Raw genomic sequence first — 72,089 nt, 5'->3', positions numbered from 1 at the left:
CTAACCCTTAGCTAATAAAATTAATTTTTAATTGAAACTTGACATGAAAGTGAGTTTAGGTTAAATAGCAGCTGGTATCATTCAGTAGTCTTGTTGACAGCAGAAACAAAGTTTGCCTGGAGGGATACAGTTGACTGGAAGCAAGTGTCACTTACCTAATAATGGACAGCCAAGAAGAAGAAAAAAAAAATACAAACACAACACTTCCTTTAAGTGTTTCTCCAAGGGCAGTAGGATTTTTGCTTTGTTTTGTTTCCTTCCCTGGAAAAGAAATGTTATTTTATCAGTGTTAGGTGAAAGGGAAATGTGTGAGTGAAAATATTATAGACTTCTAACCAGGCTCCCAGAAGAGCCAGTTCACTGAGCACTTGGAAAATTCTGCAGGCTCTAGATGTAAAGTGGAACCATATGTCATCATATTGATAAAACTGTACAAAATAAATCAGAGTTTTGTTCTGCAGGTTTCTCATTGCTGCTTAGAAATTTGGGGGTTTTAATGAACAGTGCTTGGCTATTTAATTAATGCTTTAATAGCAAAACAAAAGCTGCTTATATGTCTTTTGGCATTTCAATCACAGCCTATGCACCATGTATGGTTTCGGTTTTCTTTTTTTCCCACTTAAGAAATTAACTTTAGCAACTCCTGCTGCCAAACCAGCAAAGAAACTGCCTGACCACAGGAGATATGATCCAAAGCTTACTGTAATTTATGTGATCTTCTCACTGCATTTAGTAGGATTTGCATTAAATTTTGTACTTAGCAATATGCATGGAACATAGCAGGATAGAAAACAGATACTGGAGATGCATTACTTTAGGTGGTCACAGTTGGAATGAATTGCTAAAATCCTCTAGAAATAGTTTTCTTAGGTGACTTTTCTACAAATACGAAGTAGTCTCATTTTACTACTGAGGCATGAGACAAAAGACTGTAGGCAATTGTCTTTGGGGGGGCGGGGGGGGAAAAGAGGACTCTTTTTCCAATTTCTCCTACCATAACAGTGAAAAGGACATATTGTTTACGTAAGAGGTAGAAAGTGAAACTCTACTACCAAATAAAGACAGAAGTTTCCTTCATCATAGGTGAAAAAGAGATGATTAGTAGAAGATTTAAACTTTCTTTTCATTAGCTGTTCACTAGTATGTAGGACTTTCCTGAGCATGACCTACAATATCAAAGGCTCAGCAGCTTCTGTGACTTTTACCCATTGGCAAGGGTTGACTGGCATGACAGGCTGGATTTTCTGCTGCTTTTGCAAGCAAAGGACAGAACTAGGAAAGAATATGGGGAAAACTCCAAGGCGCTGCAGAAGATTCAAGTCTTCAGTCTCTCTCCTGTCAGGCAGTGCCAGGCCAGCAGCAAAATGGAAGGGGAAGAAAGAAATGGTGGAAACGAGATTTTTTTTTTCCCTTTTCATTTTCAGTGAATGAAGACCTAACATGCCACATGATGGCAGCACAGGCTGCAAAATGCAAAGGAGTTGCTGTACACAGTAATGGGAACAGCGAAGATAAACTAATGTTGAATCTCCTGTCTTGCAAATGCTTCTGAGGAGTAGGGTGTCACTGAATGCAACCGGCTGCAAAGTGCAAACCTGAGCTTTTCCTGTACACTAGTCATGTCTACGGAGAGCACTTTTCCAGTAAGGACGCTCTTCTTGAGATCAATAGGTATTTCTGCCTATAACTCCTAATTATAAGGAGTTATTGTCTCTAGTGACCTTCTTTTACTTTCCCACTGCCCCAAATTTTCCATGCTTTCTTTAAACAGCAATTGCTTCAGCTCAAGATGCAGTTGCTGCACTCTGGGACCTGCTCCACCCACACAAGCCTAAGGTTATGGGCATGCCCAGGGCAGGGCATGCTTGAAGGCAGAGACTGGTTCTAGCGGAAATCTCTGCTTTCCATGTACAGCTGTCTCTGGCACCATTTCAAAAATTTCAGGTTTCAAAAGGAAAAGCAAAATGAACCACAGGAAGGAAACTAGGCTGTAATTTTGCTACCTGATTGAAGGTGAGCTTGGGAGCTGTGATGGAGAAGGGTTGACTTTGAAAGCTGAGCAGGGTGCCCTTCTCTGCTGCCTTTTTAACCTCCCTTTTCTTTTTTTGGCTTCCTTTCTGTCCAAGCTTAATCCTGACCATCTGACTCTGTGCTCCTTTTTCATCTGTCAACGATTAAGTATATAGTAGACAAACATGCAGTAAATGAAACTATGAAAACCATAGTGCTTACAAATTGAAATAGCAGTCAAGAAACAAAAACAGATATATCACTTATCTGGATATGGGATAGTGGTGCCTTTTAATTCTATTTCATCCTAAAATGATTTGTGGAAGATTTTTGCAGTTTAAGAGTTACTGCAGTGTTTAGTCTGCATTTTGCTTGTTTGCAGTAGCCCAGGATGCAGTTTTGGGTTGGAACAGGTATTTTAAACTCTCACTTTACTGCCATCATATGCTGCCATCCTGAGGCCAATTCTTGCAGTGCATATTAAACCGTGCAAACTACTGGCTGGCTGTGCCGGACTGCACAAACGCTGTGCTTCACTGCTTAGTGAAATATAACTTCAGATCACCATCTGAGTCTATTTAAAATCATTGCAATTTCAGAGGTAGCTCAAGATAATTTTTTATTTTCATTCCAAGTAGGTAAATTAAATTTCATTTTTAATAAGCACACAACCTTCTATTGTATTTTTGGTTTGTATTTTTGGTTTGAAACCGTGCTAACTACTATTTTTACAACTGAAGCCTAATTTGATATACTCCTTCATTAGATGCATATAATTCCACCTGATACAATTATTCGTTGCCTTTCATGGATCATAGATTATCTGTCTGTAAGTGGTGTATAACCTGTAACCTGTTATCTTTGAGTCCTAAATGCTGTCCTAGAATTGGAGGGATGAGTATGTTATCTTCATAGCTGCATACTATGTCTAATGTATGTTTTGGTCATAAGAAAAAACCCTGAAATGAAACTCAATATTGAAGATAAGCAATGAAATATGGAGGGAGGGAAACTGAGAAGATATATTTTTATGATTACTCAAAAAGCTTAAATACTTAACCGAGCTAGTAAGAACCTTTGTAGGTTCTTTCCTTTGTGAATCCACATGCAATATCTTCCTCATCTTCTTTCATTGATTGAGTCATGGAGAGTGCTGAACCTATTTTATCACACCTTTTTCATGGGAATGTTCATCTAGGTACTCATTCTTGCACCTGCTCTCCTTTCTTTTTTTTTTTCCCCCTGTTTCTCAAGGAAGGCAGTTAAGAATTTCCCTGGGCAGAAACGGAGTCCCACAAGTTTCTATTGCAACTCACCATGGCAGAACGGGTGAAAGACTGGGTGTAAGGCGAGATTTGCTCCTCTGTTCAACCGTGGATTCCTGTGTGCCAGGGATTTGCTTTGGCCTCTGCTTTGGCCCAATAGGCAGAATGGGAGTCGAAATGTCAACCGATTGATGTTATAGCCTGGACTAGTAGTTAATGTAGTCCTGTATTGTGTTTCTAAAATTGACTGCAAACATTTTAAATGATGAAGCATAAAACTCATTATTATTAGCAATGAAATTGCTTGTTTTCAACTAGTGTTGGTCTTACAGTCTGAAACATGATGGCTTTAACAGTTGTCTCTGCCATCCTCCCTAATGTAACTGTGGTGTTTTCTTCTTTGTGTACAACATCAAATGCTTTAGAACTAATTGCATAAGAGAGAGCCTGTCTTCACGTGGCCTACTGCAATATTTAAGATCAGCAGGTACGTTCAGGATGGAGCTCTACTGACAAGAAGCACAGGATGGTGCTTCAGGACATGCACTTTCTGCAGGAGGATCCAAGTTTCCCGGGCTCTCTTTCAATCAGTCTGAAATAGCTGCTGTCACGATCTTCAAGAAACACTGAAAAAGCTCACCTAAACTTCTTCCCAGGGGTTTGACAGCTGGAGAGAGGGAAATGTAGGAGTAGGATGTTGTGGGACAGGAGAAAAAAAACTTCCAAGCTCTCCGTACTTACTGTTGTGGAGTACATTGAGCTATAAAACTGATTCAGTATCTTTATGCTGTGATTTTAAGTTAAACCAAGAATACATACAGCCTGTAGCTAGACGCCCTTTTTAGTGCTTCTACAAACACAAATACATAAAATATGTATTTCTAATGGTTTTCTGCAGGGGTTTCTTTGGGAAAACTTGAAGGGCTAGATCCAGTGGAAGTCAGTTCTGGAAATACTACATCATCTTTAAGCATGAATTGGTATGAGTCTTTTTTATCTCTGTAAGTACATGCAGCTAGATTTGTGTTAATTTTTTTTTTTCTTTAAAGCAAATTTGTGATTTGATCCAATTCTTGCCCATAGAAGATTTCTTAGGTAATCAATTGAGAAGTGAGCTTGGAGAAAAACAGCTTGTAACAGATCTGTGAGAATATTATAATTAAAATATAAATGGCTTGTTGAAACTTGTATAATTATGAAAATCAATGCAGTAAAGACACTCAGTTATTATATATGAATATTAGGAAAAGAGGAGAAGTACAGATTAACTCAACTGAAATACAGAAAAATTTCGTCCCTTTACAGTAACATGAAATAAATTAAGAAACATGAAGTTTGTGAATAAGTAAGTGTTTTACAAAAACTATGATTATCATTTTGAGAAAAAAGAGTCATGTTTTCCATTGTAAGATGAATGCAAATGTTTATACTCTTATGAGTACACAAGAGAAACCACTTAAAAAATAGCACCATATGGTAAAAGTCAGGTGGAATACTGCGGTGCTGTTACATCTGTTGACTGGAGAAGCAGCCAACTGTGTTAGGCAATGTTGTACATCTGATAATGCTGTCCTTCACCTTTCAATCAAATGCTTTTTTGGTTCACTTCTGTCATGGTTTAACCCCGGTAGGCAGCTAATGCAGCTGCTCACTCACTCCCCCGCAGCGGGATGGGGGAGAGAATCATGAGGGTAAAAGTGCAAAAACTCATGGGTTGAGATAAAGACAGTTTAATGGTTAAAGCAAAAGCCGCCTATCAAGCAAAGCAAAACAAGGAATTCATTCACTACTTCCCATGGGCAGGCAGGTGTTCAGCCATCTCCAGGAAAGCAGGGCTCCATCACGCGTAACGGTTACTTGGGAAGACAAACACCATCACTCTGAACGTCCCTCCTTCCTCCTTCTTCCCCCAGCTTTTATTGCTGAGCAGACATCATATGGTATGGAATACCCCTTTGGTCAGTTGGGGTCAGCTGCCCTGGCTGTGTCCTGTCCAATCTTCTTGTGGACCCCCAGCCTGCTCACTGGCAGGGCAGTGTGAGAAGGAGAAAAGGCCTTGACACTCTGTAAGCTCTGTTCAGCAATACCTAAAACACCCCGAACTTATCAACACTGTTTTAATCACAAATCCTAACCATAGCACTATACAAGCATTGTGGTTTAACCTCAGTCAACAACTGAGTACCACACAGCTGCTCGCTCACTCCTCCCCTCCCCTCCACCCCGGTGGGATGGGGGAGGGAATTGGAAGAGTAGAAGTGAGAAAAACTCGTGGGTTGAGATAAAAACAGTTTAATAATTGAAATAAAATAATAATAGCAATAATAATAATGTGATAACAATAACAATAACAATAATAATAATACACAAAGCAAGTGATGCACAGTGCAATTGCTCACCACCCGCCGACCGATGCCCAGCCAGTCCCCGAGCAGCGGCCCCCCCGGCCAGCTTTCCCCAGTTTATGTACTGAGCATGACGTCCCATGGTATGGAATGTCCCTTTGGCCAGTTTGGCTGTGCCCCCTCCCAGCTCCTTGTGCACCTCCAGCCTTCTCAGTCGGTAGAGCGTGAGAAGCTGAAAAGTCCTTGACTCATGTAAGCACTACCTAGCAACAACTAAAACATCGGTGTATCATCAACATTGTTCTCATCCTAAATCCAAAACACAGCACTGTACCAGCTACTAGGAAGGAAATTAACTCTATCCCTGCCAAAACCAGGAAAACAAGCTACTATACCCCAGCCAAAACCAGTACAACTTCTTTAGAATATACACTCTGTAGTGTAGGCTCTTCTCATTTGCCATCTGTTTGTATAGATTAGGCACAGTGAACCTCTGACCTATGAGTCTTACTGTTAACCGGAGTAACTTAAGACACTGAAGTCTTTGGCTACAAGGCTGGTACCAACCCTTTTACAGGAATAAAGGATTGAGGTAAAGAAAAATATCTGCTGCAATCTGAAGAGCATAAACACTGTTTCTCCAGCACGTAGCACCATTATACTTTTTTACTCCCAACCCCCATTTCAGTGGTGTGAGTTCCTTTCCTAATATTTTTCATGGAACTGGAATAGTTTAGACTAATACCTTGGCAAAAGAGGTTGTCTCAGCCAGAAAAAAATAATAAATCCAGTTATTGAATAGACTGTAGAAAAGTTACACTATGTTAAAATGGGAAATTGGACAAAGATCTCCTTCTGTCTGTCTTAAAGTACTTCACTATGTTATTGGCCAGCTGTCGGTTAGCTAAAGGTGAGCAACTTAGGTAGTTGAAGGAATATGTAACTAAATCAGCATTTGTTGCCAGCTAAGCAAATGGGTTTAAAAGTAAGGAGCAGGATGTCTGCTAAATTATTATAAGAAATAATGTCCCCTAAGTTATTATAAGAAATGAACTCCAAAATCCCAAACCATCCAAGGAGAACAATCTGCCCAGAAGTACTACTGACTAATTATACTAGGATGACTATGACAGTGTTTCTCCACTGCAAGTCCCCGAGTTTCTCTCCGTGTAAGTTCTCTGTCTGGACAGAAAAGCTACCAACTGGTTTATCCCTGAGAATGAAATGACAATTTGAATATTGAGGGTATGAATGGAGATAGAGAACCTGATATGTTCTGGGGGAACTGGGACTGTTTAGCCTGGAGAAAAGGAGGCTCAGGGGAGACCTCATCGCTCTCTACAACTACCTGAAAGGAGGTTGTAGCGAGATGGGTGTCGGTCTCTTCTCCCAAGTAACAAGCGATAGGATGAGAGGAAATGGCCTCAAGTTGCGCCAGGGGAGGTTTAGATTGGATGTAAGGAAAAATGTCTTTACTGAAAGAGTGGTGAAACATTGGAAGAGGCTGCCCCGGGAAGTGGTTGAGTCCCCATCCCTGGAGGTATTTAAAAGAGGTGTAGATGAGGCGCTTAGGGACATGGTTTAGTGGGCATGGTGGTGTTGGGTTGACGGTTGGACTCGATGATCTTAGAGGTCTTTTCCAACCTCAATGATTCTATGATTCTATGATTCTATGATTCTATGTCTTGCAGTGCAACTTTTTCAAATAAGACCTGCGTAGTATGTGTATATTCCGCATTACAATAGTAGCTCTCCTATTTACAGCACTAATTCTGTTTTATATAGAGACAGTCAGTGCACTGGGCTGAAGTGACATCCAATACAAATCTGTCTTTGGCTTTAGCTAAAATCTCACTCCCTTTCCACAGCATAAAAGTTTTTTGTGCCTTTGCAAAGTGTTTCAATTTCTTCCTTTCAGAAGATTTAACTGTTCATACCCCAGTAAAAAATCTGCTCCTGAGACACTTTTTTTATGTGCTCATACCACACAGCCACATGTGGTTTTGCTGTTTTAGATGGGCATGTGTCTGTGAAAAGGTGACTGGCCACTGTGAAACTGAACACCACTTACCATTAAATCCATGAAGCATGTGACGTTCCAGCAATTTTAGGGCAAAACAGCCCATGTTGTTTTGTCCTGCAAAAAGGTCTTCACCCACAGCCAAGACCAGAACTGACACCTGCCTGGCCTGTGACAGGGTATGTGGTCTGCACCCAGCGAAGTAGCTCCTGGTGCTTTACCCTGATGTTCTTACTATGCAGATTCATTGGGAATCAGCTCAAGAGATGAATGCTGCAAGTCTGAAAGGGCACAAAACTTAAAGAAGTACTGCCAACTTTCTCATCCCTGCATTTGTATCTTAGATAGCAGTGAAGTCTATGCACTACATCCTGGTTCACTTTTCCTGTGAACCTCAAGGGTTACTGCTTATCCCCAAGAGGCATTTTTGCCACTGTTCCTTTTGCTTATAGTCTGCATTTCCTCTGATAGCTACTATATTACAATATTATTATTTTACATATGAACATCATAAAGCATTTGGGAATGCACTTGATATGAACAGCAGTGGGAAAAAAGTGATATAGCAGTTCCACCTACATAGCACAGTGCAGACGAATAGGAACAGATCTGTGGAGCAAACCAACTGATGTTGAGGAGCAGTGTCCACACTGCATGTGTTTCAGGGGAATTTATACTTAGCTATGGCTATTCTGATCCCATGGGCTGTGTGTTCCTGTGTGTTTCACTCTTCAAGGTGAGGGCCAAAAACAGGACAATGAAAAAGAAGATACAATAGAAGAACAAAGAACGTTCACAAGGAAGAAATAGAGATTATGTTGATGACATGTACCTAAGCAAGCTAAAATAAAGATCCACCCCCTGGCTTTTGAACTCCTGCTTCCAGGCGTTCACTGATCATGCTTGTAGTTTGGTGTTCTGTAATAGGCTATTCACTTTGAAGAGTTTAATCTTCCTTATAGTTTAATCTTCCTTTCAAATATGATTTTCTGATGATTGTGTTGGCCCAGTTGCCTCACAGGGCATTGTATTTTAATGTTACTTTCCAAGAGAGTAAACTAAAGAGTCTTACGTCTTTTGGCAAGATTAGCTTTACTGCGTGTCTCATGTGGCAGGAGTCAGCTTTAGTTGCTCAACATCTCTCTTCTTCTATTGCGTTTATGTTTGATCTTGTCCATGACTGAATCATTGTTGCAGGAAATTTTGCAATCATTCTTTGACAATTTTTATTATCATAGTAATTTTGTTGAGAGCCAATTAAATCATGTTAGTAAGACATGTTTGGACAGTAAGAAGAGACTGCCTTGCAGCAGCAGAACAATACTCAGTAACAGTGTCAAATCACATCAAGTAGCAAAACTCACAAAGAGATATATGAATTTCAGCTTGCTTTTTAAAGCAAGTTGCATGACCAAAATAGAGACTAAGAAGCAAGTTGATGTAAATTGGATATTTGTACATCTGCTGATGGATGCATAGGAGGAAGCAATGCTTTTAAATATATTTCTCTCCTCTTCTCTCTTCTCCTCTCTTCTCTTCTCTCTTCTCCTCTCTTCTCTTCGCTTCGCTTCGCTTTGCTTCTCCTCTCTTCGCTTCACTTCGCTTCAGAAATTTTATTCATTGAGCAATTAGGAATTTTAGCATTTTGAAGGGTTGCTGGAATACATGTTGTCTCTGCTCATTTCCTCTCATAGCCTTTTTCTTTCCTGTGTTTGTCTGGAAGGGAAAGGAGTATTTGATGCAAATCTCAAAGACAAACAAATCAGAAATACCATTTTGAGAAATGGAAAATGTTCATTTCAGAACACCAGGAGATGAAGATGGTATTCCTTCTGTAAATGTGAAGAATTACTTTCTCGGTGCATTAAAATTGTAACAATTTTTTGTATAAGCTCAAAAATGTAGTTGGTGCAATACTTCAACTTTTTCTTTTTTTTTAAACTTGGCTTAAAAATTGTTTTGAACGACTCATATTCACACAGCCATTATCTACATTTAAGCTAACTGGTTTTGATATGTGCCTTCTGCCTTGATCTTAACTACTTTTAATATTCTTTTCATTCTTAGTATGATGCTATCAGTTGTCCCAGATTCTGCACCTACGATGTCATCAAAAGTTTTCTGTGCTTCACTAGCAATATGTTCATCAGTTCCTGCACAGCTATAGACTTACTAGTTGATCCAGACAAACAAATCCTGTTTTCCTTGTGCATCTGAGTTTCACAGCCCGGGTGCATATGACCTTGACTTAAATGATATCAACAAATTTGTCACTTGATGTTTTTATAATATTAAACCTGTCTCCTTTCTGCTTTTATTGCAATGAACCTGTCTTTCCATGTGGGGTGCCACAGATAAATATGGTAGCTGTTGCTGAACGCAACTAGAAAAATATTATATCCCCATGTATCTCTAAATTTAGTGAAATTTGATAAGTCCAGGAAGAACCTCATGCAATATTAATTTAGGGATGGCCTCTTACTGCATCAGACAGAAGAGAGGTTTATAGCAGATCCCAGATCTCGCATTCCTTTGACAAGCTGCTGGGTCGTACAATCCCTGCATTGGGCAAGAGTGCCCCAGTCATCGGAGCAGTGTCTACAGTGACATTTTGCTCTAGAGCATTTTGAAGTGAATGTCCCAGTCAGCCCCACTTACTGCAAGCCGGTGCAGTTCTCAGACCAGTTTTGGTACCAGCAAACTGGATTTGTTTAGAAGGAAACTCCATCGAAAGCTCTGCTCTGTGTGTTCATCAAACACACTCATCACCCCTAAAGCAGACGTAAAGCTTCAGCCAGTGAACAGCCCTTTCAATAGCCTCTAGTCACAGGAAGGGGACATTCAGGTCAGGGAACCAGGCTAAATCTTGACTGAGGCCACCTGAAATTGCCCTAACCATCTTCGATGCATAAGCAGAGGCCTTGGCACATAGGGCTTTTACCTACTGACCCAGTGTTGGTGTGCCAGATTGTTTGCTAACGTAAAAGTAGCCTGAGACTCCTACAGCCCCTGCTGGATTAGCCTTTGGGGCTCTGGTCACCCTTTTGTGGAGTGTGCAGGGAGATTCTGGAAAACTCACCCTGTGCTAGCAATTTCCAGCATTATCTTTCAATGGCCCAGCTGCTGGATTTTAAACGATATTTAAGAAGGGAGTGATTGTTCCCTTGTAACCAAATAAATCTATGCAGACAACAAATCGTTTCCAACTTGGTTTTTACTCCACTCCAGTCTTGTCTTGCAGTAATTAACTTATTCCAAATTTTACTTGTGCAAAAATGTTTCAGTTTACTTTCAGTAAAAGAGAAAACCTTGGTTTCAAAGTTAGGTCTGTTCTCATGATACTTATTGATCAATGTTCTCTCTAACTCACTCTCTCTAAAACAGATTGTATGTAGATGCTTATTAAGGCATAAATGTTGAATGATTTGCCTATTTTTTGTTGCAATGTCCATCGCAGCGTGGGCCATAGAGAGGAAATATATACCCTACATGGGGATGGATGTGCTGACTATTCATCTGTCATTCTAATGATGAAAACAGTCAATTAATACTTCCATTTTTTATGTGAATTTACATGCATCATACTACATTTATACTCTAACATTATACTAATAGCTAAATAATGTTCTGTTCCTGTTCTTTTTGACTGCCATTTGCAGTTTCTGTTTCTACCCTACTCATGTTCCTATCATTAATGAAACCAACTTTCAGTCGTAGCTGTGGTCCTTGTTAACAGTAACAGTGCAGCACTAATAGCTTCATGCACAAATGGCAGGGAAGGGAGTATTCTGTCAGTCAGGTCTGTCAGTCTCTGTACTCACAGATCTTTATGTACATAAACGTGTGTGAAACTGTTAGCCACTGTCTGACACCTTGCTACAAATCTGCAGTCGAAAACGTAAGTGCTGTTTCCAGCATCAGCTGATTACACAGGCTATCTCCTGCTTAAATCAAACTGTGCTTTTCAGCTGCAATAACAACTAATCAAACTGTAGTTTATTTTTTGCAACACCTACCCTGCTTTAATCGATTAAACCGTCTCTTACTGTTCAAGCAGAAGTAACTGCCTTGGAACTGCTTAACTATCCAACAGCTTGCAAGGTTCTTCCTCCCCGTTAAAATCGCATCAAACAGATTCTTCATCCCGTCTACATATTTTCCTCTTCTTTTACATATATATTATCATGTGCATGTATATCTCCCAAAAAAAGATAGAAAGCATTTAAAGGTCTAGAAAATGAGTTCCAAAATTTGTATTTGTCAGAAGGGCGGCACTGCAGTTTACTCCAGCAAAGTGTCACAGGAGACGTTAGGGTCAAATGATATTCAGGAGTGAGTTCCAGCCTTTCTGTAACTGTACCAGTTTTCAGAAATTTTATAGTGCTGCATTTCTGGCAGGCATGTATTGCATCGCTGGTTGGACTCTGCTCTTCCCTGCAAACCCATTTCCAGAAATACGATGCAGAGCACAGCAGGCCTGGCACATTCTCCCACGCTTGGCACCTCCTGGGACGCCTGCCCATGGCTCAACAGCAAGGGCTGCCTCGCCAGGGCACAGAGCTGAGAACAGTGTAGAGACCTGCACCCTTGCTACAGGGAAGAATGCAAGAAATGAAGCAGATATTGCTGCCAGAAACTCTCGTTCCTGCTGACAGGTTGTACTTGAGTAAGAGTTTCAGTTGACCTGTCATCTCACACGCTTCCTATTTGAATGGGTGAATGCTACAAAAGGAGTCCTGAGAGCAGAAGTCACTTTTTTTTAAGTGGGGTACTTAGAAAGAAATGCATATTCTTCCAAAAGCAGTGGCTCAGAGACCTTTCACATTGTGTAGCATATCTTATTGTGACACATGAAAATGCAGTACCGAAAGAGGGTGTCAATGCAAACATCTAACAGAAATCAGAATAGACTTTGGCAAAATGAAATAATATTCGTAAGAACGGTGAGGGAGATAGACTTTCATCAGTCAGTGTTTACACCTGACTTCATTCAAAGATAAGCGAGCCTTACAGTGAACAAAAAGGACACAACTATTTCTAACATTTTCCTGTCACTGTTTTTCTGGTAAGAGTGAACCAGGCTGTCTTTTTCCCTGATAATCATGTTACAGACCAGTGTGATCCATGCTATACTGTCACCAGTACACAAACAAATGAGACACCTATCCTAGGAAACAATCTCACTACCTAAAACATCACTAGTTAGAGAAAAAGTTTTGGTTTTTTTGTCCTGAATCTATACTGCACACTAGGCCTAATATTTTGTCGAACAATTTTTTTCTCCCATAAAATTTCTGTAAGATAGATAAAAACTAATAAAGCTAACACCACAGAGGTTATGATTGTCTGTAGTGCTACCTCACATAATGGTAATATTTGAATTTTCATTCTGATACTGTTAGTTCCTTCATAACTTTTAAGTGTAAAAGATTGTGTTGTGTAAATGCTTGCTGGCTATTAAAAGCACTGTGACTCTGGAGTTCTAGCTATCATCTGGTTAATTCAAGTTGCAAGGAAACAACTAAAATTTTACTTTCAGTAACATACAGCCATTGATCGTCAGCGAGGGCTCTTTTGTGTTACTACAGAATTCAGCAGTAGTGTGAGAAAATCATGTATCCTTTGATTATTATGTAAAGGCTTCCTGTATTTGCTTTATGTTAGTGTTATATGTTTAACTTCTTCCCTTTAGTTTTGTTACTGATGTAGTGACTGCTTGAGCTGTGTACAAAACAAAACCCAAGTTATAAGGTGATCTTAAACCGTGTGTTAGCGTGGCAAGGAAAAGGTGCCAACTGCTTTTGTGTTCTAGAGCACAGGTGGAGCATAAAACTTCATCATACACTCTTTGATCTGGTCAAATTATAGCCTCCTTAAAGTGGAGGAAAGAGATGGGTCTTTATGAGCCTATTCGATCTATTTAAATATTTATGTGATAAGTCTGTAGTGGTTTGGTTGTAGTTATGGGATGGCTTAATTATAGGTTGATCTGGCAAAGCTACCTGTATTTAAAGAGTTGCACAATGCTTCCTTGTTTGCCCAAGACTACTTTCAGTCAGTCATAATGATTTCAACAAATGAAGATAGTTTGCATTGAAAATCTAAGTTGTTTGGGATCAGGTGGAGGCTGATTTTTTTCTCAACAGCATATTTACCTTTAGCTCAAAAATATAATGCTTTCTTAGAAAGTGAAAAAAATAAAATATAAAACACATGCACCCACACACAACCTACCTGTTCAAAAGTTCTGATGTCTCTAACTTTTTAAAGAAAAGCTTGACTATTTCCCAGGAATTACTCTACTGTCAGGTATATGTGTATTGGTATCATGCCTGTCACAGTTGATCACATCATGAGTCTGATTTGCACTTTGCAGGTGTCTGTTGGCTCATATGTAAAGGATGACCTTTGTGAAGTGTGTTTCATCTAAGAACCTTGAGGTCGACCAATGCTTTTCTTTCAGTTGTCACTGTAACCATGGGCCTCGTAGCTGAAATTAGATACACAGGTGAGATTCGTTTGACCAAATATTTGAGGCCTTTATCTTCAGATTAAATGAATCATGACCCAAAACTCCATTGTTTAAATCTCTGCTAACTATAAATTCACTGCAGGATGATTATCTCATTTGTAGATGTCTACATTTTTAGATGCTTATGCTAAGTTATTTGCTTTTTCCTCACATACCCTGTACTGCGTCTCCTGGTGTGCAGACAGCCCACTCAGATGCAGATGACACAGGAGCTGAACTGGAAGAAGAGAGGATAAATTGCAACAAAAATGTTTGACATATGAAAAAAAAAAAATAGACCTTTTGGGAGGTAAGAGATGATACCAGTATTAACACAGAAACATGTCCTGGGGCCAGGGCTGAGAAGAAAGCAAAGGGGAAGAGAGAACTAGGGTAAGAGAGGGATCTGGAGGCTAGAGCTAAAGAGGACAAGTCCTAACATAGTATGAGGAGGCTGGGCTCAGAGAACAGAACAAATTGCTTTGGGAGTTGCTTGAACATAAACAATGTTGGTTCTCCAGGCTCCTCCAAACCATATGAAGCTAGTACTTTGGGGCTGCAGATTTCTCCAAGGTACTTGCTGATGGAAAGCATTGCATACAGAGTTTTCAATGTGCTCCAGCCAAAACAAGACTTTAGATGTTTGAAAACTGTGCAAAACAATGTTTCACTTCTGTAGATCTCTTGCTTAGGTTTGCTGATCATCAGTATAACCTGGGCAACTTTTAATCTAGCAAATGTGATTTTTATACATAACCTTTTTTTTAATGTCACAGATTTATCTGAAGACATTACAGAGGTTTGAATGAATATTCATGTTGTTCCACTTCAAGTGGATATATACTGAAGGGTAATAATCAATGAATATTTGGGTGGAAATCAACAATACTTCATGGGAAAACACACACTGTCCTCTAAGAAAGATAAATCTACTAATGTTGTAAGGCCAAAACAAAAACCATGGCAAACGACGATAGATTTCATGGTAGTCTATTTTCAGTATAAGTAACTCTGTTAGACAAGTCAGTGCCCTTCTCATCTCAGGTACATTTCTGTTCTACTGACACAGCCCTTTTAATCCAAAAATCTTGCCTTAGATGCATTCAGAAGGCACTGAGTGGGATTAAAAGAGCAAGAACAGCACCTTGTGTAACAACCTTCTGATAAAAGAATGCTTTGCCCCCTTACCCTCCCGCTGGGAAAATACTTAAAACCAGGAAAAAAGCAAGATCAATGGAAGTCTTCAAATCCCATTTTCATCATGGTGCTTACATATAGCCTCAACTTGAGGTTGACCGAGGTTGAGGTGACTCAACTCAGTTTCAGGCCTTTTTTCTCTCCCCTCCCGCCAGTTTCTTCCCAGCTCAGTTGCCCCAGAACTTGGCACAGTGGATGTAACAACCCTCCATCTCATGGATATGGCCAGCACACAAATGCTGAGCTCAGCCGTCTGACACCTGCTGCTCGATGATGCAGCATAGAGTGCCAGGGCACATGGACCCCATCCACACTGCCTGTGTGCCCACACTCCTCCTCCCCTTACAGGCCGCAGAGCATTGGGTAACGCAGGGCTGGAAGGAATGGCACACTTTGTATGAGCTATAGCTGAAACACATCAAGTGCCTGAATATCGATGGCAAGTGAATACTGAGGCAGGTTCACTGCCCTCAAAGCTGAGGAGGAACCAGGTGTGCTGTCAAGAGGCCGACTGACCCTGAGCCATGCAGATGCACCAGGAGGAAGCAGCGAGTGACAGCAGTGGGCAACACACCATCTGCCAACCCGACCTGTTGTCTAGAGAAGTTTGCTGCTTGCCGACTGAGAGCTTATGGGCAAGGATTAAAGAGAAGATCAATAAGGGTGACAAGGTAGCGAGTGTCTGCCGTGGGCCCCCTGACCAGGAAGAACAAGTGGATGAGACCTTCTATGGACAGCTAGAAGCAGCCTCCCATTTACGGGCCCTGGTCCTCATGGGGGACTTTAACCATTTCAACCTCAGCCATTCTGTGAATTTACCTCTTCCCTTGAAGCCAGATAACCAAAACTGATATTCCACTGGTCCCTTGATCATAGTATCATAGGGATCGTACAGTCCCTACAATACTAATACCCTGCAGCTTTATGACTGCCAAACACGTGAAAGTTTGGGTTATCTGCTGCCATTGTTTTTTCTTAAGAGGTTTTGAAAATAGGCACTGTGGCACTTACATCAGCCACTGCAATTTATCAGTGAGATGACAGAGTAACGCTTTGTACTTTTAAGATCTTGAATTCATCAGGTGTTCTGTGATCATTTTAGAAGCACTAAGGAAGCCCCACGGACAAGTGGCCAGCCTGTCCTATAAAACTTCAGCTAGAACTCACCACTGCTCATGCTGCAAGGACAAGTACTACTAGTGTTACAGCAGTATAACATCGCAAAAACACTTCAATTAAAATTTAAAAGTTCACCCCCTTCAGAAATAGGCATGCTTATCTTCATAAACTAGTTCATGTACAAGAAATGAACAGTTTTTGTAGAAGTTCCTTTTATTTTGCAAAAAATTTATTACTCACTGTTGTACAAAATATACCTAAAACATGATGTTAAGATAATGTTGACACAACTAGATAGTTTGCAAATTATCTAGTTGAAGGGAACAAATCTTCACAATTTTTAAGGTGATTCAAGACAGTAACAACGAGTGAATTATACATTTTGAAATATTTCATTTGTAAGTTTAAACAAATGTTATTTGGCACTTGGTATTTGTAAACCTTAATGCTTTATACAAAGTTCTCATTCACATGATTAGAAGATACAATGAAAATAATGTTTTACAGTTCATTTTTTAAAGCACCTCAATTACCTTTCCACTCTTGGTTTTACAGAAATAGGTAGTTCAGTTTAGAACTTTAGTTTTTAAAAGAGACAAACAAATAGAAGTGATTCCAAATTTGTGCTTTGTTTAAAAATGGACAGGTAACTAATTATCTGTTTGTTGAAATGTAAAAGAAAAAATTAAAATTTTTAAGGTAAATTAGACTAGAAAACATTATTTTGATTTCAGTAAGTTATTATTTTAGCTCCAGAGTGGAAAGTTGGCAACCATCTACTTAAAACAGTCAATGCCAATTCAATTAAAGCTCATACAAGTTTGGTCTGTTCTTTTAGAACAGTACTACTATTGTATTTCATGAGGAAAGAAATCGTATTTCCAGAGGTTTCTCTACACCACCCCCCCCAAGTAGTTTTCAAAAGAGTGCACTGTTATTTATCCTAGGTCCTTCTGAACTATAGGATTTTTATATAATTTAAAAATAAAAAACACCAAACATTAAAGGGGGGGGGGGGGGGACACGGACATTAACATTACCTTAAAAAGTGTATAGCCAATAATTAAAGGTAAAGATGCAAGACACAAAGAAGCAAGGAAATCACTAGGGGACAGATCTTCACCTGGCATGAAGTCAGCATAGCTCCACTGGCATCAGCAGAGCTATCCCAACTGACATCAGCCACAGATCTGCCTATCCATGTACAGCAAAACTCATTTATGCTAGCGATAAAGAAGAGTAGTGTTCAGAAGACTAGTGTTAGCATGCATTTTTTAAATAAAGTAAGTTTGTAACACCTTGGTTCTCATCTAGTATTTTGCTGCTGGTGACCGTCTCTCTTACCACTGGCAGTGTATCTAGTTCAGGATGAATTCATCACCACTTTCAAATGACAGACTAAAATACACTTAACATTGGTCTATGAGGTTATTAACCACTGCTAGTTCTTACCAGAAATATTCTGAAGCCCATTTACAGTGTGAAACAGAAGGTTTTAAAAATACTATTTTATAACTTTGTTAAGTTTTTATACTGTTATGGGTTTTCACTGACCATAATCTGTGTGGAATGAACTGCAACCACTGGAAGTCATCAGCAGCTGTGTACTGAAACTTAGAGCAGCATGACTCTGTTGTTACTAGTAATTCCTTTTACAGATTATTAGCTATAGTAAATCCTAAAAAAGATCTCCCTAAGGCATATGTTTACAGAGCAAATCCTAAAAGCAGAATTATAGCAACAGAAATAAGTAATTGCACAAATTTCTCTTTCTCATAGGCAGGAAGATGTTCTTTTAAGGCACAGGAGAATTCCCGGAGTGCAGAGGACAGATTACTTAACCAGGAGTGCAAATATTAAAACATATAAAACCCGGGAAGCAGAGGCTGAATTCCAGAAATAGCTTATGGCAGCATTCAGGTCTCGCTACTGTCATCTGCCAAAGGTATTTCAGACTTTTGTATATATATATATAGTGTATATGTATGCTTAATCTAGTAAAATAATAAATGGGACTCAGATGATTTCTGCCAGAGATCTGTGTAAAAGCTTACCTCTACAACCACCACATAATACACTCAAAACAGACAGTTTATCCCAGTGTATTTTGCCTCTCAAATAAAGCTATTTTTAAAACACATTATTAATGTAGTGTACGCTCAATCCATTTGAGCTGTATCTTCTGTCAAGTTCTACTTACAGAAAGACACAGTTTAATGAAGTCTGTAACAAGGCAAGTAAGAAAGGTAGTGGTAGCTACACTGGACAAAACTCTTGGCAATGTTCATTTCTGCAATGATCCTATGTTAAAACTCACAAGAAACTGAGGTACAAACTTACGTCAAGTAAACATGAGATTTGTCTTGCATTCATTTGAAGTACGATAGTTACCCCTATTTCCTGATTTTTTTTTTAAATCTTTTATTTCCTTTATTAAAAGAAAAATATATACTCGCATACAATGCTGATACCCTACGTGGTGATGCCATAAATCCCTTAGGATAGCAAGTTTGATGGGTGGTAACCCATGAGGAGAAAAATATATTTTTGAATATTATTTTACATATATACAATATATATATTTAATTTTCAATCAAAATATAAAGTTTTCTAATGTATTCATCAGTATTTTTAATGTGAAAAATGAAAAAGTGTTTTGTATCTCAGTTTGTATAAGTTAAAAATTAACAAGGTATTTGATATCCACAGTAATGGGTTTTTGTTTTATTTCTACAGAATTAAAAGAAAACAAAGAAACAGTGAGTTAAAAAGCTTTCCTTCTCCAAAGCCAAATACAATAAAATTTTGAAGCTGAATAATTAATTAAAAGGACAACACCAAGTTTTCCATTTTAAGTAATCACAAAGAATAGGAAATGTAATCTAAGTAGAAACTAGCATTACTATATTAACATAGTCTAAAGAAAAAATATTTTGAACCCCTTATTTTTGATGGAATGTGTCTAGCAGAGATAAAAAAAATGTTGTAAATTTAAAGTAAGAGTTACTTACACTCTCACCAGTCTATATTTATTTTGATAAACCTGTCCCCCCCTCAATTCCAAAATACCTAATATCACAAAAGTATGACAGCCACTTATTTACAGTTTTTTTCAGCACTGTGAAAGGCACATTTATCTTTTTACGCATGTTTCTGCTAATGTCCTAAACTTGGGTTCCAGCTGATCTAAGAAGTCAAGTGCCTCTTCTTCATGCTGATCACTGCAGCAGCCTACAGAGCCAGCCAAGGATCCTTTTCCTTCATAGTTATATGAAAGGAGATAATCTTCAGAATGTTTCTGTTCTTCATCCTGTCTGCATAGGTGCACCTTCTGCATAGGAAGAGAACACACCTTATTATTTTCTTAAATTGTTATCCTAAACATATTGCATAAAAATAATTTCTTTTGATTTACCTTTCATTGATTAATTTTTAATCAGAGTGTGTCCTCTAATGGATTCCTACATACAAAAAATGCACATGATTGGTCTATATCATTAAGACTACAAAATATAAGTATTTAGTAAAGAAATCATTTCTACTAATCATGTATGTAACAATAAAAGAGGAAGAACCTGTTTAAATAACCTGTCAAGCAACTAAAATCCACTCGAAATTAAAAGACTGATTTACACATAACTAGTTAGGCAAGTAGTGAGAGTTTTTGATCTCCAAAGCATGGAGTAACTACATTTCTAATGCTGTACATTGATTCCTGCACCATTGCTAAGGTAAGTATCAAGTTTAAATTAGTACAAAGCAAGCAGTTAGAATAAAAGCAAACAGACGTTCTCAGAAAAACTCACAAAAGCTTGAGTAAAGTAATTATTCTAAATTAGTAAATATTCTAAATGAAAAATAGCATACTGCCTATAGTTTAAGCCAAGAAAAGAAAGTCATTTACACTTATGTCTAAAATATGTAAAGGATGACTTTTTGAAAGGGCAATATTCCAAAGGGGATGCAGGGGAGCAAAGGAGAGGAAAAATGAAACAAACCAAAAACAGAAAGCCACCTTTCTAGCACAGATACATGTCTTCCTTGAAAAGTCTGTATATATTGACCAGAACCTACACTCCAAAAAAAAAACCAGTTTCAGAATACTTACTTCACCTAAACGAGGATGTGTGAAATTATGCCATTCTGAGTAGGAGTATCTACACGTATCCATCATAGGCTGTCCTCCTCCTTCTTTAACTGATCCCAGAGTCTGATGTCCGCCTCCCTTGACTGATTCCAAGGTATGCCCTCTTCCTTTTACCATTTCAAATGTTTGTTGATCTCCTGTTTTTATTCCATATCCTCCTTGATCATTTGTATTTTGTAGAGGAATTACATTGTGATCCTAAAAAAAGATACAGTAGTGGAGATACCTTTTTTTTTAAAACTTTTTTTTTTTTAAAATTCAAAAGATGAAACGGCAATCAGGTACTGTCGACACTGAAAATTGAAGTCTCCAGCTTTGCACTGCGATATGTTGAGCAAAAAGCTATCCTTAGTACTTAGCGTATAAATATCAATAAGTGGTCTTTGGAAAGGATACTATGACAAGAGGAAAAAAAAAATAAATCCGCATTTAAATATATGAGATCCAAAACCTGCATCTTTATCCCAATGAAAGCTGTACTATAATCCATACGCTAGTTTCTTAAATTATCATGTAAAAATAATGTTTGGTTTTCAAAGTCAGCAACCTGGAACCCATTAAGCCAGATACACAGTCATATGCATAATTTTAATTCTCCTTCTTCACACATTAAGTCTGTATACTAAGTGAAATATGGAAAAACTAGTATGGAATCACAAATTAAAAACTACATTATCAGTTTATAATGGCACTACATTATGCTTCATAGGCAATGAGAAATTTGACACTTGTCACCATTAGGATTTCCTGGTTTTCAATGTGAAGTAAACTCAACGGTTTTTAAACTAATCTCCTTTTCTTGGGGAGGGCAAAGTCAGGGGGTGGGGGACAGAGGAGAAGGGGAAGAGTCTGAAGAGCTAAGTCCTTGTGTACGAACACAGTCCTGGGCTGGACTATGTTCATGGTAGACTGAATCTTAAATAAATGCCAAAAGCAAGAACATATTTCATGAACATGGACTGTTCAATTATGTTTTTTCCACTGGCTCAAAAATCAACTGTATTTGGGGCCATTTTTCAGAGGAAGGGCAGAAATTGCACCGTTAATTTACAATGACTATCTGCTAAATTTAAAAATCCTTTTCCAAGGAAAAGCAATAATGTTTTGCCATAAACACACATTCAACATAGGCAAAATACTAAATTTCCGTCTAATCTCATTGTTGAAAATTACTGAAGTGATTAAAATGTTCACCTGAAATTTCCAACCAACCAGTTAAAGTCTGGAAGAATTATAAGCAGCCAGGCTAACAACTATAGGATATGTTTAAATATATATGGTACTACCAACTCTGTCTAAACTAAGAATTTTCAAATTCTTGTTAAATAGCAAAGCACATCTAATGATCTCTGTGTCCATTTCTTATTTCCTTTACTAAATCACTTATTTGCAGGTGGTCCTGTTCTCAAACTGAAATGCTATGGATATCTTAATTACATGTTTCTACATTGAAGTAAATAGACAACTTACCATCACTTCTTCTCCTGGAGCTTCCGTATTTGAAATGATTAAATTGTGATTGGCACAGTCATCAGTCACATGCCTGTGCATTACCCCAGAGCCACAGCAGCCACAAATTGTGATCAGGATTACTACGGAAAGGAAATAAGTGAGGAAGATACTATGAACTTTACCTCGTAATGGCATCTACTTCTGTTTGATAATGAATTTTGTTGTATTAGCCTTTTTAAATGCCTAAGCATCGAGTATGGTTTTAAAAAATAGTTTATTTCCAAAAATGCCCATACTGAAAACTGTACATATATATATTTTTTCAAACAGTATATGGAGTTTTCACTACACAGTTGAGCTATTTCATTCTTCTAAAACACATCTTGGTTTCCCCAAAAGAAATGCAAGCATTCTTCATGAAAACACTGTGACTGCAAAATTTCACAGTAATAAAAAATTTAGACCAAATCCAGGTGAAAAATCATGTCTTATGCTTACAACAAGGTTGTATGTAAGAAATTTTTCACGTATGAATACACAGATATCAAATTATATCATAAGGAACTAATATGCAAGCTAAAGGTCCCAATACCAGAAACTTCTGCTTCACAGAAAAGGTCAGCAGAACCCTGGAGGACTTCAAGCACTATGTTACAGAACAATTTTATTTAATTCCTTGTATTCAGCTTATTCCTCCTATAATACTACTTCGTGCTGTCATGGAGACTCAGCCAGAAATGACTTCGTATAAAAGAATCATGAGCAACCAATACCTCTCCTAAACAAAGGACTTAACATTTAATTCAGAGAATGACTCTTTCCTTCTCAAGTTGATAGCTTAAAAATAAAGAAGCCCACGAGGAACAGAACAGTTCTGCCTAACTGCCCACTGAGCAATCTGACCTCTGAACATATATAACTTCTGTGGAAATTGGCCAAGAGCCACTTTCAAGCTCATTTAGCTTCTGCAGCTATCAGCTGTCAGCCAGATCTGCATCAGTGGTTCTGGTGGGTCACCTCCTGATGCTGACAGATGGAAAGAAGGCATCCATGACAGCACTGAGTAGAGGATACACAGGGTAAAACCTAGCCACAATAAAATAATGGGTCTATCTGGGCGGGATGCAGTCAAGGGGTAGTGACAAAAAGCTAGGTGACGTTTCACACAGTCCCCCTACTGAGTGTCCCCACATCTGAAAGTTCCACCTCCAGGCTGTATCATGAATTTGGGTACCTGCTCTGTTTAGATAAAACATAGATCTATCTAACCTTCAGAACATGTGCAGGTCCCAGTGTTCTATCTTCCTGAGTAAGAACACCTAGCTGAGACTGAACAGGGGCAAGACAGGCTGATGATTACCAGAAAAAATGGAAAAGAAAGAAGAAAAGAAAGAAAAAAAAAAACAAACTCTGAAGTGTTTGTTACTGTAGCATGTCCTCTGGTAATTTTTAAAGATCTTATTAGTCAGACTATGTCTGATTCTGGTAAAAAAATGACCTGGCTTTGCTATTACATATCACTGTCACCACCTCACTGGTTAACAGCAACATTAACCTGCTAAGAATCTGTCAGTCTTTTGGCAACTCCAGTAACACAACATGTATTCAATGGTTTGGTCTGTTGCGGAAGTATCCAACCCGTCCTTCAACACTACACTGGCTCTTCTAAAATCCCATGTCTCAGATACTCCACGTTTTAATCCATGGCACAAGGAAGGTCACAAAAAGCTCTAGGAAATTGATTTCAGCATTCCTACGAACAGAAGCGTGCATCCCAAAACCAGGACTAAACTCACAAACGAACTTTGCTATACTCGCCTCAGGACAAGACCTGACGAGCACTACAAATGCCATCCTCTTTCGGTTCAAGCGCTGAATGCAGGTTTTTTGGCCTTGCTAACGTGAACACACAGAACATCTTACATAAAATGTACTTAAAAGAATAAAGAAAAATCCACACACAGTAACTACAGGACAAGATGAGAGCAAGAATCCTGTGATACCAATACAAATACAGCAGGTACATTAAGTCAGTGATGCGGGTTATACAACTGCCTAAATAAAAAAAGAAATGTTTGAATCAAGTTTGAATAAGGTTCTCTCAGCAAAGTTTAAAATTAAATGTTTTGCACTTTATATTAAAAAACATGTGTACTTACGCAGCAATAATAGTGATCCTAAGATCATTGCAAGGATGGCCCATACGCCAAGAGTAACATTTCCGTTAGAATTGCTACGGGGGCCGGTATCACATTCAGTTGGAGTAACGCAATCGCAGAGGTTAACTTTAACAAGGTTCTCTCCCACCTTTCCTCCGTTATCAATTACACTTACAGGAATTTCATATGTTCCAAATGGAATATCACCCTTTGGTGAAAGATACACAGAATTATCTGTAAAAAAAGACAAAACCAGATCTAGTGTTAACAATACCTGAAACTCTGTTGTCACAAACGCGACCATAATCACAATCTTCCCTTCTGTTACAGCTATACTACTACCAGATCCGCATTAGCTAGTTTAAGGCTAGCTTAAATGTGTTGACACAAAACTACATCTTGGAAGGATTTATATTTTCAGCACCTTTTAAATGTTAGAACTGAAAAAGCAAACCTTATACAGCCTTCTGACAACATATGATTTGAAAATCTGAAGTCGATTCAGTTCATTATGGTAAATGACACTATTTGGGCTTACTAGTAAAGACCATCAACTGAACTGACATTTATTAAAAGGACTTCTGGTAGTGTGATTGGAATAATTAATCGTAAACTTAATTTATACCTCTTCCACTCTTCAGCTCTATTGCTATATTCAGTGGGAATGGCTATATCCAGTGGGAAGTAAAATCCATTTAGTCTGCTGCGCTGCTTAGTGGCAATGATTAGTGACCACATGTTTTAAAGGGTGAAAGACATCATTTGTAAAAAATATGTACAAGATAGATACTGATGTACATAATGGTTGCTTTACGATGAGGTATACGAAACTACATGTACCATCTAAAATGTTTTTTTTTCAATTTGCCTAATATAAACCTTGAAACTCTTAGATGTCTTTGCTCTCAGACTTTGCTTTGTTTTGCCTTTCATCAGTGAATGTTTGTCTGAACACTTCAGAATCAGACCCTTTTCAGGCTAATTCACGACAACATAGTAGCAAATGTATGCGCTGCTCTTGTTGCCATCATCTGGCACCCCCCAGGAAACCACCATCAGCTAGAACTTTTTATATCAGCAAATTTTAGGAAGCAGTGATTCCTTTGGTAATAAATTGTTTATCTACTTCTATCAAAATTATAAAAATTAACACAAATATATTAAGGGAGATGGTAATGTTCTCTTTCACCCAGCTCAGCTTTACCAAAATGTGCTGGCTGACAGCAGTACTAAGAAAAAAAACTGCCAGGCTTATTTTAGTCAGCCTCTAATCAATTTTAGGTAAGGTTTCAATTTTCTGGTTCTCCACCACAATAGCAGCCTAACAAAAGTTGTATTTTTCTTCGGAGTATTAGCCATTTCATTCTTAAATTCCTTATGAATTATGAATGTATACTTCCTTTTCCAGAGGTGTTGATGCAACGCATTACATGTTTTTTTGTTCTCCCACCTAATCTTTTTACATCATAATTTCAGACAGCAGCTGATTGCTGACCCAAGGATGTTGGGACAGATTCTTGTTTATGCTTTAAGAGGCAGAATATAATATCCTTCTCCTTGCCTTTGTGATGCCAACAGTGCCACCTTCTTAACTTCTGCAAACTGTTTCAAACCCAGGACAGTTAAGATACAGAATACTTTAGCCGTTCCCCTTTATTTCTGGCATACTCTTGAGCTCCTGTACAGCCAATGAAACTGAGGAACCGCTAGAGATCATCAAGGCTACCTTGTTAGCCCCACTGACTACACCAATTCCAAACATACATTCATCCAATCTGTTCTTACAGTCCACCCAAGGGAGAGGTAGGAAAGCCTCCTCTGCAACCTACAGCTAAGTGAGGAGGAGGAAGTCTTCACATACCGTTGTGTCGGGTTATCTTCCACATGGAAGCCAAGCTACGGTCAGTTATGCGATATACAAAGGGTGTGCTGTAAGGAGACTCATCACCATCCTGTGCAGTAAGGCAGATCGGTTTTCTGTCTCTGCACATTATATACTCGGTTTTAGTGATTCGTGGGTAATTCTTGTTCCCAGGCTGGATGACAACCTGAATTGTTCCAGTGCCTGTTTTGCCATCTGTGAGATAAAAATAACTACTTTTAGCACTTACTTCTAAGAGTCACATATTTATTTCTAGTCCAAACTTTCACAATGAAATATCATCAACTGTAATATCCAAGTTTAGAAGTAGGGTGGAAAGCAGCTGCTGATCTAGCCAAAAAGAGAGAGGGACTTCTCACAGCTCTCTCTTTGCTGCTTCTCTTTGCTTGGCTGGTTGTAGAATGGATTAACAGCTCCCAAAGCTCCATATTCTGCCTGTGTAGACAACACATTTTGTTGAGCACGTGTATCTGTGTGGGGACAGATATTGTTCTAACAAGAGGATGAGAGGAGAAAGAGCCCATAAATCAGAGGTAAAGGACGCTAAGCCAAACTGAGAGTCAAAAGCAGAAAGTGAAGGTCTCCAGCCTTTTTACTTCTGGAAGGAGAAAATAAATTACACTTTCCCTACCCTCATTTCCCCTGGGAACACGAACACTTTCAGAAACAGTGGGCTTCTTTCTGTCCTCTTCCCTCTGAGTCACCATGCGGTAGCAGGATTCAGCAGTGACACATACTATGTCACCAAAGTCTACATGCAAAAAGTGAATGAGCTCTCCCTCCTAATTACATTTTTTCCAATACAGGAATGGTCAATGCTTGTACATGCATTCCAGTGAAATTACATTAAGTCTACTTTTTTAAATTTCCTCTAGAGATACCTGATTGCAGATGCATATATCATGTTTACTTTATATGCAAGGGAAGTTCTAAACAATTTAAATTCATATCATTTACATTTAATTTTAATATGCAAGCTTTGGACAGAGTTAGAATTTTTAGCTGTAAAGCAACTTCCAAAGGTCTGCTCTTTACTCCCACTGATGTTTAAGCATGTAAGGGCTCAAACTAAATTCTGCCATTGGATTTATAAAGGCAGTCCATTTTTCCTTTTTCATGTAAGATACATATTTTAGAACTAAAAGTTTGACCTATAAGCCTAACATTTTTCTTTGATAATCCATTTGCTACATTTAGCATTTGGGAAGTGAAAGGTGTATTTAACCTTCTTGGCTAGACGATGTTGAGGCAAAACTATGTCTTTTTCTACAATAAATGCATATACCCAAATTTATCAGAAAGAATAGATGATCACTCACATTAAATCAGAACCAAAACCTGTTTGAGAATCTCAGTGTACAACCCTTCCTTTACAATCAGAGTCATTTGTAAGAGCTCGTCACTTGAGCAACACACAGTGTGAACACTGTTACAGAACCTAGATGACTGAGAATAAGAGCGCAATAACATACAGCAATGAATACAGCTATTCTTAGCAGTCCTTTTAAATTAAGGGTTTCCAAAAGCAAGACACCAAGAAGTCAAACAGAGGAGGAAACAGTAAGAGTTGCAAGGTCAACAACTTTTTTTCAAAAAGTTCTCTCTCTCTACTTTCTCTGTTGTCAACTTCACGGCTGCCAGGTGCTACCACTTATAAAAAATAGTCAGGAAATAAAAGGAACACAATCCACAAGAAAATCTCTCAATTTAAACTTAACAAAGGATTTTAAATGGGAGCAGACAACTTTTGAAAACATTGAGAATTTGCCCTGATTTCTTAAATGCTTTCCCTGCTGTATAATATTCCCTAAGCATTCGATAGAGCTATCCCAAAGACAAGACAATGGACTACTAGGTGGGCCTCTGGTCTGAACCAGTATAGCTGTCCCCACACTACATTTGCACATAAACATCTGTTATAGACCACAAAGAATACTGACAACATTTAGTACTCACTTCTGTCTATTGCAAGGACTGTGATATTGCATTGACCTCGTCTCATTTCTTCTACATCTCGGTCCAAGACTTTAATGGTTCTGACTTCACCCGATTTTTCATCTATGCTGATCCAATTACATTGGCCAGGTGGTATCCGGTAGCTGTCAAGAATAATTTGTTTGTTTAAATATCTCAAATATACATACACAGGTATATGTACATACATACATGTACACACATAGATACAGGTATTCATACACACTCAGGTGTGTGCACACACACACATACACAGCATCAACAACTATTTCCTCCTTCCCGTATCCCACCCATGCTGTACTCCAAATAAACTAGTAGATAACACTGTTTCATACCATATGCCTTCACTATTTCCAGTTTCTGGATCTTCTGCTAGGTACCTCCCAATACTCTTCCCAATCTCCTCGCATTCTTTAACGTCTAGGCGTAAATGACAGGGTTTAAACACCGGCCCCTCATCCACATCCAGGACATGCACTGTAACAGAGCTGGTGCTCTGGGAAAGCTGTTGTGAATGCGGTGCCAGCATGTAGGGTGCCTCGTTGTTGACCGCAATCACGAGGATCCTTTGCTTGGCGCTTTCGTAGTCCAGTCCCTGTAACAAAGGTGGGGTTTGGGTTTTTTTTCCTTCAAGCCAATACAAAACTTGGTATTGTTTTCACTGCCCAATTATTAAATAGATAAAACTGTACCACTTTTATTTACAAAAGAAGTCAGCTATCCTTCTGGAACATCCAGCTTGAAACACAGTAAAGGGACATGATTTAACAAAAAAAAAAAATGTTAAAAGTTCTAAGTTAGTCAAAGAAAAGAACCTGAGGAACTACCCCTAATAAGGTACGCAGCACCACTGTAAAATTTTAGATGAATACTCTGATAGTCAATTACTACTAGAACTGAGATAAGAATTAAATGTGGTGGGGGATTTTCTCCTCCTGTATCTAGTTGGCCATTATTTTAGGTTACGTGTATTTCCTTTCCAGCACAAGTCAATCACACTTCTTGCTAGCACCTACATTTATCTCCTAGTAAGACTTCACCCATTGCAAATATGTCTGAACTTGCGGGGTTGATCAGTAAGTATCTACCATTTATTCTTCAGACAACTTCTCCAAGGTCATCGTATGCCTTTAATAGAGCTATTTATATCCTAGAGTCATAATACTCTGTAGTCCCCTACAGCATTACACTAAATATAAAGAAATTTCAGCTGGGTTCATATACCAGGGACACAGCTTTAGAAAAAGCTCTAATGATTACCAGCAACAAAAAACATAATAAAGAAATAAAAAAAAAAATTAACTGGTATCTCTACCCTACGATTTACATCTTCAAATTTTAATATTAATCTTCTCTGTTCCTTAGAAGTTACCTGCTATTGCAGTTTTAACAGATAATGAAAAAGAGGCATGAAGAGGCAAAGGGACATGCTGGAGTACAGGTACAGTGGTCCTTTCACCTCACATCTGTAAAGTACCGGGTATAATAAGTAACTAAACTACACATAGTCTTATGTGTATGCAGACTCCCTCACACCCCAGAAAAGCAAACCTGAAGTCACTACCCTGCAAAATAAAACCTGGAGAGTTTTATGCTGAGTTAGTAAGTTTAATCAACTCCCAGAGAGAACAAGACTGGAGGAGGTGCTCATCTCTCCCCTCCTTTGCCACGCTTCATTTCTGTTAAAAACCCAGCTATAAAGCATTCTGCAGTTACATCCTTAAGTCTAAACAACTCCAACTGTGGAACCAGGCAAAAGCACCAAACTCTTCTGGAATGACAAACCAAAGGGAATTCCTTGAAGTCTGCGCACACAAAACTGAGGAGTAGTCTGGAAGATGAGTTTTACAGGTTATGTACCACACACGAGCCTCATCTGCAGTGCATTATGCAATCTGCTCTAGAAGACAGTTCAGGTCGGGAAGAAAGCGTGATTTGTCTGATAGTTACAGATATTCTCTGAATGAGTTCTAGAGTACTGGTTTTAAAAGCAACACCTGAAGACACACAAATTTTCCTCTAGCAGTTCCATTTTTACTTACCTTAACAACACACAGTATTCCTTCATTTGTGTTTTTGTCTGTTGTAATTTCAAAGGACCGATCATCGTTTCCTCTTATAATTTCATACACTGCTCCTGAGCCAGGCGAACCAGGTTCATCAAGATCAACAACAGAGACTCTCAGTATTTCTACATTCACTCTGTTTTCCTCCACTCGCGTTTCATACTTGGAGTATCAAAAAAAAAAAAACAAACCCAACCAATTTAAATCAGAGAATACTGTTCCACGATGCAGGACTAAAGAACACTGTATTTAAATAAGACTACTTAAACCCAAGGGGTCAATTTACCAAGCTGCTGTAATGATTTATTTTGTTTTCCTGCATTAGCCTATTTCCCCCACTCCTCCCTTACACCCTAAGTGTCACAGTAAACCTTTTCTGCCAGCACAGTTGAAATCTCAGCTCCTTCATACACTCAAACTATCACTGACATAATTAAGTCTGGAATTCTCCTTCCAGGAAAGGTAAATTAGCACAGTTCCCCTCAGTTACATCAGCTATAGATGCTAATTTGAGTACAACATGATCAAGCTGAGCATTAGAAAAGGCATTGGGGTAAATTAAAAAATACATATATAAACAAACCACAAGAACTTGAAGAAAAGCCAAGAAGGGTAAAATACATCTCTCCTTGGATGGCAAAAGATGAAAGGATTTTTCTTATTTTTTAATCTTTTTAAAGAGCTGTGTTATTCTGTACAAGTTCAAGAAGCACAGATAAGAGTGATTCTGAATTAATATTACTGATGATATTCTACAGCAGTGAGTGAAAAGGAGAAGGTACGTGTATTCCTCATGGATAATGAATTATTTTTCATAAATTTCATATTACAAAATCTCCTGAGGTATTTCAGCTGTATACACAGTTATTGAGACATACTGTCTGTCCTGAATAATTCAGATGGTTGCGATAAGCAAAGACTTAAGGCTGAATTATAGCTATTGGTGAACAAGAAGTGGTTTAAATAATACTTCTGTAGAAGGAAAAAAAAGTTGGAAAAGCATAGAAAATCTTGGTGAAAATCCTTGCATCTACTTCACTGACAGTAACATTTTCATTTGCAACTGTTCATTGCAATGTTAAACCCTGTAACCCGGTCCAAAGGGACCAGGGGTGGAGATTGTAATGGAAATACCTTTAAATTGTTGTAACCTGGGATTTGAGTTGCATGTCATGGAAATTACTAGAGCAGGAACCACCTGAACCAATGGAGGACAAGCCTTACAAGAAGCAGTGCAAGCGCAGCAGTGACCCGACCTGAGCTGGCTTTGGTGCCCAGTAACTCCACGCAACACACCACCTTTCCTGTCCTGAGTGACCACCAGAACAGATGGAGCCCGAAGTCATGGACTAAATGAACTCAATGGACATTTGTGGACATTTATGGACGTTTTACAGACATTTCACAGGGGTGCTCCGTAGACTAAAGGAATAATATCTGTGTATTGTATCAAAGGATGGGAAGGGGAGTGGTGGGTAATGAGGATGTATTGGACAGCATGGGACCCGAGCATGATGTAAATGGTATGGAATAAGGGGTGGAGAATGTGCTGGTTTTGGCTGGGGTAGAGTTAATTTTCTTCATAGTAGCTAGTATGGGGCTACATTTTGGATTTGTGCTGGAAACAGTGTTGATAACACAGGGGTGTTTTCGTTACTGCTGAGCAGTGCTTACACACCAGTCAAGGCCTTTTCTGCTCCTCACCCCACCCCACCAGCGAGCAGGCTGGGGGTGCACAAGACGTTGGGAGGGGACACAGCCAGGACAGCTGACCCCAACTAACCAAAGGGATATTCCATACCATATGGCGTCATGCTCAGCATATAAAGCTGGGGGAAGAAGAAGGAAGGGGGGGACGCTCGGAGTTATGGCTTTTTGCCTTCCCAAGTAACCATTACATGTGACGGAGCCCTGCTTTCCTGGAGATGGCTGAACACCTGCCTGCCGATGGGGAGTAGTGAATGAATTCCTTGTTTTGCTTTGCTTGCGTGCGCGGCTTTTGCTTTACCTATTAAACTGTCTTTATCTCAACCCACAAGTTTTCTCACTTTTACCCTTCTGATTCTCTCCCTCATCCCACCGGGAGGGAGTGAGCGAGCAGCTGTGGTGTTTAGTTGCCAGCTGGGGTTGAACCACAACAGCCACACAGAAGTAGCCAAAAGCTGGTCAAATGGTAACGAGGTCATGACAATGCTTAGGAGTGAACCTGTCCCCTCCCTGAAAATGGTTAAATTATGGGATTTCTAAGACTATGCATTGCAGCAGAAGTGAATGAATGAGTCACATTAGCTTTCTCCCAATGGACATAAGGCAAATGACTCAAAACAACTAATATACCAATAGGTTTAATTACCAAACAGCACAACAACCAACAGGGCATTCTCAAATGTCGATGTTGGCATTAACTGTCTCAGGGCATTAGGCTTCATATTTAAGGGACTGCCCATCAGGAAATTAGAAAGGGAGTAAAAATAGTCTTTTCATTTTACCTTTTTACAGACATTTAATTTATGAAGACTTACTTGTGTCTGTTTAAAGCACGGTGCGTTGTCATTTGTATCTTCTATTCTAATGACAGCTGTTCCTGTAGTGCACAAACCAAAAGGCTGACCTGCCATATCTCTCACTTCAACTAACAAAGTGTAACTGGATACCAGCTGAAAAGATGAACAAAAGCATACAAAAGTTTGACATAGTTACACACAAGAGTAGAACTAAATATTTTACTCCCGTTCCCCAACTCTGCTCTAAATTCAGTGCTCCCCTACAAAATGAGGCAATTAGCTTTGGGGCTTTTTCCCCATAGTTCCAAAAGGAAAAGAAGTAAAACATTTTTCAGTGGCTAAGCAGCACTCAGTTCAGCATCTGTTAGTAACGTGTACACTATATCCTGTATCAAATAAAGCTTCTCACAATGTCAGCATTATTTTCCAATACCTGAAGTTTTGGAAGATACACATGATGCACTTTCATCTGCTATCTACGTCTCCGCTTTGGAATGGCAGAGTATTCCCTTAGGTTTCCAGCTGGTAAAGTGCTTCAGTGCATGTCTCATTTCAGTGAGGATGACTAGAAATGGTGCTGCAATCAGCCTTCGTTTGGGCTATACATGATAAGGCAATGCCTGCCATTTGGCACAGTCTGGCACAGAAGGAGTCAGTGCCCTTATCAGTTCCAAGGGGATCATTGATAAGCAACCCACTTAAATCTCTGACTTTAGTCACAATAGCAGAAGGCTTTTTTTAGCCTTATTAATACGTGAACAACCCAGGGAAGGGGGGCCGGAGGGGACTGGGCACAAAACGAGGGAGCTTGTAAATCAAGACAGTAACTCCAGTTCCGAATGCCTGGAAGTAGCATTAGGTTTCTTAGGTGGAGGAAAGAAATCTCCTGTTCCACTTCATAAGTTTATCTTTAAAAGGTAGGCAGTGGACTCATTTTTCAAGCCTTCCTTCCCTCAGTAGTCACTGTGATTGTTTCCTTAGTAGTCATGGTGATGCTCACAGTCGCTGCATTTTTCTCCTGCTAAAAAAGTTGAGCAGTGTACCTGCAATTGCACAATTTTGCAACACAGTGCTAATGTGGATTTTCAGCCATGAAGCCATGTAAGTATGCCAGAATGTGACCCTTTTTATCCTCAAAAAAGATGTACACGTAGCAGTGTTTTTTTCTAGAATGACTGTCTTAACGCTAGAAATATTATTTGGAATTACACCCACCTGTTAGTTTTTCTAGCATAAACAATCTCTCACATGACATTTTATCCAAAAAACCCACCCCAAATAAAATAAAACCTAAAACCTCCTGTGTATCTTATTTACGTGAAAGCTAGCTGATAAGAACAAATGGTTTGTGCTTTAATTTTAGGAAATGTTATATTACTGTTTAGATTTCAGATATTGGAGATATTTCTGTTGAGTATAGGATGACTGACTACTTCCAGAAAAGTTGGTTCATCTTCCCTGTAAAGAAGCGAGAAGCACCTCAAATGGAGCTTGATCAGGAGGAAACAGTGGCTCATGGGATTCATGGACAGAGAAAGAATAAAAATCCATAGGGTTTTCGATTCATAGCTCGAATAGGAGAGCAGCAGGAGGTCCCCTGCCAAGATTAGCTAGAATATGGTAGATCTATGCAGAAACTCTTTGGACCAATTACAGGTCTCTAGAAAGCTTCGGAAGCTCCTTATAGAGAGGGAAAGAAAAAAAAGGGTAACAGAAATTATTTATCTGGTGATTCCCGTGCCAGCAATTCAGAGTTAAGAAGCTATCTGTGTGCATTAGATGACAGCTAAAGACGCTTCAGGAAAGATCACCTCTCTGTCCAGCTGTGGTAATAATACAGCAATGACACCCGTGTCACCATGTAAAGAAAACGCTGGGGTTACTGGGGGGTTTTGTGACACAATGCGGTATTTCAACGTAGTATGCAGAGTATAAGGCTCATCTCTGTCCTCTGCAGTCACTTTTCCAACAACTATACCTGTGAACACAACACATCAATTTTTAGTTCCAGAAAAATCTGTAAATAATCAAAGATTATTTGAACAGGTATTTCTACTTTAGATAGATGAAAATAGCTATTTGGTCATTTAGCTCCAAATGAAAATGATACTAAAAACACAGTCAATAGTACTAAAAATACCATAATAGTGCAAAATTGTCTATTTTAATCCTCTGGCTATTTTTTTTCCTTCTTAGACAAAGTTGTAATTAATGCAGCTGTCAGAAAGAATAATCAAAAGAAATGCTAAAAGTTTAGATTTCACTTAGTGTTTTTGACAGTGACTTCTAATTGAGCATCCCAAACACAGCTGAAGCGGAGGTGCCAGTGAGGTAGAGGGAGAGGTTCGGTGCTTTCTGACACAGTTCAAACTGCAGTACTGCCTCGCGGGGAGCACTGCTGTACTTCATCCATATAGCCCGAGTGGTTTTGGAACTTCACTTTAAATCAGTAACTCACCCAGTAAGAAGCAGAGCAGCTGAGAGAATGAAATGCAACTGGTGTTTTGGGGTGAATGGGAAGACACTTTGCTTCCTTTTTTGAGAAGCAAGTTAGACTTTCCCCACTCTATACCCCTAGCCCAGGAGATGAGCGAGGAAGGGCAAACCACGGCTTTTGCATTCCTTATTCTCTGGGGTCCACCTTTCTCCCTGCTTTTGTCCTCTGTCACACTGACACGCGAAGTCAGTAACGGGCAAATCCCTGCCTTTTACAGATACGGGCAGATGCAAGACTTTCTCCCCCACGGCCCTCTCCCAGGAAAAGTCCTACCTTAGTTCATCAGCTCGGACAAACACTGTAAGCTTAATCAAAGGCATTTTACACCTTAGAATACCACCAATTTAGTTGTCTAGGAAACTAATCTGTTAAAAACTGCTGTTCTGTCAATCAGAACATTTTATGGAAAAGTGATTTTGGATAAAATTAAAAGAATAATGTTCTGAAGTTCTTACACCGTTTTAGGAACACTGAATCATCTCAGTTTTTAAAAACTTCTTTTTTAAACGATACTTTTCACTATGATTGAGATGGCATTTTGGAATTTCTAATCATTAAGAAATCTTGAGCTGCTCTTTGCAAATTCAGCCTTTGCTGTAAAGAAATACTCCTTAGGAAATCCCACTGAAATTGATTAAAAGGCAGGATTACACCTAGTCATACTGGTACGTAACTCAGCTGAATAGTGGTAACTGTGTTCACTGATCTAAAACAATTCTTACCAGGTTTGGAATTTTCAGGGACAGAAAACTCAAAAAGGTCCTGTGTAAAATATGGAGCATTATCATTATCATCCTCTATCCTGATTGTATGCACAAGTGGTACCTCTGGTGAATAACCATCTGGAGTGGTTGCAAAGCAAATGATCTGTAAGACATAAATTCAGTAATTCACTTCATGCTTAAGCAACATGAAGTATTATTACACTTTTAGTTCAATGGAGGAGTCAATTAAATGAAATACAGCATGCCAAGCACACCCTCCTCAAGACCAGGCTCTTCAGCCACACGGCAGGGGAAGTGACTGATATCTTACGATGACAGCAACACAAAACCTTTAAATGCTTTCTAATCTTTCCGCTTTCCATTCCTCGCACTACAAATCTTTGAATTACTTTCTTTCCCTCCCCCCCAACTCTGTCAAAAACTTTTTCCAGGTGTCTATGAGGCAATCTCAGCCTTACCAAAAATTTAGATGTAAATATTGCTATTTAGAACAAAATCAAGAATGACAGCAAAACTATTTGCCCATTACAACATAATCTAATAAAAAGCAGTAATAGGTACTGCAAATTACCTAACTATTTAGAAGCTGTTTCTACTAACTGCCGTCGTACACTTCTCAGCCAGTAGAGAGAGCAGTGTACCTTGTTAACAAAATACCAATACTGAACAGCTTGAGAAAGAGAGGCTCGAAAAACCACAGCCATCTAGAGTTTCTCACGATTTTGTGTTTATGCAGACCTTTTCAACCTTCCCTGAAAGGGAAAGGGTTGAAACTTCAAACTCTTTCCAAAAGTGATGCAAGTCCAATAGCTCACTACATTTATGCTGTAATTAGAGTCTAAGCAGTGAAAAGCAGAACTACTCTTAAGATCTAGATGACCAGCTATTTCCTTATTTGTCACTGATTTCACCTCTATTCCACCAAAGATGCTACTCAGAACAGATAGCTGATTCCAGATCTTGCCTGCTCCCAGTTTCCCCTGTAACCCAGCTTTCAAATATATGCATGACAGAAAAAAAAGATTTCTATTTACACAATTTAGGCCTGTACCTGAAAGCTTGGATATTGTTCACGGTCTACTGCACGAGTAGCAAAGATATTTCCAGTTTCTCTTTCTATGTAAAACAAACCCTTTGGATCTTGATCAATTCCCGGTCCACTTGCAGAATAATAAATGGTGTAGTTCTGAGCTGTGTCTGACTGGACCTATAAAAAATGCATTTTTAAGCCCAAGTAAAAACAGCAGCAGCATTCTAATACATTTTTCCCCTTTTCATGATCATATTTAGCACAAGCAGGAACTCTTCAAAAAAACAAAAACAAAACTTGATCTACTTCTTTAGCAGCTTAAACTTCACAGAATAGGAGAACAGCTTGCCATGTAACTGCCTTCCTTTATAATGCGTGCACATGAGAAGGGGTAATTAATTCAAACTCAGAAATGTTTAGGACTATCAAACAATTAAAGAAATGAAAATGTGCATTAAAAAATTATTTTGAAATTTAATCGCTCTACAATGTTGCACGTACAAGGCACATTCAGATGGCCTGTCCCTGTTCAAGACATTTTGGGTTTAGTGCACTCATTGAGAATGTGGTTTGCAACTAGAGAAGAAAAAGCAAAGCAAAGCAAGCAGGAAAAAGAAAAGCAAGCAGGAAAAGAAAGCAGGAAGACCACCTAGAGTATAGTCCAGAGATACGCCAATTCAGATAGCCTCTCTGCATCTCATTACAAGCACCAAGGAGGTAACATTAGCAGTTACCTATTTATAAACACTCTCCTCCTCAAATACTTTCTTTACCTACCTAATGCCAGAAGTTAGGAAGGTAAGATTAGTAGAAGAATGATTGCTCTGCACAGACTCTGTTATTACACTTGTCTCTACACATCTGCTACCAGCCACACTGTAATCTAGCGAAGGCTAGATGGATCTATGATAACTTTCGTTCTTGCATTCCTCTTTCACGCCTACTTGTTTTCTTACAGTAAGTACTTTTCCTAATAACATAGGCCATACTCAGTCTTCAATGCTACAGGTATACACCTCAAGGTCCAGAAAGGATGCAGACATGCAGGTAAGACTTCCCCCATTCTGTGTCTACAAAACCTTTTTCTAGGCAATGTTTTGTGGGGGGTTGTTTTTTTTTTTTTTTAATTACACACTTCACTGATTTCCACGCCAAAGAGCTCTCTTCTGATAGTACGGCTCTCTCCTTTTTACAGCTTTTGCACATTTCCAGTTCACCCCAACGACTATGATCACAGGTTATTTCAGCTACAAAACCACAAGACACACAATGAACAGGACAGAACAAGACAGGAGAATAATAGCAGGAATGGCATCAGTAGGGAATACAAGACAGCTCACTTTCATTCTTCTTTTATCGTAAAAGTCACATACCAAAACACTACAAAATATACCTGCTGTATTTGTAGTGGAAAAGGTCCCAGCGAGTTCTCTATCATAACAGATGGAATAGGGCCCCACCTTCTTTTGGTTCGCTTGAGAACTGTATCTCTAGCATGCCTGGTCTTCTGAGTCTGGGTCTAGAAGATAAAAAGATGGGTAAGAATATATCCATATATTCTTAACTGTATAAGTTAAGACTGTCGACTGTCAACTACAGTGACCCAGCACGAAGCTGTACTCTGTGAAACAGTATTTCAAATATGTAAGGTATCTTGAAATTAGAAGCTCACCTTTTTTTCTTCTTCCACCAAGCTAACATGTATTGTCTTTTGTACGTGTTCTTGAATATCTTTAAGTAATATGGTAAAAGTCTTTTTCTCAGCAGACAAAGAAACAGCAGATGTTGTGTACACAGAACCATCCTCTAGAATTTTGAAGTTCTCATTACTGGAACTGATAAACTCTGCAGACTGAAGGCATTCTTTCAAATCAACTGTAAGAAAAAGTATTCAGACAACAACTCAAACAGCGAAACAACAACATCCCTCACAAAACAAAAAAACATTCCCTAAGTAAAATTTATATTTACTGACACATGGAGTCTTCAAAAATTTGGTCATTCAGTATTTAAGCATCACAAATATAGATTCTAGAACCCATTTATGCACTCAGATTTGACCAAGTCCACACGCATTTCCACTCTTGTGTTCATAAGTGTTTCCTAAAGGACATGGGTGCTTTGTGGGTATCTTTCAACAAGACACTATTACACTGGTAAAATTATTGAAGCATCGGAAATGAACTAATAGATTTAAATGCAAAAAACATTGTAGGCACGCTCATTACTTGATCAGTAGCTATTACATTTGCCTTGTGCTCCATGCCCCACAAAATCAGTGAAGATGATTAATTAATGCAAACGCCCAATGGAGATATTGCATCTTGGAAGTTTTGCCCTCAGGAGGAAAGCGCTGACTGGTACTATGTGATTTAATAGTCTTGGGAGGACAAAGGCCTTTAAATTATGAGGCAGACAGACGGGAGAGATAAAGACTAACTCTAGAACAAACAATTGGCAATTTTTTTAATATGTACATGATAGAATCCTATGCAGTTTATAGGAAGTACCAGGTAAGTTCAGCATACTTCTCAGGTATTTTTTACTGCATTTGCTATCACTTGTGGCTAAAATAAAATAAACTTTAATGCACTTTAATAAACTTGGCTCATCAGCAAGTAATTCAGCTCTACAGGTGGAGAAAAAGCAAAATCAGGATAATCACAATGAACTGCAGTAGGACCACAGCACTAAGCAAGAACAATTTGGCACCCTGAAAGGGATGAAGGCCAGAGACCTAAACTCTAGACAAATGACCCTTGCAGAGTACAAGAGGTGTCAGTGTCATGTTCTCAAAATCAAAACTTTTCAATACTCCTTCAATGTATCATAGTGGATGGGACCTTGTTCTATGAAAGCTGACTGCAAAATTCCCAGAGTAGAGTAGACGCAGAATTTCACCCCATATACATAGATGATACTTTCAATAAATTAAATTTCATTTCTCTTTCAAGAATGCAAGAACAGGTGGGAAGCATAATTTTAAATATGACATGATTTCTTCCTTCCTCTTCTTAAGTCTTTCTTTAACTGCTCAGTTAAACATTTCCTAGACTTTCTATGGTACTGCAGCAGTGACCCCTCTCCCTTGTCAATGTGTACAATGAAAATTTAGCATTGAAGAGAATATCATTGCCCCACTTAAAGGTGTCTTATACGTCTGCATATTACAGCACTGCATTTCAAAAATATCAGACTGGAGATTTTGTTTCTGATGGTTATGTGAGTCAACATTATGCTCAGTTAGCCACAGCTTTGTGGGATCTTTTTTTCTTTACAGCCTCTCGTATACGTTGCGTACGTCAGAAATATAAAAAACCTTACAACAACCAGAAAATCCTGACTCGTCTTATTGTCAAGGTGTGGTCCTTGTATCAACGCAAAATATATTACGCTTTCTCAATAAATGTTTAAGTAATGTCATTCAAGCTATAAAGGTTTTGTTAAATGTTTGGAGAAATAAAGTTTAAGTTCCATGTTATGCAACTTCTTTCATAGCACTGTAATAACATGAAGTTTTGTTTTTATATAAATCAAGTTTATTTACATAGAGAAATGTTAAAGTCTCTGAGAACATGCTAAATACTTAAACAGCTGTAGCAACCTTTCATTTTAAAATTTAACAGTAAGGTCAATGAACTTTCATTTTTAAAGCTAGATTTTCTGACCACTTGTATTGTGATGAACTACCAATCCACTTTATTTGTTCCTTCCGTAGGAATGTGGATTAGGATTGCAGATTTGGAGCATACTCCTCTGTTGTCCTAGGACTCACACAGGGTACCTCTGAACCCTCAAAATCAGTCTCAGGCAGTACAGAACCCTGTAGCAGCTCCTACGCCGCACCTTTAAAACCTGCCTTTCAAAGACTGGTCTGAAAAAAAGGAGTGGGGTGTCTTCTGGTCTCCTCTATTCCTCTCAGTCACCTGCACACTGCCCTGAACCAAGACAGGCTGTCCAGTCAGACAGGAGCACTCTCCCAACCGAATGTGCATGCAGGACACCTTTGTAACTCCTCTCCTTGCGTGCCCTGAATGCCCCAGCACTCCTGAGAAGTTGCATCCGTGTTACACAGAGCAGCAGCTTCTGGGTGCTTTGCTTGTGTGGGTTTTGTCTTCTTTTTTTTTTTCTTTCCCATTATCCAAATGGCTTACTGACTTCTTCATATGACTCTGTGGATTATGGGTGCACTTTGGAGTATTAAGCCACTTATTTAAATACTAAGCCCTAGACTCCAAATTTTTAAACCATTAAACTCCACCATTCTCCTTTTAAAATAAATACTGAAAGCTGACAATAGCTGTTTACGCAAAAGTCAAATGGATGCACGGAACCAGCGTTCAAATCCGTAACAATCATAGGGCGTATCCTTCATAAAAAGGCTGATCCAGCTGTTTAACTGGCTGTCGAGTCATCCATTCATTCCATTTTTTTTAAAAAAAAAAAGTCTCCTTCACTGTTAACAGCATCTCCAGCAAAGGTGCAATGTTGTATTGTTAAGATGGGCATCTCGCAGTTTCTCACCTCTGCCAACTAACGTGTCAGCCTCTAGTTCAGAAGGAACATGAAAAATTACTTTCTTGCAAGCTTCACAGCACAAACTCAGTACCTAGAAAACAAATTAAGAAATCAGGAAAAAAAAAAATTATTACATGCTATTTCGAATAATAACTACAGTTACTGAAGCTGCCTTTGGTTTGTTTTTTAAAACAAGCCAGCGAAAAGGCACAGAAAGCACTCTTCAGCTAAAAAGAGAAGTACTACGCAGCATAGCATGTAAAGTTTCACACTGGAAACAAGATCTGACTACTGCTCCTGCATCTGTCCATGGCTTGTGGGTTTTTTCCTAAAATCACGGCAGCACAAACATCAACAGCAAGAGTTGCAAGAGTTGCCTTTGACTAGATTTCACCTACACTACTACTTTAGTAGCAGAAAGACAAAATACAGCTTCACAGTGCACTCCCTCCAATAGCATTCCTGGCCAATTTCGATCCAAGGTCTCTAAGTATTAAGGCTCAACCCGTCAAAACTCAGTTCGGTAGAACTGTGGTGATGCTTAACATTAAAGGGACAAGTGTCTTATTAAAACCACATGACGACACTTACACTTACATATCACTTTGCATCTTCAAAGTACATTCTCAACAAACTAATTAAATCGAGCTTCAGCAATTAGATATGACATAAACAAAACGTTGTATATCACAGCAGTCCACTCCCATATAACCAGTTACAAAATGGGGTCCTCCTCAAAATTCAAATGAGTAGTAGATAACCAGACCTTTTTATAAAAAGAATCACAAATGGAGGTACAAAGATTTTCCTCAGCACAGAGCGATTTAGTCCTGACCTCATATTATATATGTATGTGTGTGTATACATATATATCTTGCCTAGTTTCTATCCAGATGTTTAAAATTGTAATCCAAAAATCACACAGACAATTAAACAAAGAAATAGAGAAATGTAAATAAATGTGTTCACCCTTTTAAGTACATTTACTCTTTCAGGATGAAAGTCTAGTGAAAAGGAAAGTCACCTTTATTTTGCACATACCTTTAGGATTAAAGGTATAAAGCAGTAAATAGCTAATGGAAACTCTGAAAATGGCTTGTGATTCTTATTAAGAAAATACTTATAAAAAAATACTTTAAAATCTTTAAGACATTAGGAACTTTCAGAATAACTATGATCAGCTAAAAAAATGACGTTGAAATGTGGAATTTAAGCATTGCGTTAAAGCAATTTAAATGTTGTGTCTCCATCATAAAAGCTCTTCATACTGTTCCTCATATATATACACACAGATATAAAAATATGTATATATAAACCAATTTAACCATCCCTGTTTATGTATTAGTGGGCACTTTCCTTATTAACAGATACTTAATAAAACACTCCTGATAGACTTTATATTAATTTTTAAGTTATTAAAATAACACCATCTTACTACATTGTTCTAAGATATTTTAAGAATCAATGACATCTAATTTCGAAATAGTAATGCCAAGCTAGTCTGATGTAAGCACAAAGAACTACTGAAGAGTTTAAAAAATGTAAATATGGTAGTTATTTGCGGATATCAAGATATAAGGAAACACCAGGCAAAAATAAGCTGTGATGTCCTTCCACTTTACAAAGAAGACACTTCAGCAGTTTCCTGAGTTTAGGTGTTGGTTATTTTCTACTTGTCAGGGGAATTTCTTTTACTTTTGTTAATTAGATGTATGAGTAAACTCGCTTGGGTTTCTTATTATGAATAGCCTAGCAAAGGCAGACACACAGAACGTCTGGAATAGTAACACTTCCATTAAAATGTACATATCTAACGAATATGAAAATAATCAATTCAGTGCTTCAGCACTACCGAGTATTTTTCTTTCAAGCTCAAACGATCATCTGCCCTCTTTTTGTGAACGCAATGATAATAGGGAAGAAAGAGGGTAAGAAACAAAAGACAAATGACTTTCAGTCATCCACTTCAAAAAGAAGGAAAAAAAAAGAAAAAAAAGACAAAAAAAAAAAAAAGACACCACTCCCCTGTTCTCCCCGACAATGGCCTTTCTGTAGCTGATAATTATGTACAAACACAGTAAATTGAAAGTAAAGAAAATCGCTGAAATCGTTCAACGCACAGCTACCTCTTCCAGCGGAGCTCAACGCGCTCCACACCACACGCACAACCCTTCCCACGGAAAAGGGACGACCGTCGGGGGGGGGGGGGGGGGGGGGGGCAGAGTGGGGGAGATTTAAATAAACTGATCTGCAGTTTAATTTTTTCTATGAATAACCAGAAGCAGCATTAACGACCAGAGCATGTGTCCACCGCCTAACCTCACGGCACGCTCCAAAAGCCACCCGACCACCACTCCGAAAGTTAACCCAACAACCAACCGGTTTTCTCCCTTCGCCGAAGCCCTCCTCCCCCCCCCCCCCCCGCAGCTGCGGCACCCCGAGATGCGCCCCGGGGATGCGCCCCGCGGCCGCGCAGCCACCGCGCTCCCCTGCGCGGGCCGCCGGCCGCTCCTGCGCCCGCACCCGAGCGCGCCCCTCGCAAGGACCCCGCCGACCTCGGAAAGCTTATTGGGAATAAAGAGCCGGAGATCAACCCCTCAGCAGTTCCTCCTCTGCGCTGCGCACCCGCGGTGAAGCAAATTGACAGCGCGGAGAAAAAGCGCCGCGGCACGGCCAGGTGCGCCAGCGGGCTGCGCGGCCGCGCACCGCCGCCGGCCCGCTCCGCTCCCCCCCGCGCCCACCCACTCACCCCACTCACTCACCAGGAGGCCGAGGACGAGGCGGGGGGCTGCGGGGGCCATGGTGCGGGGGGGTACGCGGCAGGGGGGGAGCCGCGGCGAGCGAGCGAGTGCGCGGTGGCGGTGCCGGAGGTGGCGTGTCTCCGCGGCAGGCCGTCTCCTTCTGTCCCCTCCCGTCTGCCAGAGGAGCCGGCCGGTGGGGAGGGTGGGACCGCGCGCAGCAGCGGCGACTTTAATTACTTTTTTTTTTTCCCCCCCCTCCTTTTGAGTAATGCCTGTCCCGGGCACGGCGCTGGGGCACCCCGCCCGCCTGCCCTGCCCTGCCCCGCCCGCCCACCTTCGCGGAGAGGCGCTGGCCGTCCCCTCCCTTCGCTGCCGCGCCCCGCCCCGCCGCGGCGCCGGCTGTGCGCGGAGCGGCGCGGAGACGCGCCTGGGGAGGCTGAGCCCCCCCAGCCGCCCGCGCCCTGCCTGCCCCGGCGTGCGGCGTCCCGGCGCGGCCCCCACCCCCCCCCGCCCCGCCGCGGCCGGCCGCCCGCCCGCCGTCCCGCGCTCCGCGGGGCGCAACGCGCGCAGGGTCCGCGCACGCGGGTCCCGTCCCGGCGGGGCGGTGTCGGCCCCCGGCCGCCATCGCGCACGCCCGGCCGGGTCGGGAGGGGAGAATGCGCCGGACCGGTCGGAGGAGAGTGGATGGTTACCGCAAGCGGAGCCTTGGGCTTTTCGGCCGGATTTCTTTTTTGGGGGTTTTGTTCTGTTTTCTTTCAGGCCGCACGCGCTTACCTGTGTCTGCTCGCCTTGCGGGGTTCAGAGTGGCTTCAGATGAATAAAAGAAATAATAAACCCAGAGATGTGGTTGCACGCACAGGAGGTGGGCTTTCCAGGGAAACGCCCTGCAATTGAAGACCTTTGAGCCTGAGCGGGGAATGGCGTTTCTATTAAAAGCTAGTAGATTCAGGGATTTTTTTCACTCTGCTTCAAAAAAAATGATTACTGATGCGTAACTTTTTTTAATCTGCCAATCATAAAGCACGTCAAAAAGGAGTGGGTCGGTAGATACATTTCAATGTTTGTTTACATTCAAATGCACCATTAAGAGCCAAAAATTCTAAAAAATATTCCGCAGCCTTTGCGCCTTACGGTTTCTCACTCTTTCAGGCCAGTAAGAGGGATCAATAACCTGGTTGCGTCTGGAAGCATAAGGCATTGGCTTACTCTTTGAGGTCACCAATATTGTGGGTGGCAAGAAGGTAGAGGGGGCGTAACCATGAAACGGTTGCAGTGGGACCCTTGCACGTTTGCGTGGGCATGAGAAATGCTGGAATGGCTGAAACCGCAGACGTGTCCCCCTCTTAGTCCTATGGGCAATCCATAGGGCACAGGCTACACAAGCGTGTGCCCTATGGCTTGCCTACAAACAAGTGCATCCTGGGCCCGGCGTGCTGGGAAAGCGAGAGGTGGACTGCAAGAGTTCTTTGGGCACAGGGCACTGTGATAACCTGTGATAACATACACAACTGCGTGCTGCAGTACCCCATGGCACGTTGCTGTTGCAGGCTGGCTCTGCTGTTGGTTGCACCATAAACATACAACACTGCACCAGGCTCCGTCATACAGACTCAGTGGGAGCAGAGGAAAAATGGCTGCAATGTTTCATTTTTTTGTTTCAACTAGTAAGGCCCGATTTGTCTTAAGAAGCAACCTCGTACCCCTGGCCTTCAGTTAGCTTCACCTGGCGTGTCCCACCTCAGGTGTTCACCTAAGCACATGGCGAGAGAACCTGCAGCCCCCTGCAGCTGTACCCAGCCCTTCGCTTTTCCATAGTGGGTTTTGCAGCTAGGTGAGAAAGCACAGGGCCTAATTTCTAAGTATTTTAATTCCTTATGCTCTGTTCAAGTAATTGTGGACATAGAAAGGGAATGAATTTGTCTGGACCTGCAATCATTTCCAAATGTAGTAACCCGGAATACTAACCTTGTGGTCGGAACTTCATTTTTTGAGCTTTTTAATTCTTTGTTTAGTGTCAGTGTGGGACAAACCCACATCTGTCAGAACCGGTGCCTAGAGTCGGTTGACCCAGACTGTCTATTTCAAAGCCCTAATTAACAATCTTAAAACTTTGGCCTGGCTTTGTACCACTCCTGTTTTCCTCCTCCTACATGCCGTTCGGTACTTGCGGTAACACACTGGACACCTACACTGAGCATGAAGTTCCTTCTGTGTTGTGAGAAGTCTGCAAGAGTTCAAGGGGAGACTGGGCAAATACTGGCAGGAGAGATATAGGCAGGCGTAGCAACGGGATGGGGTCATGGTACCCTCAGCCCAAGGCTGGTGGAAGTGTCATAGCTGGCAGCCTTGCTCTTTTCCTGGGCATCAGCTTACGGCCACAGCTGGATAGGCCGTTGGGTCTGACACAACATGGTTGGTCGCTCATGTGCTCCTGTGCTTCCGTGAGCTTCTCCCGGAAAATGTTGAGCCTTCCTTGGTGTCAGTAACGTCAAAGTTGCTCTGCTGTTCAAAAATCCAGTTGGAAATTCCACCTGACTGAGTAAATGCCTTTTTGTCGCAGCACTTTCTAGAGTCATTCACGCCGTCTTCATCACCAGGAAGCATTTGTGCAGCAGAGAGGTATTTGAAAATGGGCTGGCCTGCCCATCGGAAGAGTTATGTTGTGTAACTGCGGTAAATCCCTGCCCTATTTGCTATGTATCCGTGAGCTTATGGACACATTTCGAGGCTTTTGTTTGAACGTGAGGGAACTCTCATGGCTGGAGCTCTGAATTAACTTTCTTCCTTTGCAGTGCTTTTGACCGTGGATGTGCATGGATATGCTGGTATTTAAAGTTCCCGTGAGTGCATTCTTAGGGCTAGAGTCAAAGAACAAGAATGTGAGGGGAAAAGCAGTCCTTTGTTTCATGCTACTTTGGGCACAGAGACCCTACAGACGTCCGCAACAGTCACATTATTGCAGAATGAATCCTCCAACAGTGTTAAGTCAAACTTTGATAGCGTTATGCATCATAGACGTGGAAAAAAAAATTTTAAAAAAGTTACTTGTAATTTGGCTAGCTTGGAGCCCACTTAGTATATGGGATTATTAAAGCATAGGCTCAGTGAGCACATGAATACGTATGAAATACTGGAGAAGAATTAGTGTGACTTTTGTAGATGGAAGTTGTATCTCACAGATCAACTGCGATGTAATGCTGGACTCAGTAAGCGCATTGCTAAGGTTCACCTAATCAGTGCAGGAGAGTTCAAAAAGTCTGATAAAGCCCATCACCAAAAAAATCCTAGTGAAAACTGCAACAGCAGGAGAGTTTTTACTGTGATCATAGGTGGTTTAAAATGAGGAAAAGAAGAATTATGGAAGTTCTGCTGTAGGGGAGGTTGACAGCTGGAACCTGTCCATATATTCATAAAAGATGTGGGAAAGGAGATTAATAGTAACACAATAACAGTGGAGAATTAGTCATATTCATGACAGCCAAATCTAAGGCTGACTACCCAAAGTTACACAAGAATATTACCATATTGAGTGAACGGGTGATAAATTGATAACTGAAATCCTAAATTAATATAATAATGGAAAGATTAACTAAAGTGATAAGAACAGAATGACAGGCTCTAGCCTTGCTGTTACCTCGCTGAGAATAGATTTGGGATAGTTCTCTGGGAATATCATGAGCTCAGTGACCAACGTCAATCAAAGGGAAATAAAACAGCAGTAATTATTTGGAAAGAAACAACATAAACCTCTTTATGTTTAATTTTATATATTCTCTGCAACCACCGGTACCGTCATATGTTAAAAACAGTTTGCAATTCTATTAACCCATTTCATAAAAGGAGTAGTAGAAGCAAAAATGGCACAAAAAAGCAACAAGAAAAGATTGTGGTTATGAAGACTAAGTGGAGCAGGATTCTTGAGCTTGGAAAAAAGAAGTGGGTGTGGTATGGCAGACATCTACACAATTGGTGATGATACAGAGAAGATGAGTTGGGAAGGACTGCTTACTGTTTCTCATAGTCAGGTACCAGAATAAGTAGACCACGGATATTAAAAGCAGTGCCACGTTTGGTTCAGAAAGTTGTAAAATGCTTACTGTTGGAAGCTGACAGGGTATATGACAGGAAGGAATATTCAGTATTTTCTGTTTTCTGCTCTTTTTCTCTGAAAACCAGCTACTTTCTACTGCTGAGGGCAGCAGACTATTGAGCTAGAAGAGCAAACCAGTTCTTACTGCTTCCTTAGGTAGTTCAGAGTACTTTCCTGGCTGGCTGTGCTCAACTCCTCACAACATGTGGAGCAATATAACACCGACAAAGGATTGGGAAAACATGGAAGCCACTTTTCCCTGGGCAGCAGGATGGTGCAACCTTTGCTAGTCAAGTAACCAAGATCCCGCAGCCAGATGTTTATGTTGGAAGCATCCTTGGATGTGAAATTTGCTTCCCTGGTAGGCCACCTCAGAAGACAGAGACCCAGCACATATTTTGGTCAGGGGTTTCTGTTACTGTGCATTGTTAGTAAAATGTGCTAAATGTTCTTAATTTAGGTCAGACGTACTAATTACCTTAAGGGTGCCTGAACAATAAACAACAATGACCCTAACTGAGAAACTAATTAGCTTTGAAAATTTGGCTTTCTTAATCATCAAAGAAGATGGGATAAAGCTCATCTTTAATTTAGAGAATTATTATTATCAGTGGTCTGAAGCCTTACACATTACTCATTCCCACACGAGGGTTGGATTGAATAAGACTCTGGAGTCTGTAGCCTCATGCTTTTGCACTTCTCTTCTTCTCATAATAAAGTGCAAGCATAGTCTGAAATTTAAGATGAAATCTCCTATTTTGAAATTGCTTTCATTTAAGTGTCTGTCTAAATTTTAAGTTATATCAGTTTTACATCTCAGAATAACAAAAAGCACCTTCTGCACTTAAACTAGCTTTTCTTGTTTGTGCTTAGTAATTCTCATTATTATTATATGAAAACCACTATTTGCCTAACAAAAGGTGCACTTTTCATGATCTGAGTGTACCTGTTGTCACAGCAGATCTTGATTTTCATGTGCTTTTTTGGAACTGGGAAATAATCAGATATTTCATTGTGCTATTTCAAACAAATGCTGGTTAATGTCTTTCTTTGCCATTTAAATATATATACCTGCAGATCTTTATATAAAAAGATCTTTTTAGAAATTGATACAGTTTATTGAATAGTTTTTGTTTTAGTAAAATCAGTTTAAATACAGATAATGAATGTTCAAATTAAATTGAAGTAATTTATTTAAAATTGCATGGGCATATTTAACACTTGGATAAAAAAATGTCTCTTCAGGTGAAATGCCAGGAAAGTAGTGGCTGCCATGTCAGTTTATTTGGTCAGTTTATTTGGAAGTGAGGAACCAGAATATTCTACCTCTAAGTGACAATGAAGGAAATATTAAAGTTTTTCTTGACATGTTCAGGCCAAAACAAAGAACAAAAGGAAGCAAAAGACCTCACATTGAAAGTAGTTTCTTCAAAATTAGATCAAAAACTTGGCCCAAAACAAAAGAATTTAAAAGGAGGTGGTTGGTGATGAAGTGTCATAAACTAACCTAATGCAGAAAATTCAACAGTAGGAGTCAAAATATATCTTGCAAATACAAAATTCAGTGCAGCTTTTTTGTGTTTAACAAGTTCGTCTAAATGCTGCTTCTTCCTCTTTTCTTTTGATATGAGAAATGACAGAGACAGATCTACCATAGGTGATATGATCTAGACAGTCAAGTGGTAGCTATGAGAAGAACTAATGGTATTTATAACCAACTAATCTTCACTATTACCACAGTATAAGTATTTGTTTTCTAGAAGCGTACACACTTGGTCCTGAATTACAGGAAAAAGCATAAACAGGTTTCAGTGCAGAAACCCCTCACAGTAAAGGTTACTGTTGTTTCTCAGAAAATCTTAAGTCATTACTCAGGGGCATTTGAAAAGCAAGTGGCATCTTAAAAATTACTAGGAAAGGAAGAGAGGATGCAAAACAGAAAACACAATCATGCCACCGTGTAAATTCACGGATTTACACTTTGAATACTGCATGCTGGTCCAGTCATCTGAGAACACACCTATGGGAGGCAGAGAAGCTATCAAGAATGGAAATAAAAATGAGTGGTTTTCATATAATGAAACTGAATGTAGTGTCAGCAATGGAAGACAGTGGGTGGAAAGTCAGACGTGTGAGGAAAAGGACTATGACAGAGGTTTGCAATGTAGCAAGTGACATACGGAGAAAAATAGGGAATGTTTAGTCACAGTTTCTTGCAAGCTGAGAATTTAGAAGGTATCAAAGGAAATTATCAGGCAATAGCGATAAATAAAAGCAAGCGCTTTTACTTGTACAGTAAATAATCAAATGGTGCCACTCAGTGCTGTCATATTATGGAGGACAAAAGCATAAATACGTCAGAAAAAGGATAAGAAAAAAATAACACAGGGTGTGCTCATCAGTGGTTGCTAGAGACACAGGTCTGAACCCTTGACTTTGGAAGTCCCTAAATACTGATTGGCAGAGTTGGAGAGTGTACAGGGAAAAGACCACGCCACACATGCTTTGCTTCTTATACTTTCCCTCTAAACATCAGTTACTATCTGCTGTGAGAGAGAGGATGAATTTAATGGACCTTCAACAGGATGTGGTAAAGCAGTTTAATTCTATTCTCCTCTCATAAAGTCTGTCTGTTGAATTTTCCTAGAGATCTAGCAGAGGTGAAGGTGTTAAGTGATATGAGACAAATGTGATTTCTTGCTTTTTAAAAAGCTCATAGGGCACATTTAGAGTTTGGATTTAGTTCTGTATCATGCTTTCTTCTCTGTTTTCCTAGTTACATATAAAGAAAATTATTTGAGAAAGTAGTACATCTAAATGAAAAAAAAAATTATAACAATGAAAATAGCTTGTTGAATATTTTTAAACAGGAAGTATTTGTTCTGCACAGCTTTATTTTGCCTTACATCAAAGATGCATAATAAAATTGCATAGGAGGGGCTGATATGGGAGTTCCTTGAGTGTTATTCATCAAACATTTTTTTCATGTACTATCTTTACTAATCCTATGACTCCTTTTTACTCACATCAGGTATCAAAACCGAAACTTTCTATATCCATATTCCTTGCATGTAAGAGAACAATTAGGTAGAAATCACTCGAAGAATAGGTTATTTTAAAAAGAACAAGAGCACTCCCCTAACGCATTGGAGAGTTTCTATAATCTGCAAAACAGAGTTGGATATGGGTTAGAAAACTCTTTGAAACTATGAGAAAAATACATAGTAGTCTGAGTTATGGGAAATTTTAGATTTCCTCGACACAGTTTTGACAAAAAATGCTAAGACGTTACAGTAGTAATCAATCATACCCTGATAGCAGCTCAAGTATTCTTGGAGACAATACCAGACAGATTTCTTTACTAAGGTATCACTGAACTATAAATACTGCCATGTTACATTAACTTTAAAAGCCACGAATCTTAATTTAAAAGCAGGGACTGAGCAGTGAGAAAAGTTGTTTGAGAAAGTAATCTTGGAACGAGTGAGCACAGATAGATTCAAAACTGCCACAGTAGGTTCAAGTGCAGTGTAGACAAACAGCTTGGTAATAATTAAAGCTTCAGGTTTCATGAGACCAAATTTTGAGGCTGTAAAGCAACTAAGAGGCACCCACGGACTGAAATGTGAAAGGGACATGGAATCACATGAAGATAAAATTTCAGTAGTCTGGGCTTGAGTTTCAAGCAGAAGAAGTATGTAGATGGGGAAGAACTATGGACCTGCCTGGACCACTAAACACCTGACACAGGGCATTGTAGGTAATCAGGGAATTTACTGAAATGAGAAGGTTATTGATCTATAGGTCGGAAAGTACAAAAATACAGTGAGAATGGCAAAATATCTATCTGAGCTAGATCCTTCAAAGAAACTAAAGGAAATTATAAGAAGGTTTCTAACCACAGTACTATAGAGATAATATGAAGGGGACAAGTAGGGCCATATCCTGAGGATCAGGTGGAGATTAAGGGACATCAGATGTCACAGATCTTAATACTTTGCCCCAGTTTTAATAGAAGAAATTATGTATACGATTAAGGAAAGATTATCCAACAAGGATAGGAAATGGAAATGATCACGTCCATGGTGGATAAAAAAATAAGCATGTATGAAATCTGAACAGCCTGGATAATGTCCAGTAACAGTGATTTTAAAAGAACCTGCAATTTTGGGAGTGGTAGTTTATTTACTCTCATAGAATAGTAAGTGTGATAGATGTATCTGAGAAGGAAAAGTGGGATATCCAAAAGAATTCTTCATTTATCCTTAATACAATATGCTATAGCAGATTTTGAAAGGAAGAGTAACCACTAATGTGGAGTTCAAATCAGATAAATTCAATATGATTTTGGCAAAAGTAGATTGTGTCATGTTATAGTATATCTTTCTTTGATATCCTTTGATATCCTTTAGATGGGATCGTTGCAGTCAATTAAATAATAAAAATGAACATCAAAGGAAGTGAAATGAAAATGGGAATTAAAACAAGGACTATGGAATGATGAACATGATAGCTGAAGGGAAGACTACAATGAGATACATTGATAAGAGAGTTGTCCAGATGGATAGAGGCTAGAAATTATGTTTTCCAAGAACCAGTCTTGGAACAAGTTCTGCTTAATATCGTTATTCATGATACTGCTTTAAAAATTTAGATTAATGTTTGCATTAATAATCCATGGTGTGGATGATGCAACACTTGAAAAATCCGGACAGTGTTGATAGGAACAGGTAGGCCACACATTGTGAACTGGAATTACAGAAGTAGGATAAAATAGCATAGTAGAAAGTAATGCACATAGGGACTAAATCCAGAATTTTTACTCTAAACTGAAGGCTTATCAACTGGAGTTGGCACTTCAAGAGAGGGAACTGGATTTACTGGCAGATCACAGGAGGACTATCCTATCTAGAATGACAGGGAGTCATTTTAAGATCACAAAAATAATTTTCAGTAAAGACTGAGGAATTTTAGCGCTACAGTGCATAGTATTAGCAAGATGTTCTTTAAAATGACACTTCAAGTTTTTATCATCCATGCTTATAAAATAATATAAATTTGAACAGAGATAGAGAAAGGCTAATATAATAATAAGAGAAGGTATTTTAGAAAGTTTAAAAGTCTATTTAAGCTATCAAAGTGGAAGTTTTAGAGGAAATATGATTATTCTTTAAAATTCATCTGGAGAATCATCAGAGCTGGAGAGATTCTTAGGCATAATAATCTTACAAAAGGCATTGAATGTATAAGGTGTGTAACTATTAAAAGGGTGAAACTCTGTAGGTGTTTTTCAAATTAAGTAAAATAGGCAAGAAACCTTCATTGTTTAAATATGATGCTCGTGAAGTTTATGAAGTGTTTTACAGACTCGTACTTACTTTTAATATGCTGGCAATATTTGTTGCAGTGTCTTTTATTGAATTCAGTTTATCCCATGGATCATAGATTCACTTAATTTGTACATGGGACAGGAAGGAATTTTTACAAGTTTTGATGCACAGCTTAGGCTCCAGGGGAATTTTCATTCTCTTACTTCAAAGTTTGGAAGGTATCAAAGACTGGCAACAGTCAGGGATAAGATATCATCAATCATTAGACTTAGGATCAGAAAGTAATTTTCCCTCAGATCCCAGTATCGTAAGCCCTTGTTTTGGAATTCCTCCTTTATTTTTGCATCTTTTTCTAGAATGCCTGATATTTTATTTCTTTGGATCAGATAATTTAAGAATATTTCACATGCTCTGAATCTTTCTTGTATCAGAAGCCAAAGCAACATTTCTTCTCTCTCCAGGTAGAGAGAAGATGCCCCAAGACATAGCTTTTTGCTAAAAACCTAAACTTTTTATAACAAATGTCAGGAAGTCTCTGTGATGTCCTCCAGTGGATGTGCAAGGAAGGGTCAATGAACTACAATTTCTAATGGATTCTTCTGGAATTAACATTGGTTACTGACTGTAATACCATTCTCCACTGTGATGCTGGAGAGCTACCTAGAGTTTACAATACAAATGAGTCTGCAATGCTATACTGCAACCTCCTCATGAATACTGTTTTTAAAAGTCCTGTTAACTTTAGCAGAAGTAATTCTGGGATGCCCAGACACTTGCTAAGCAATTTTTGCTGTGGTGGTGTGAACATTTCATTCGTAATGAAAAAAACCCTGATTTCCTCTTTGGTAACTGAACAAAGATCAAAATAAATGTGCTGCAACTTTCAAACAAAGTCAGGTGAGAAAGAAACCAACACATCCGGGCAGAGAAAAAAACAGCAAACAGCAAATGTTGACTTCGCTGGTTTCTGTTACTGAAATTTTTGAGCATGTGAGAACAGTGATAGCAAGGAAAGCCACCTTGCTATTAAAATGAAGGATTTCATTGACACCAGCTGCTTGTCTCAGTCATGAAGAAGCAAGTGAATAATGTCTGAAGGGTTACACACAGAGAACAAAACAACTTTGAAGACTATACAGCTTTGCTTTGGACACCAAAGAGAGATTTTGCGTAATTTTGATTACTTTCATATTCAGTTGACCAAGTATGTATGATGTATGTCGGATAATTGTAACAATATTTTATCTGTATAACATCTGATACTGATATTTTTCCACTTCAACGTGTAGATAACTGTTTCTATTTATTGCTGAAGTTTCAGGGTCTTGGAAATGTCATCATCCGCATGGAGGAGTGGCTGATATGCCAGAGGGTCGTGCTGCCATCCAGAGGGACCACAACGGGCTGGAGAAATGGACCGACAGGAACCTCGTGAAGTTCAACAAGGGGAAATGCAAAGTCCTGCACCTGGGGAAGAACAACCCCATGCAACAATATATGCTGGAGGCCACCCAGCTGGAAAACAGCTTGGCAGAAAAGCATCTGGGGGGTCCTGACGGATATCAGGTTAAACATGAGCCAGCAATGTGCCTTTGCCACAAAGGAGGCTAATGGCATCCTGGGCTGCGCTAGGAGGAGTGTGGGTCGAGGGAGGTGATCCTTCCCTTCTACTCAGCACTGGTGAGGCCACACCTGGAGTACTGTGTCCAGTTCTGGACTCTCTAGTACAAGAGATACATGGACATACCGGAGAGAGCTCAACAAAGGGCCACAAGGATGATGAAGGGACTGGAGCACCTCTCATATGAGGAAAGGCTGAGAGAGCTGGGACTGCTCAGCCTGGAGAAGAGAAGGCTCGGGGGGGATCTTAATAATGTATATAAACACCTAAAGGGAAGGTGCAAAGAGTACGGAGCCAGGCTCTTTTCAGTGGTGCCCAGTGACACAAGGCGAAGGGATGGCTCCCTAAGCTTTCTGCACTTTGAAGTCTGGCTGTGCACGTCTCAATGGTTAGGACTCTGCATAGCTTCAGGTATGAAAACCTGTCCCTGCTGAAGTCATTGGCAAAAATCCCAGTATTTCACTCCCGGACTTTAACTGTAGCATTCGTTAGTAAAACAGTGATATGATGGAGCAATTCTGAGAGTTTCCTTGCTCCCAAAGCCACAGAAAGTCAAGCTCTAAGAGGACAGATTTAGAAGACAACTGAAACAGGGGACTGGAAAAGTGTGAATGCAATACTACTGCGGTGATAGAAGTATTGCTATGCTATTCTATGAAATGATACTGCTGATTGTCCTTAACAAATATTCTATTCTGACTGTTACTCCTGCCATCTGTTCTTTCTTTCCCTCTGACTCCCTCCCCTTCCCTTTTGCCTTTATATTCTTGCTGATTTGCTGATGTTACCACATCAGGCAGTGTATCCTCTCAACTCACTAATAAGCTATGATTTGTTATTTGTCCTGCATTCATGACACTATATGTATTCTGCACTTTGCTTTGCATTCATGACACTATATGTATTCTTAAAACTTCATTAAATTCCCCAGCATAAAAAATAAGGGCTGTATTCTGTCATTTAGCCTGGTGCAATTTCCTAGACCTTAATTTTTGCACTGGTGAAAACTCAGGAAATTTAAGAAGAGAATCTGACATAAGCTTTCTTTAGTTCTCTGCTCTGCAAAAATGAAGTTGAGAATACTTTTTAGGAGTCTAAGCTATATGCACACCTGCATATGAACATTAAAATTTTCCTTTAAGCTTAGCAAATATTGGGCAAATATTTAGACATAGAATATATAATTAATGGTGTGTTATTAAGGATGTTTTTAGAATGTGGATTGCCATAGAATAATTTCCAATTGAAGCATAACAGTAAATATTAGGGCATCATTTTTAACAGAAAATATCGATTCACTAACAAACTTCTTTTATAATGCTTTTGCTTTGATTATACTTTAGCAATGTAGCAACTGACGCAGTAGCAATAAAAGGAAGATAATAGAATAGCAATATTGTGATGTGGACAGGGTAGAACAAAGGGTAAGAGAATTTAATATCAAGGACTAAATCTAAACATCTATTTTAACAATACAGAGTTCTGATCAGAATATGTGAGAGAACTATTATAAAAGTAATGAAAGAACCTTGCTGGAACACAGCGAAAGGCGAAAGTGGCAGTTTGACATGAAAGCTTGCCAGAACAACTATTGTTTAACTCCAATTAATGAATCAAACACAATTTGTTCAGGCAAATGAGGGACTCTAGTTCAAAGTTGCATGTCATTATTTTTCTGGTAAAAGATTTGGCTAAGTTCCTAATACATTAGTCTATCATTCAGACTGGTTTCTGTTGAAGACAGAGCTACAATCTATGTGCATATCATTGTACTGTAGACATGTTCCCCTGTTCTCTTTCCTACAGCATCAGATGAAAACTTTTTCTGGAAGGTGAACCTTCCTGGAACGGGAAGTCTCTAAGAGAAATTTCAGTATTTTTATGTACATAATAGTATTTTTTTATACGGTAATATCATGAAAAACTCTGCAATTGCCAATGAGAATGACAGCTAGAATGAAAGTGAGTCACAACCACTTGGGATTCTATGTGCAAACACAGAATTGCCCAAGAATGTTTTTCTCTCTTTTTCTGTGTAAATTGAATATTTAGGTCATCTGATTATTTAAACAAAATCACAGAGTTAATTTAACAAATGGAAGTATGAATTTAACAAATGCAAGTATGTCTTCAAACCTTAATTTTCTTATAATCAAGAAGAAAAACTATTTAATACTGTAGAGAAAATAGTCATTTGGCGGCGTTTATATACTGTGGCATGTCAGAAAAATAAAATAGTATTGCAGACACAAGGAAGAAAGTAGAATTACTAAACAGGTTTTGAAAATATTACATCGGATATTAGTTTTGTAGCTGTATTGTTTTGTAATTCTATTACTACGTCTTGTACTGCTACATCATTTCTGGAATGCAATCTGGCCGCTGTCATTAAAGACAACAAAAAAAGTTTTTACAAATATATTAATGACAAGAAGAGAGCCAAGGAAAATCTCCATCCTTTATTGGATGCGGGGGGGAACATTTTCACCGAGGATGAGGAAAAGGCTGAGGTACTCAATGCCTTCTTTGCCTCAGTCTTTAACAGGCAGACCAGTTATCCTCGGGGTACTCAGCCCCCTGAGCTGGAAGACAGGGACGGTGAGGAGGATGAACCCCCCATAATCCAAGAGGAAGCAGTCAGTGACCTGCTACGCCACCTGGATGCTCACAAGTCTATGGGGCCGGATGGGATCCACCCGAGAGTGCTGAGGGAGCTGGCGGAGGTGCTCGCCAAGCCGCTCTCCATCATTTATCAGCAGTCCTGGTTAACCGGGGAGGTCCCCGATGACTGGAGGCTTGCCAATGTGACGCCCATCTACAAGAAGGGCCGGAAGGAGGATCCGGGGAACTACAGGCCTGTCAGCCTGACCTCGGTGCCGGGGAAGATTATGGAGCGGTTCATCTTGAGGGCGCTCACAAGGCATGAGCGGGACAACCAGGGCATCAGGCCCAGCCAGCACAGGTTCATGAGAGGCAGGTCCTGCTTGACCAACCTGATCTCCTTCTATGACCAGGTGACCCACCTAGTGGACAAGGGAAAGGCTGTGGATGTGGTCTACCTGGACTTCAGTAAGGCCTTTGACACCATCTCCCACAGCATTCTCTTAGAGAAGCTGGCGGCTCACGGCTTAGACAGGTGTACTCTGCGCTGGGTCAAAAACTGGCTGGACGGCCGGGCCCAGAGAGTTGTGGTGAATGGAGTTACATCCAGTTGGCGGCCGGTCACGAGCGGTGTTCCCCAGGGCTCAGTTCTGGGGCCGGTCTTGTTCAATATCTTTGTCAATGATCTGGCTGAGGGGATCGAGTGCACCCTCAGTAAGTTTGCAGACGACACCAAGTTGGGCGGGAGTGTTGATCTGCTCGAGGGTAGGAAGGCTCTGCAGAGGGACCTGGACAGGCTGGATCGATGGGCCGAGGCCAACTGTATGAGGTTCAACAAGGACAAGTGCCGGGTCCTGCACTTCGGCCACAACAACCCCATGCAGCACTACAGGCTTGGGGAAGAGTGGCTGGAAAGCTGCCTGTTGGAAAAGGACCTGGGGGTGTTGGTCAACAGCCGGCTGAATATGAGCCGGCAGTGTGCCCAGGCGGCCAAGAAGGCCAATGGCATCCTGGGTTGTATCAGAAATAGTGTGGCCAGCAGGAGTAGGGAAGTGATCGTGCCCCTCTACTCGACCCTGGTAAGGCCGCACCTCGAATACTGTGTTCAGTTTTGGGCCCCTCACTACAAGAAGGACATTGAGGTGCTGGAGCGTGTCCAGAGAAGGGCAACGAGGCTGGTGAGGGGTCTGGAGAACAAGTCTTATGAGGAGCGGCTGAAGGAACTGGGGTTGTTTAGCCTGGAGAAAAGGAGGCTCAGGGGAGACCTCATCGCTCTCTACAACTACCTGAAAGGAGGTTGTAGCGAGGTGGGGGTCGGTCTCTTCTCCCAAATAACTAGCGATAGGACGAGAGGAAATGGCCTCAAGTTGCGCCAGGGGAGGTTTAGATTGGATGTGAGGAAAAATTTCTTTACTGAAAGAGTGGTTAAACATTGGAAGAGGCTGCCCAGGGAAGTGGTGGAGTCCCCATCCCTGGAGGTATTTAAAAGACGTGTAGATGAGGCGCTTAGGGACATGGTTTAGTGGGTGGTGGTGTTGGGTCGACGGTTGGACTGGATGATCTTAGAGGTCTTTTCCAACCTCAATGATTCTATGATTCTATGATTCTATGATCTAGTACTGCTACACCTAGTCTGTTTCCTTGCTCTGCTGGATACAAATGTCCTAGGGAAGGATATCTTTAGGTGTATTAGAGAGAGGTATGCAAATAGTATAAAGAAAATGAAAAATGTGTTACAGAAGTGTAATGTTTCAGCTAATGAATGACATGCATTAAACTAGCCTTGAGAATCTAAAAATAGTCATTTGAATTGGTAACCAAAAAAGGCCTTTCCTTTGGCAGCTACGTGTAGACATTTTTATTTTATTTTCATTCTATTTCATTCACTGTTGAGTCTTGCTTTCTCATCTATAGGTGAAAGTAGCAAATGAAGATGTTGGCAGTGAATTGCTTTACAGCATTTCATCTTTTGTTAGAAGAAAAGAAGTAAGTCCCAAGGTTCCTGTGGCTTCTCTTGACTGGTACTTGGAAATCTGTACAACTCTATCATATTTCTTCATTTTCCTCTCACATAAATATTTGCATTTAAAACAGTTTCCTAGGACATGTCTCCAAAGTGTCTTTGAATATGCCCTCCTATTGGGAACAATATAAACCCCAAGGGCTTACTTCTTTTTTTTTTCCCTAAAGAGTAGTAAAATATGCAGATACGAAGGATTTCTGAGAAGTACAACATTTGGAAAGGTCTCTGTGCAGGGGATTGGGAATTGTGAAAGGGCAGCAGTATTTCTTGTGAGTGAGGAAACAGATAACTGTTGAGCTCAAGGAGAAGAAAAAGGAGGGAACAGAAAATTTTGAAACTCAAATTCCAACATTGTGCTACTGAAATCCAAAATAAAGTTGTAGACACAATTTTCATTTCACAAATACAGTTTGACATACTACAAAATGTTCCTTGCATTCTAACCATATTTTCTTTTAGCTCGTATGAACTTCTGTAAATGTGTTAGTGTTACTATCATTAGGCCAATTCAGTTAGTGTAAATAGGAATGTAGGTGAAATGCCAATGGCCAATTTGTTGTAATCAAATGGCAACTGGAGGTTCTGTAAGTACAATTAAATGACACAATGGTACCAATGCAGGTGGCAGCTTGAAATACTGCCAGTACTTTGGCTGTCTTACTATTACTATTCTGTATGCATCTAGAAGTGCTACCAAAAAAATATGGAAAAGGTTTGCAAAAGAGCCACTGTTTCAGTAAATGTGGGATGAAATGATTAGGGCTTTCTTAGAGTATTGATTACATGATGACTAGAGATGAGCACTCTTTATCTCCATTCAAAAGCATACATTCATGATCAAACAAACTCTTACGTATCAGTGTGACAAGTTTCAGAGGAAAGTGTTTCAGAAAGTTTTTATTTTTATACCTTCTAGATTTAATTCCATGAGATTAAAAAAAATACTTTCTTTAATCTACACTATGTAAAGTTTCATTCTTTGTTCTGAAATGAGCATTTTAAGAGAAGTCTGTTCTCTGTGATCTCACTAGGGCTAGTACACACAACATACGCAGAAATTGTATACCTGGCCAGCTAATGTTTCTAAATGAAAACTTCCTGCTTAGGTTGTTTACATTTGGATTCTTCTCAGTTTTCTGTGGCCAGTAAAGAATAAAAGCAATTAAAATATTTAGAGAGATTACTTCATTTCAAAGAAAAGATACTGTTTTCATTGTTGATTTAAGAAAAGCAAGCAGATAATACATCCTTTTCGGGTTCTTAATCTTGACTTGAATGGTTTGATGTTGAGTATAACCAGTAAAATCTGTACTTTTAGAACTAGTACAAGCCTTTAAGATTATTTCTCTATATGTTTACCTGACTCTTTAGTTGGCTTCAGCACTACAAAGTAGGGTTTGCCCTAATTGATACTAGTCATATATATGTGATCAACACTAGTCCGAAAAGGGGTGCAGTCTGAAAATATAAGATAGAGTCCTTCTATATACCCTCCATTCTGCAAGGCCGGCTATGACCTTCATCAAGACCATTAAAGAATCATCCTACAAGAAGATAGGGAAATGAAAGCTGCTTAGTTGAATTGTATTGAAATGTGAAATTCTTTATTCTCATGCATATCTCTGAAACATTATTTAAGGAAATGTAGAAATAATTCAGAAGCTAAGCCAATGCTGGCATAGGTATTCAGAGTCAATCAAACAGAGTCTTGAAACCTGCGTACATTCTTAGAGATGTATGTAAAGATGTATTATGTTGTGTAGTTTACATCGAAGGCCATGTAATATCCTAACTGACATACATGCAATTGTATGGGTGACTTCACTGGTGTTTTGGGCATATTGATCTCCTACCAAATTTTGCTACACACAGGAATAGATGTAGGATATTTCTTATTCAACTGATTTTCTTTTTAAATTGCTTCTATTTCTAAGTTTTACACATGCTTATTGCACAGCTGGCTTTAGGAAAGAGCAAAATTAGCAGGTACATAGACTGTCAAACTTCTGGGACAGTGTAAAACAGCCTTCGTAAGAGGCAGAGGAAACGGATGACTGTACAGCCCTGTGTACCCACACTGAACTTGGTGGCTGCACAGTTGCCTCCAAAGAACCAGTCCAAATAGGTGGTCGGCAGCTGTCTTTGGTTCCTTCTTGTAACAGCATTTGTATCTTGGTCCACTCATCTCTCAGGCTTTGCTCGAAGGCCAGCAGCCCAGTTCTGCCCCTGACCCCCAGCCCAGCCTCACCCTTTCCTCTTTCCCATGGCAGGAGCAGCCCCGTCCTGCGCACACCGCAGCACCCAGTATGGGAGGATAATGCATATAACCCTCCCATATAACTCCATATGGGAGGTTGAGTTGGCTGCTGTCTGTGAGGCAGGTGTTCCAGACTTTTAAATCCAATCAGCTTGTAAATGAGGGATTTTTCAAGGACAAAAGTGGGAAGAGAAAAAGAAGTTTCTGGACCTCTCTGACACTTTCTACAGCCTCCTGAAACCTCCCTGTCCTGTCCCAAGCCTCTCCCCAGCTTCATAGCCTGGAAAGTCACTGAGCTCTTCCAGCCCCCAGAATCCACACAGGCCTTTTCTGTTCCCTCCAACACAGCTCCCTGACTAATCCATGTATCTCAACCCCACCTCATCACATACAGGCGTCTCTTGAAGCCCTCTGAGCCTTCCTATGCTGCCAGATCTCCAGTGTCTGACCAAACTCCCAGTTTCCCCTATCCTAACCCTTGCCACCACCTGGTTTTGTCTACATTGTTGAGGTGCCTCAAGCCAGTTCTGAGATTAGTTTTGAGATATACGTGCCCTGAAACATGTTAATACTCAGTCTTTATCCTACCATAATTCAGATAAATCATTATCTCAAAACAGCATTCATAGAACTATGAATCATTCATTTTGTTTCCAGTCACCTGAAGTTACTAGAAGCTTTTAACTCTGGTGCTAACTTAACTTTTTGGTTTGAAAGACTGGCCAAGAGTCTTTCTTCTGCACTTTAGGTACTGAAGTCACATTAAGTCGTGAACACGGTCTCCCAAGTTCCCTCACTACTCTGTAGGGTGAGATGGGGCCCCTGCAAAAAGGTTTGGTGGTGAGGGGATTCACCTTTGGGAGGCGCTTCTCTCTGCTCTCAGTCGCTACTGGCCTTGCCTAGGGGTCTCAGCTTATTGTCCTATATTAGATGGTATAAAACCAGGCAATTCTGTCTTTGCTTATTTGGGGGAAAAAACAGAACATAAAATGATATTTTGACTTCTATTTTTGCTTTTTAGTAACTTATCACTCTTACTGTCCCTGTCACTTTACATGGAAGCATCTTGTACCCAGCTTTAAAGCTCTTTCAAACTTCCACTTCTGTCTTTATTGCTGTCCTATTATTTGTTCTGGCCCTAATATGATCTTTTTGCACTGTTCCGTGCATTTCTGTAACAATTTCTTCCAGGGCTGGAATACCATTATAAAATCAGTTGTGATATCTGAAGGGAATTGACAGTTAATAAAGGCTAGGGAATTTACCCCTGGAGACTTTTAAAGTTTTCTTCAACTTGTACCATATCTTGATTATAAGAAAATAAATTACACTAAAATAAAAGATGCCTATTTGTTGAAAGAAACATGCCTAAGCTGCACCTAACAATGTAATACTATATCCTGTCAAGTGATGATTTACAGAACCACAAAATCACAGAATAACTGAGGTTGGAAGACACCTCTGGAGATCATTGTATCCAACCCCTCTATTCAGAGCAAGGTCAGCTGGAGCAGATTGCTCAAGACTGTGTCCAGCTGGATTTTGAATATCTCCAAGGATGGAGACTCCACAAACTCTCTGGGCAACCCGTGCCAGTGCTTGACTATTCTCATAGTAAAAAACTTTTTTCTTTTGTTTAAGCGAAATTTCCTGTGTTTCAGTTTCTCATTGCCCCTTGTATCACTGAGAACAGCCTGGCTCCACTTTCTTTCTTCCTGCCATCAGGTATTTATACACATTGACAAGATCCCACCTGAGACTTCTGCAGGCTCAAAAGTCACAGCTCTCTCACCCTCTGATTGCATGTCAGATGCTCCCAGCCATTAATCAACTTTGTGGCCCTTTGCTGGACTCTTTGCCCCTTGATCCATTTCTCCAGCCTGTAAGGTCCCTCTGGATGGTGGCATGACCCTCTTGTGTATCAGCTACTCCTCCCAGTTTTGTGTCATCTGCAAACTTTCTGAGGATACACACTCTGTCCTACCACCCAGGTCAGTAATGAGGATGCTTAGCAGTATCAGACTCAGTGTCGACCCCTGAGGTACTCCAGTAGTGCCTGGCCTCCAGCTGGACTTCATGCATCTGGTTGCAACCCTTTGAGCCCAGCAGCTGAGCCAGTTTTCAGTCTACCTCACTGCCCACTTATCTAGCCCATACTTCAATATTTTGTCTGAGAATGTTATGGGAAACAGTGTCAAAAGCCTTGCTAAAGTCAAAGCAAACAACATCCACTGTTTTTTCCCCTTGTCCAGCAAGCTAGTCACTTCATCAGGTTGGTCAGACAGGATGTCTCTCATAAATCCATGCTGACTACTCCCAGTCACCTTCTTATCCTTAATATGTTAGGAAATGGCTTCCAGGATTACATCGTCAATCACCTTCCCTGGGATTGAGGTGAGTCTGACCAGCCTGTAGTTCCCTGGATCCTCCTTCTTGGCCTTCTTCAAGATAGGAGTGACATTTGCTTTCTTCCAAGCCTCAGGAACCTCCTGCAATAGCCACAATTTTTCAAAGATAATCAAGAGTGGCTTTGCAGTGTCATTAGCTAGCTCTCTCAGCACTCAGTCCCACGGATATGTGTATGTTCAGTGTGTTTAAATGTTCCCTGACCTGATCCTCCTCCACTGAGGGTAAGCCTTCCTGGCCCCAGACTTTCCTTCTTGTCTCAGGGATGTGGGATTGCTGAAGGCTGGTCTTACCAGCCGTTGATGATGGCAAAGAAGGTGTTGAGTACCTTGGCCTTTTTCATGTCGTAGTGGAGGAATTACACCAGAAGCAGCAAGTGAACACAAGTTTCCAATGCAAGGAGTCAACATAGCATAGTTAATATGACCCTCAGATATACAGAGACTGGGGAAGAAAACAGAAAGTTTACATCTGTATCCAATACTGGTGAGAACAGTACCAGAACAAAGTACCTGATTCTTATGGTAAAGAATTTAAAGGCAACAGATAAAAAGCTGCAATTATTATTTGAAAACTGGTAGATACTCTACACTATGAGAGATTTTAAAAGCTCAGCATGTTAAAAAAAAAGGGGTGGGGGAGTTGGAGACTCATGCTTCTGAAGATCTTAAACCAAGACCAGAGAGTTTTCAGAATGATTACTTCTTAAGACCAAAAGGATGCTTAAGTTTTAATCAAGCGCAAGTTACTGGGCCTACTGGTAGAGGAGTTGACCTATGATGTAAAAAAAGGTCAAAAGATCAGATACTGTAACAGTTCTTTCTGTTTAAGTTCTCAGAATATTGAATGGAGATAGGCTGTTACTTTCTGTATACCATATGACACACAAGAAATTAACCCCGACTGAAACTTTTAATGGCAATTGAAGAAAGAAGAAACATTTTTACGCTTGGCATAATTTTAGTAATATATAACAGCACATTCTCTGTGTTGTTCAATAAAACTCCTCATGCAATTCTGCAGGCATCGATAACCCTTATGGCGGCGTTTAACTGGTGAGCTTGGGTGTCGTCCACGGTGCTTCCTGCAGCCTTGGCCCTGTGCTTGCCCAAACAGAGACATAGGTATCAGCATATTGGCATACAAAGGGCTGTCCACGTGCACAAGTTCCCGTCCAGTGGAAATCAGGACACAGAGGAGAAGAGATGGTGGGAAGGTGGGATGATTTTGATTTCTGTCAGGACATGGTTGGGGTTCTCTGCTTGATGTTGGAGCACTCCCAAGTCTCACTATGTGCGCTAGAATATACATAGAATTGTTATACTATGGAAAGCTGTTTTCAAATTCCAAAATAAGTATTTAATTATTGATAGAGAGTAGAAGGATATTTTAAATAATCTCACATATTTCACTTTGCATATTACTTCCAGATTGCTTACATTTGGTCATTTTTTTTTTTTCCATTCACTTTATAATGCTCAAAAATAATCTGCAAATATGTGCCCAGCTTGAAAAAAAAAATTAAAATTGCCTTGCATTACTAGGGCAAAACTTTGAATCTGGAATGAGGTATCTCAGTCCCTAGTTGATGTTTTTACCTTGGTAAAGACACACTGTTCCTGCTGAGATCAATTTCAAGTTCCATAGAATTTTGTTATGATGTTCTGGTTTGGTGGCTACAGAAACCACAAAAGAAGACCCTTTGTGATTTCTACAATGTGTAGAGTACATTTTGGATAAAATTATAATCCCAGAAGTATTCATTTAGAATGTCTTTATCCTGATGGCACCCCACGTTAAAATCTTGAAATTTTAGCAGTTTAATTTCATAAGGATTTTTCCTGTAAAATCTCAGCATTATGGCTTGCATTCACAAGAAATGTTAAAACTCTGACAATAACAGAGCAATTAACAGATGAAACGCTTGTTTAATTATTGTGTTGATCAGATCTTATTCTGTCATGGAAAGAGGAAGCTGACCAGGTCCACCTCATCCACCCTGTGTTAGTGATACATTCATTTAATATCACCACCTTAAGTAGCTTATACACACGCACATACAATTTTCTTTCACTCACTCATGCTCTTTCATGTTATTCAGTTTTACATGCTTTACAAGGAGAGGTGTGGTTGTTTCTTTATTTTTGTAATTCCCTTGCCATGTTCTGTTTAAATTATTCCATTTGAAAGCATAGACAAGTTGATACATGTACGTTAGTTTCGGCACACGTTTAACATTTATTAGTTTAGATGTTTTTTGAGATTATAAAGGAAGATGGCTGCAAAACCAAAATACTTTCCAGTCTAATTAATTTATACCCTTTCTTGTAATCAGTTTGGTTTATGTATCTTGTCTCTCTTTCATTTGATCTCTACTTTTGTCTGATATTCAAAAGAATGAACATCTTATTTAAAAAATATAAAACAGTTTTAATTTCATTCTTCATTGTGTTGTTATGAGCAAATGACATTAAGAAACTTTTATCTTTGGTACGTTATTGCACTGTTGACTACCACAGAATGAAACAGAGCTTTAGCTAATTATGTGAAGATTAAGCAGACGTGAGTTCACATTATATCAGAATATCATATACTATCTATAATATTACCAGAATATATATATCTCATTGACATATGCGGATCCAGCAGAGACCTGGATTATGAGGGTGCACAACTGTATAGACAGCATGAGCTATCCATGACAGGACAAACCTTCCTGGGTTTTAATCCACCTTGAAACTTGTTCTTGAGTTCTTGTGTGAAGAATTAAACTATACATTAGAAGAAAGAGTTGGTCCTTCAGATTTCAAGCTATATCATAAAACACCATTTTTGGTGCAACTCAGAATCAGAAATATGGTCATGACAGTCCTGCTTGTGGGCCTGACTCTGCTTCTTGGAGCCTTTTATAGAAATTTAAATCTTTGCAAAGTAAATGCAAATTAGACTTTGATCTTGTTTTATGACTTTGTGCTCACTTTTTAGAATACTAAATAAAAACACAAAGACGAAGACAGTTGCAAAAGAGTACAATCCTGTCACACGTGTTTCTTTCTCATGATAAAATGAGAAAATGGCTTACAGGGAGACACATTTTTCATAATTTTCCATTATAGGGAGCTGCAATGAAAATATGCCAATCAGAATGCATGGAGGAAGAAAGGAAAGAAAATATGGGTGAGTAATCAATAATATCCAGTTGGATTTAATAAACCACCCAAACAACTGGTATTAGAAAAGGGAAGAAGAAAGAAAAATGACAAATACAGAAGTCAGACATTATTGGCGTAGATGGTGGTGTTCAAACATAGGAGTAGAGATCCCTGAAGTGACTTACCAGCGTTACTAAGGTATTTTATACAGTATATAGAAAATACATTTCGTCACTTATCCACCTGTAAAAACTAAGCCTGTATCTGCAGTAAAGAAGTTTATATCTTGAACATTTAAGAATAAAAAAGTCATTTTTCCAGTTAAGCTTACATGAACTGTGTTTCTAATATACATGTTTTGATTGGCTATTGTATACAGATTTAGGTATTCTGTATGAAAATAGCCTCAATAAAATCTGCTGAGGCACCTGTACTGACACTGAAATTGAAATCTCATTGTCAGTGCCTTTAAAAAGAGTAGAAATTCTTTCTAACCTCTCAGTTAAATTAATTCATGAATAATTTAAAATGTCATTAAATGCCTTGAAACTGACATTCATCATAGAATTCATAGCATTGGACCTATTCAGACTCACAGAAACAAAACAGTGGACTCCACCAGCCTCACCAGCTGACAGTCAATGGAGGCCAAAACATTTATACTGTCAACTTATTCAATTGTTGATATTCATGGTGCTTGAATTCCTCACCTTTATCTATCATCATCTTTACTCTCCAGCCCTCCAGTCTTTCAACATCCTTTGTGCTCCACCCAATGGCTTTGGGGAAGTCCTCTTTTATGTTTTCGTTCTTCAGGGAACCACCATCCCTCCGAGGCGCTCATTATCCTAGGAAAGGAGGTTGCTACTCAGTATGGAGTACAGTGAGTCAGTCAAACTGTGTTTACAGACTTTGCAAAGATAGCATTTTTTTTTCTGCAGGACAACAGTGTGTTCAAGTCAGCCTCCTTCCTCATTTTCTCTCCTCCCAGTCCTCTCCCTTCCCATCCCCAGGGCTTGAAAGGCTGAGCAAGCCATACAGGACACTGCCTGAAAATTATGAAAAAAAAAAACCTAGAGAGGAATTAGAGGAGGGATAACAAGAGTAAAAGAGGAACGAGAGGGAAGAACTGAATGGACAGATGGGAAAGAAATTCAGAAAGGAGAGAAAAGGAATGAATGAGTAGAGGAAATAAGGTAACAAGATTGGGCAAGAAGTAAAAGAAAATAATGAAATAAAAAAAAATACAGCAAAGAATATGGAAATATGAAAATAATTAGGAAGCAGGAAAAATGAATCAAAGAAAAATAAAGCTACGTTGAAAAGCCAGCTTTTGAAAAGATTGTTTTCTTTTCAGTGCTGGAGAAGAAATAAATACTACTTTGAGAAATGTCACAGCATAAGCTAGGGGCATGATTCACAAAAACAGAGATATGAAAACAAGGAGGAAGTTGCAAAGGGTACCCCAAAATAAAAAAAAAGGTAAAATGGAAGGTAGAGGAGGAGTAGCTTAGGCCTTTTTAATGTTCTCGCCTCCTTTCCTTACTAATGAGCTTTCCTTACTCCCTGAGCAGGGAGTGTTTGGCTAATGGAGTCTCAGCCCCGGGGCAGACAGGAGTGCCTCACCTCACCCAGTAGCCAGCACCGTTTCGGGAGCGGTGTTCACAGGCTGGAAAGAGGCTCCAGGAGAATCCCAGTGCGTGTCCAGCAAGGAGAAGGGGTGGACAACTCCATACCAAAACACATGCCCCTTTCTTCTTCCAAAGAAGAAAAAAAAAAGGTGGCTTAGTGTTGGTGGTACAGCTCAAAAAGCTCTCAGCACTTCTTTCCTGTGTGTGTTTAATACAGGCTCCTGGAGCCTTGTTATAACTGGAATGGGGAGGCCCAGTTTTCTCCATCATCTGTGCTGTTTTCAGCTGGTATAAAACTACTGGCCTCATGGCAGCGACTGCCTTTTTGCCTTATTGGAAATTACAAGTGAATTGAAGTCCTCTGTTGGCTAACGGGGCACCATGGAATTAGGCCAACACAGTGGTTGTGCATTATTCAGCAGTCGGACTGATTTAGATTTAAGGAGTTTCCAGTCTCTAAGCAGGTAGGTAGACCCTGAGGAAAATAAAGTTCAGGTTAGACTTGTCGGCTTGTCTACAGAAGGCAAATTCAAGGGTCTGTACCCTGATCTGGTACGTGCAGATCTTCTTATGAATTTGGCTAGGTAAAAAGCAAAACAACAGAACACACACACACAAAAAAAAGACATGATACTAGATGGGTTTTCTCATGCTTTTTGCTTGATCTTCATGTGATATGTTTAGTCACATGACAGCGCCAAACTCAGGCATATGGATGCAAGTGAAACTGTCGTCTCACACTTACTAGAACTGGGCAAATATATATTGGTGGTCCCCATAAGCTTACCTTCTTTTTGAATGTGCTATACCACATCTGAATATTCTGCTCTTTAACAGCAGAACACCTTGACAAAATTTTATAAGTGTACAGTATCATTTATTCAAATGAATTCTAAAATGTATAATTTTAAAACTCCAGGATATATTGTGTAAAAATACGTTTGATTGGTGAAGAGATGTTTTGAACCAATTTAAGAAAGTTGCAGCAAGTGATATCGTTTCTGATGAGTTCAGCAAGGCAAGCTCAGTCATGCCAGTTTGGTGAGAAAGCTGAACCTCACCCAGCTGTGAGATTTTGCACTGGAACCTCAAAGCATCGTGAGCAATTACGTTTGAATGTGGGCAATGATTATAGCTAAAACAGCAAAGGTGAAAAACGATCTACGTAAAGTTAGCTTAAGTGTTGTGGTTGAGGGTTTTTTTTTCCCTGAGCGAGTCATGTCTGTGTACGTGAAACATGCCCAGTCTTTGCATGGGTGTACAAGAGGGGATGGGGTTTGCTCTCCCACTTCAGAACCACCCTGGCTGGCCCTGCCTGGGGAGGCAGCAGAGGGCCAGCACAGCTTGCGGTGATGGAGGCAAACACAACTGTGGTGCAAGAAGGAGCACCGACTGCTTTCAAGAGATCCTGCTTGCATGTAAACACAGTCTGCACCACTAACAGTTTTAAGAACTAGCCTTCTACAAAAGCGGTAAGAAGGCAGAGCCACCAAGTTTCCCTGTTTTCAAGGCTGACTCTGATGCAGTCCGGTGGTAAGTAGTTCTCCAGAAAAAAGATGAAACTTCCAGTGCTGGTGTTTACGGCACTTAGAAGTAACGTGTAGAAGAAACTTTGTGCAAATGCAGGATAAGGTGACAAAAGCAGATCTTTGAGGGCTGCCACATTTCCAGTGATTAATGATTTTAATTGAGTGATTACCTACCATGACCAGTTAAGTCCTTCCTTCAAGGTGCAGCTAGAACATTTGTGGGAAATTCCCAAACACCTGTAATACACTTGGCTCTCTGCCAGGGCAATCATGTAGGTACATAAGAGAAATGTTTACAGGTCAGCATCAACAAAGTAATCAAGTTATGGTGATAAGAAAAATAAGAGCAAAGTAGTTATGATTATGACTTCTATAGTTATGAAGAGTGGACAGAATTAAAAAAACCTGGCTCAATGTATACTTCATTTACAGAACTCCCCTAACTTTCACTTCTTTGGGTCATCTTTCACATCTTTGGGTCATCATCTTTTCTTTCTCATTTTCTGTGTCAAAAACTAATATTCAGATATATCTGTCTGAAAATAAACTCTGTATATTTGTAATAAGAAACATTCATTAAGACTTAAAGTAAATCAAATTCCTATGAAATGTGGAACTGCTCAGTGTAGGTTCATTTCAATACCTTACTAACATGAGCAATATCAACTGTCATAGTAACATCACAAACAAGATGAAATCACAACTGGTAGACTCCAGTTATACATAAAAATCTCAAATGTCACTTCAAAATAATAGACTATTTCCATGGGTTTAGTTGCAGGAAGAAGGTGAACGCAAATGCTCAGAGTTATAACAAAAGCCCCATTTGAAAACAACTCATTTTTTATTTCATTATTTATTTCTTTTTTCCACCAGTGCCATTATTTTAAAGTGCTGCTGTTACGCAGTATTACTTGGCAGTAATATGCTTCAGTGCAAAAGCTAGACTTCCCAGTACAGATTTTTGGATGAAGTCTTCTGTGTTTAGTATGTATATATGTTCCATTAGTTATCATTATAGTATTCATGCATCTTTTGACACTTTGGCTTAAATATAGAATCATAGAATCATGGAACAGTTTGGGTTGGAAAGGGACCTTTGAAGGTCATCTAGTCCAACCCCCCTGCAATGAGCAGGGACATCTTCAACAAGATCAGGTTGCTCAGAACCCCGTCCAGCCTGACCTTGAATGTTTCCAGGGATGGGGCATCCACCACCTCTCTGGGCAACCTCTGCCAGTGCTTCACCACCCTCAGCGTAAAAAATTTCTTCCTTATATCTAGTCT

General features: G+C 39.7%; 1 protein-coding gene and 1 long non-coding RNA gene across 3 annotated transcripts; both read right to left on the bottom strand.

The window, feature by feature from the left end:
• Positions 1 to 16,662: 16,662 nt before the first annotated feature.
• Positions 16,663 to 44,392, bottom strand: LOC143156397 (desmocollin-1-like). Of its 2 annotated transcripts, XM_076329797.1 has the most exons (17): positions 44,184 to 44,392; positions 41,428 to 41,512; positions 38,576 to 38,778; positions 38,297 to 38,422; positions 36,925 to 37,080; positions 35,871 to 36,015; positions 34,463 to 34,629; positions 32,670 to 32,804; positions 30,124 to 30,309; positions 28,417 to 28,676; positions 28,064 to 28,206; positions 26,087 to 26,302; positions 24,226 to 24,459; positions 22,085 to 22,206; positions 20,576 to 20,812; positions 19,883 to 19,928; positions 19,731 to 19,798 (listed from the first exon to the last, which is right to left on the bottom strand). In XM_076329797.1, the coding sequence occupies exons 1-16, from the start codon at positions 44,220 to 44,222 to the stop codon at positions 19,893 to 19,895; spliced, it is 2,490 nt and encodes an 829-aa protein (XP_076185912.1). In that variant the 5' UTR covers positions 44,223 to 44,392; the 3' UTR covers positions 19,731 to 19,798; positions 19,883 to 19,892. The 2 variants fall into 2 exon arrangements, with proteins under 2 accessions (XP_076185911.1, XP_076185912.1); XM_076329796.1 differs by lacking the exon at positions 19,883 to 19,928 and having other exon boundaries at positions 16,663 to 19,798.
• A 20,991-nt stretch (positions 44,393 to 65,383) lies between these two features.
• Positions 65,384 to 68,486, bottom strand: LOC143157393 (uncharacterized). Its single transcript, XR_012994778.1, has 2 exons — positions 68,353 to 68,486; positions 65,384 to 65,788 (listed from the first exon to the last, which is right to left on the bottom strand). It is a non-coding gene; the product is annotated as an uncharacterized LOC143157393 (long non-coding RNA).
• Between the last annotated feature and the right edge of the window lie 3,603 nt (positions 68,487 to 72,089).

Source organism: Aptenodytes patagonicus, chromosome 2 (assembly GCF_965638725.1).
Source record: "Aptenodytes patagonicus chromosome 2, bAptPat1.pri.cur, whole genome shotgun sequence".
In the NCBI taxonomy this organism is placed as follows: domain Eukaryota; kingdom Metazoa; phylum Chordata; class Aves; order Sphenisciformes; family Spheniscidae; genus Aptenodytes; species Aptenodytes patagonicus.
Note: the sequence above shows the minus strand (reverse complement) of the source record. Positions and strands in the feature narration are given on the sequence as shown.

Excerpts from the sequence above, each read along its gene's own strand:
- LOC143156397 (XM_076329796.1), bottom strand. The coding sequence starts at position 44,222 with ATGGCCCCCGCAGCCCCCCGCCTCGTCCTCGGCCTCCTG. Across the intron at positions 26,303-28,063 it reads AGTCCTTGCAATAGACAGAA|ATGGCAAAACAGGCACTGGA; the intron begins GTGAGTACTAAA and ends TTTATCTCACAG. Across the intron at positions 22,207-24,225 it reads AGGATCACTATTATTGCTGC|TAATCCTGATCACAATTTGT; the intron begins GTAAGTACACAT and ends TCCTTTCCGTAG.